Source organism: Cinclus cinclus, chromosome 20 (assembly GCF_963662255.1).
Source record: "Cinclus cinclus chromosome 20, bCinCin1.1, whole genome shotgun sequence".
Lineage (NCBI taxonomy): Eukaryota > Metazoa > Chordata > Aves > Passeriformes > Cinclidae > Cinclus > Cinclus cinclus.
In genome coordinates this window covers 5,575,063-5,642,209 of record NC_085065.1, presented here as the reverse complement: position 1 = coordinate 5,642,209, position 67,147 = coordinate 5,575,063, and the positions used below count along the sequence as shown (strand labels likewise).

The 67,147-nt window shown below is 49.3% G+C and overlaps 7 protein-coding genes across 14 annotated transcripts in view; 2 read left to right on the top strand and 5 right to left on the bottom strand.

The window, feature by feature from the left end:
• Positions 1-4,661, bottom strand: part of WBP2 (WW domain binding protein 2) — a 7,678-nt gene extending 3,017 nt beyond the window's left edge. For 2 of the 7 annotated variants that reach the window (XR_009933841.1, XM_062506182.1), the window contains exons 1-6: positions 4,597-4,661; positions 2,892-3,000; positions 2,235-2,370; positions 576-668; positions 242-358; positions 1-29 (exon numbers count right to left, since the gene is read on the bottom strand). The exon at positions 1-29 is cut by the window's left edge and continues 94 nt beyond it. Coding sequence is in view for 6 of the 7 variants with exons in the window: in XM_062506182.1 (XP_062362166.1) it covers positions 1-29; positions 242-358; positions 576-668; positions 2,235-2,370; positions 2,892-3,000; positions 4,597-4,655 (543 nt within the window). In the remaining variant the exon portion in view is untranslated. The other 5 variants (XM_062506185.1, XM_062506186.1, XM_062506184.1 and 2 more) reach the window with 5 other exon arrangements.
• A 4,685-nt stretch (positions 4,662-9,346) lies between these two features.
• Positions 9,347-15,771, bottom strand: TRIM47 (tripartite motif containing 47). Its single transcript, XM_062506401.1, has 6 exons — positions 15,064-15,771; positions 13,278-13,373; positions 12,503-12,733; positions 11,749-11,944; positions 10,994-11,068; positions 9,347-9,972 (listed from the first exon to the last, which is right to left on the bottom strand). Exons 1-6 carry the CDS (start codon positions 15,769-15,771, stop codon positions 9,347-9,349), a joined length of 1,932 nt encoding a protein of 643 aa, XP_062362385.1.
• Positions 15,772-17,180: 1,409 nt separating this feature from the next.
• TRIM65 (tripartite motif containing 65) lies at positions 17,181-21,702 on the bottom strand. The gene is made up of 6 exons (XM_062506188.1): positions 21,226-21,702; positions 20,547-20,642; positions 20,245-20,475; positions 19,819-19,990; positions 19,383-19,463; positions 17,181-18,268 (listed from the first exon to the last, which is right to left on the bottom strand). Exons 1-6 carry the CDS (start codon positions 21,670-21,672, stop codon positions 17,739-17,741), a joined length of 1,557 nt encoding a protein of 518 aa, XP_062362172.1. The 5' UTR covers positions 21,673-21,702; the 3' UTR covers positions 17,181-17,738.
• A 1,759-nt stretch (positions 21,703-23,461) lies between these two features.
• On the bottom strand, positions 23,462-28,598 carry MRPL38 (mitochondrial ribosomal protein L38). The gene is made up of 9 exons (XM_062506217.1): positions 28,532-28,598; positions 27,242-27,421; positions 26,721-26,849; positions 26,428-26,636; positions 26,028-26,100; positions 25,291-25,336; positions 24,806-24,964; positions 24,327-24,463; positions 23,462-24,042 (listed from the first exon to the last, which is right to left on the bottom strand). Exons 1-9 carry the CDS (start codon positions 28,596-28,598, stop codon positions 23,906-23,908), a joined length of 1,137 nt encoding a protein of 378 aa, XP_062362201.1. The 3' UTR covers positions 23,462-23,905.
• Positions 28,599-29,664: 1,066 nt separating this feature from the next.
• Positions 29,665-50,278, bottom strand: ACOX1 (acyl-CoA oxidase 1). 2 transcript variants are annotated; one of them, XM_062505996.1, is made up of 14 exons: positions 50,164-50,278; positions 48,997-49,156; positions 40,410-40,570; positions 38,576-38,683; positions 37,959-38,078; positions 36,687-36,802; positions 36,333-36,502; positions 35,868-36,030; positions 34,999-35,189; positions 34,243-34,422; positions 33,439-33,544; positions 33,210-33,353; positions 32,204-32,410; positions 29,665-31,249 (listed from the first exon to the last, which is right to left on the bottom strand). In XM_062505996.1, the coding sequence occupies exons 1-14, from the start codon at positions 50,276-50,278 to the stop codon at positions 31,199-31,201; spliced, it is 1,992 nt and encodes a 663-aa protein (XP_062361980.1). In that variant the 3' UTR covers positions 29,665-31,198. The 2 variants fall into 2 exon arrangements, 1 of the variants encoding a protein (XP_062361980.1); XR_009933826.1 differs by lacking the exons at positions 48,997-49,156; positions 50,164-50,278 and having other exon boundaries at positions 33,224-33,353; positions 40,410-40,866.
• A 1,901-nt stretch (positions 50,279-52,179) lies between these two features.
• TEN1 (TEN1 subunit of CST complex) lies at positions 52,180-54,433 on the top strand. The gene is made up of 3 exons (XM_062505998.1): positions 52,180-52,273; positions 52,395-52,556; positions 53,812-54,433. Exons 1-3 carry the CDS (start codon positions 52,188-52,190, stop codon positions 53,939-53,941), a joined length of 378 nt encoding a protein of 125 aa, XP_062361982.1. The 5' UTR covers positions 52,180-52,187; the 3' UTR covers positions 53,942-54,433.
• A 1,406-nt stretch (positions 54,434-55,839) lies between these two features.
• On the top strand, positions 55,840-59,949 carry CDK3 (cyclin dependent kinase 3). Its single transcript, XM_062505997.1, has 7 exons — positions 55,840-55,967; positions 56,871-56,948; positions 57,281-57,401; positions 57,894-58,064; positions 58,492-58,593; positions 59,229-59,432; positions 59,824-59,949. The coding sequence occupies exons 1-7, from the start codon at positions 55,840-55,842 to the stop codon at positions 59,947-59,949; spliced, it is 930 nt and encodes a 309-aa protein (XP_062361981.1).
• The last annotated feature ends 7,198 nt before the right edge of the window (positions 59,950-67,147 follow it).

Sequence of the window (67,147 nt, the reverse complement as noted above, 5' to 3'; positions counted from 1 at the left end):
ATCTGCTGCAGGAGGACCAGGATAAAAGTCTGTCAGGAAAGAACATCACACAGCAAGAGATTTAAGTCCTCTGGGTGGAGTTAGCAATCAAAAGAAGCCAAAGCAAACATAACTGAACCCAGGAACAAAAGCTACACAAGTCATTACTAAAACACTGTATAAAATCTGTGTTTCTTGCCCTTTTTACCTATTTTAACTCTTACTCACTGGAATAATCCCTAGCCTCACTTCCCAGGCTTACCTGGTGGAGGAGGTGGGTATGGATAGCCCCCGTTAGCTGCAGGTGGTGCAAAAGCATAGGATCCATTTGGCATGTAGGAATAGCCATAAGCTCCACTGGGTATTTCACCTCTGGAAACTGGAAAAGCAAAGACAAGACCTCATCAGAACATCAAGCCTGCCTCAAATGCAGGTCAAGGACTCCAACAAACTTAGAGAGTTCCTTAGCAGAAAAACAAGTGTCATCCCAATAATCTGCTGCTTGTTGGATGTGAAAAAAGTACTTTTTAAAGCAAGCTTCAGGCAAGGACTCCTGAAACCACAGAACACTGGCAGACACCCCCAGACTTCCATACCTTGTGATGCCACCTGCAGCATCCGCTGCCCAAATTCAATTGCACCCCCAGCTGAAAAGGTCATCTTGAATGTGGCAGATCCTTCCCAGCCACCTGAGGGAGGAAAAGACAGCACTAAGGAGCAAGGAGAAGCCATTTCCATGCTATTTAGGTTACATGCTGCATCTACAGATGCTCTGTATATAATTCTTTAAAGAGCTTATCCCTAAAATCCAAAATAAAAATAAAAAAAGCAGAGGAAGTGGCAGAATTATGGTTATCATCAGAAAAATTCACACTGGGGTATTGTCAGGTCAAGAGACACCTGAAGCAGAAACAGCCATGAGGGAGAGCTTCAAAAGCTTTCTGGAGTTGTGGCTGTTGCCACAGTAGCTGTCACAGGCCAAGCTATCAGGAGTGCTGGATTTACTCTTGCTTTGGGTAAGATTAGTGCAGAAGACAGGGATTTTGTTAATTCCATTTGCTAAAAAGCCTTCGCAATTACACCTAACTGTCAGCTCCAAATTAGTTTGGGAGTCTGAGTGCCCGACAAAGCAAAGAGCTTAATGAAAAACATGGTGCACATAAATTGATTAGAGCCCATGGAAAATATTTCAAGTCAGGATAAAAATAATTAAAAAACAAATAAATTAGTGACATCTCACATTACAGTATAAAAAAGAAAAACATGCACAGTCCAGAGTCCCAAGAAAACATCAAAGCAGAAGCTGTGCTGAAGCAGAAACAAGTAGATTAAAGAATCTTTTAAGCTAAACCAGAGTCTCATGGCTGTTAAGACAACAACATCATTAAAAGAGATGGTCTCTGGGGGAAATTCACAAAGATTTAACTAAGGCCTTTTGCCTTTCACACAGTTTAGTCTGTTGTTAATGGTCAGGCTCCCTCTCATGCTGGATAGTCCCACTCAGCTCCCATGAAGAAGCTACAATGCTGATTTCAGAATCCAGTTGAAGGCTCTTACACCCTGTGCTGTGATTTCTGCGTCATAACTACTAGACTGAATCAAGCTGAGGATGAAAGTTTGCTGAACTCTGTGCCTTTGGTAAAAAAAAAAAACAAACAAAACAATCAAAACCAAAATTATTCTTGAAAATGTCTGCCACAGCCTTCTCATTGAGTCTAATGTGAAACAGCTCCTTAGATTTCCTCTCAAGACAGTCCATTCCCTTCCAAGTGCCATTTTCACTGCCAGGATCCACTGCAGCAATAGCACACCTGTCCTTGAACTGCACAAGAAACACAGTGGAGAAAGTGCTCTGGGGATCTGCACCTGAACCCAAACAGAGCCAAAAAAGATCTGAGTTTTTGGCACAGGAGAACCTGGATGCAGGTGGGATAGGTGATCCCGAGTGTCCAAAGCAAAATTACATCCTCATTCTTGTTGACTCTACTCTGATGTTTCTATTTGCTGAGATCATTTGTTTGATTGAACTTCATATTTTGCAGAGGGCAGGAATGAGATGGGCTGCAGAACACATCTGCTCATTGTAACTAAACAGGGAGCAGGTAAGGGGGATGGTTTTAGCTGCCAATGAAAGCAAACGTTTTCACACTCCTGTGAAAACCCATTTGGACAGTGTCAAGGTTTGGTTAGCCAGGATTTTGCTATGAATTGAGCAGCTGAACTGAGACACAGAACACCCACTATGCGATACCTACCTCCTGCCTCTGCTTTCACTGTGCCCTTGATGTAATTTGCTCCAAACACTGGCTGCTTAATCTCACAATCCTTCAACAAGTAAAAGGGCATCACAAATGACTGCATAGCATCCTTCCCCTTTGACACAAAGATAACCTGAAAATAACATAACAAGAGCTATTCAAAACAACCAGGAAATGCAGCCCTGATTTATTATATGAACAGACTTCTACATGGACTGAAACTCCCTCCCACATCACCAGTTCTGCAAGCCAAAGGCTACACACAACAGCCACAGAGGTAAACAAAATCCTCAAGGTACTAAAGCCTTCCAGGAAGTCTCTTGCTCAGATAATGCTCCACCCAGCTTTCAGAGAATCTGTTGCTCACACAGCTATGATTTAGTAGCTGTGCTGTTGCATTCAGCATTTCCAGACCACTGCCAATTTCCAGTCTGATGGACCAAACAGCTGCCTGTACAAGAACTAATCAGATTTATTAACTATTGACAAACAGATGGGATATGCCATGAATTCATAATGCTTCCCCCAAAGGGAGAGGATGAGCCACACTTCAAGCAGGAGTAGATTATCCTGACTTTCATGCATTGAGGACATTTAAATACAGACTCCAGGGCTGTTATCTCCTTAGACAAGATAAAGAATTTCACCACTTACCCGGTAGGGAGTCAGGAAAACACTCCCTTTCTTGGTCCCCTTGAAGGCCTCTGGCATTGGCTCCAGATCACTGAAGGTAATTTCTATGTGGTCATAGGTCATCAAAACACTGCAAACAGTGACAGAAGAGACATGAGTTACAGCTCCAGGTAGAAGTGCAGCAGGCACAGAAGTTTACTGACCTACCAAAACCACCTGTAACCTCAGAATTGATGGAGATGCTGACCAGATAAAATCAGTTCTGGTTTGCCTATTTTGTTGCTGCTGTTGGCAGCAGCAACTGAAGTGGCACTGGCTGCTGGTTCCCCTCCCAGAGTGCTGACACAGCTGCTGCTGCTGCTGTCTGCACAACCAGGCAGCAAACCTGGTCACTGATCGAAATCTCAAGACTTTTTTGTTTGTTTGTTTTTAATTGCTTTGCATTTTTGCTGGATCAGTTCCCTAATTCAGTTGTCCCCAAGTAACATGACACAGGAGGGACTGCAGGAGAAGAAACTGCTCAGGCTGGCTTATGCAACACGGCTGTTGAAGGTCTCACCACAGCTCAAGCACCTCTCACACAAAAATGTGATGCAGAGCAACTCCTGTTCATTGCCACAAGACTTCATTAACTCCTGTTGCCAGCACTGATTCCTTAATTCTCAATTACAAACTGACCTGATTAAAACCTTTGCATGGGCACAACAGGAAACTTGTATTGACATTACAGCACCCACATTAGGGACCTTAATCCCTAAAGCTGCAGAAATCTCCACCGTCTCTATCTTTGGCAGCTGACGCGTTTCCATCCTCAGTCATTTGCCAGTAAATACCTGTCCCTCCAGGAACAGCTCTGTTCAGGCTGCAGCATTTCAGCTGGATCACCCCAGGGACAGGCAGGCTGACAGCTGGGAACAGCAACACCTTCAGCTGCTGCAGTTCTCTCAGGGAATGCAAATGTAAGTACCCGAGTTATTGTTACTAAAGCCTGCTAAGAAAGGCTACATCCCAAGTGAAGTCAGGTGCAGAATTTCTACACCAATGTTTAAGTGCCCTGTGGAAAGAAGCGCTGGAGGATGAAGCACTTTTTGTCCCCGAAGCAGATGACTGCCACGTCAGAACCACGCTGGCAGACGGCGGGTGCGGACAGCAAAGGGCAGCAGACAGAGGCGGCTCTGTGCAGGCTTGCCGTTTCCATGGTTATATCCCAGCACCTTTTTCCAACACTTCTGATCCCTCCCGCACACACAGAAAGGGGGCTGTATTCCAGGAACCCGGAAAACCACAGTGGGCAGCCTTTGAGCTGAGGCACCATGAAGGTGCAGTATCCCCGAGGGGAGAGGCCTGGGTACAGGTGGTATCACCTGGGCGAGAACTGAGCTCTACCAGCCCTTCCTGAGCCCGCGGGGGACAGGCAGGGGACAGGCTGGATGCTGAGGGAACAGTGCAGGGGGGGTGCAAGGCCCGCGGCTGAAGCCCAGCAGACTTACCCCGGCACAGACCCTGGGACAGGGAGATACGAACAGGCCCTAAAGCCCTAGGGAAATGAGGGGAGAACGAGCAACCGAGAGGGTTAAACCACCCCCTTTACCCGCCGCGCCCCCCATGGCCCACACAACCGCTCCCCCTGAGGGGGAAGGCAGGAGGAGGGCGGGAGGAGAAGGCAACTCGCCACTATCCCCCGGCTCCCGAGGCCGGAGGAGGGGAGAAGGGGATAGCACCTCACTTCTCGCTGTTGTTAACGATGACGCCGCCGCCCTCCGAGTGGTTCTTGTTAAGCGCCATCGCCGCCGCCTCCGCCTCACAGCATCGAGCCCTCTCTGCGCCTGCGCGGGAAAAGGCTGTTACCGTCAATGGGACCGAGGGGCATGCTGGGAGTTGTAGTCATCTCAATGGAGCGGGTCACCTCTGTTTCTCCGCGCGGTGCATGCTGGGAGGTGTAGTTCACGTCATCCCACGTTAGCACCGTGCCATTTGCCCCGCGGTGTTTTCCGGGAGCTGTAGTCCGTCCATGCATGGGTATTAATGCCCTTCGAGTCGCCCACGCGGTGCATGCTGGGAGTTGTAGGCCGGCCGCCATGATAGCCCCCTTCTCCGCCTCAGGGCCTGGCACCATGTCTCTCTATAATTTTGCTGTTCGGTGGAGTAAAATAAAAATAGTCTCGGATATCTGGCGGTTCTGTACACGAAATGAGGTTTAGCCTCTTAAACAGCGAAGATGCTTCATTTCCAACGATTTTTTAAATTCCCACTTGATGCCCGTTTTCTGTCTCGCACACTTGCAAGGAGATTTTTGATCCTGTTATTAGCTGCTTTCAGCGATGGAGTCAAGCACATCTGAAAAATTACCCCTTTATATTGAAGTGTGTTAAACTAGAAGGACTAATCGGTTGCCCTGTAAAAAAGCCAGGACCTTGTCTGTGTGTCTCTCTGTCAGGAGTCTGGGAGTGAGAAAATAGCAGTGGCATCCTGTGGATCTGCAGGAAGGGTTTAAACTCTTGCCTCCAGGTGTGAAAGTAGGAGGAATTAAAAAAAAAATTAATGATTGCATAACTTCATTAAAAATAGGAGCCCTGCAAAACTAATCGCTGTTTGAAGGGCTCCTTCAGATCATTACAGCTGTATATCAATAATATACAAATAAGAGCATGTATTACCCTCTATTATATCTTTTTAGATGGATCTGAGCTACTGCTTGGATTTGCAGCCCAGTCCTGTCCGGGAGCCTGAGAACCAGATGTGGGTAGGCATGGAAAGCAGAAAAACATAATGGAAACCAGATTTAAATAAACACAGTGATGTAATCTGTATGGTTTCTTGGCAGGAAAAGAACAAGTTTGTGCTTTTCATATCCGCTTTTTCAATAAGCAGTAAGTTTCCCATTTAAGAAACAGCCATAACAAACAGTTCTGATTCCTCTCCTATTAAAGTCAGAAGCAGAATCCCCTTGGCTTCCACCAGAACGCCCAGATGGAGCATTGGCACCTTGCATGAACTAAGGCTCACCAAATAACATTTTTATCCTAACTCCAGCTGACATTTGGGATTAAGAAAAGGAACATTCACTTTAAAAAGATGCTGCTGTAATTGCCAGTGTGTGTGTGTGAAGCTCTAGACCACCTCATCACACAGAAAACCTTGGAAATCTATTCTCTGAAACTTGAAAACGCTAAGGAAAAAATACCTAATCTGATAATCTTTTCTTATTTGTAGGATGAGGACAGACATAGAAGAGAGAACTGAGACAATTCATTGTTTTGAATTGCCCAGGGCTGACAATTGTTATTGGATTTTAAGGTTCTTCCGCTTATTTTGCAATAAAAATGTGTATGTGGCAGAATTCCCTTGGACACACTTGGAAAATAAAATCTGTGTTATTTTATGACAGATGTACAGGACACAGAAAAGTAAACATGAGATAATGGCACAACTCAAATGGTTTGGTATTTAAAGGAAAAACAACCCAGGGCAATGACTGTATCATATTTAATGGACAAATCATAGTCTCTAACACCATTATATTATTCTGTTACAGTTTTTTCACACACTGTAAAATACCCTACAGTTTCCGTATTTAAAAAATCCTAATTAAAAAGAGAAACACTCTGTGACAGCAGAAATAACCCAAGGGAACAAGGAAAGGCTGTTTAAATTGCCAAGTGCTATCTCAACTCATCTCACCCTGCATTTAACCCTTTGTTTGCAGCAAAATCAGGGATCCAGAGCTGGCACAGTGCACATTCCCTGATCACTCCAGTTTACAGCCCAAATTACTGGCAGCACAGAGCAAACTCTGACCCAGCTCCTGAGGGGACTGCTCCTATCGTAAATCGTCCCTAAACCAGGATGATTTTAGCATTCCCAACCAGGATAAAAGCAAGCAGTAGGAAAGAGAAGGTTGGGCAGCACTTCCCAACTGCGGCATCCACAGGAACCCCCCCCAGATGCTCCTCGTGGAGCTGCGTCCATGAATCCACCCAAAGCAGCAGCACAACCACGCACCATGCCCAGACACCCCAGCGGCCTCTTGAGCTGTTCCCACGTGGTGACAGGATGGAAAGAGAGGATCTCTGAGCCTCCCGAGCCCTGAAGGAGGTCAGAGGTTTGTGTCTGTGCATTGGGAAATTGGAGAAGGGTGGGATGCATGGCTCCAGCGTGGGTTTCCCCTTGGAGCAATCAATCCGCCTACGGTGAAACGAAACAGGGCAAAGACCCAGATCTGCTGTGTTTACTCTGGCAAAACTCCTCGCTGCAGACTGTGGGAGCTTAGCCTGAATAAAGGACATTTAGGGTGCCAATGTGGGCCCACACGGGAGATCTCTTCCCTCAGAGATGAAGGTTCTTTCCCTTCCTCATCCTCCCACGCACGGGCTGTGGCACAGCTCCACCTTTCACACCCCACCAGGAACTCGTGGCACCCCGTTCTCTGTGTGCACAGGGCAGCAGTGGCTCCTGCTCTGTGTCACCGCTGACATCTCGTGCAAGGGCCGAGCTCTGCAGGGGCTGCTGGCGCCGGCCAAACAAAGAGGTTTTGGAGCTCAGGATGCAGGGAATGAATTCCCATCCGGACAGAAGTCTGGGCAGCATTCCCACCAGCCAGGAAAGGCCAAGATTTCAGCCGAAGATTTCACTCTGCAAGCCTTACTGTTCCTTTTCCCACTGCTTGCAGCAGTTTAGGAGTCACCTCATGCAGGGGAGGAGGAGGAGAAGGAATTTGCAGACAGATCCCAGCAAGCCCCTTCCCAAACTGACTCACCAGCCTTGCCCCGGGGAAGGGTGGCTGCATTCAGACCCTTCATCCACTCAAATATCCTAATTTTCAGGGCACTGTCAGCTCTTTCTGCACCAGCAGAAATTGGCAGCGCTGGTGAAGGAGTGACAGTAAAGGAGCTCTTTGAGCCTCAGCATGTAAACGTGGCTTTAACTTCAAACCTCCCAGCTTTGTGCCTGCCTTTTATTCACATTCACATATTCCCCTTTGTTTCACTTGAATATAGCACTATGATTTCCACTATGATTTTCTTGGGAAAAAAAAAAATATATATATATATTTAGCTAAATGGGCTGTTTATTATCCCTGCTGATGGTTGTTGCATCATCCCTGACTCACTCATGCCAGTGAAGAACCCGACCCTCTGTATTTTTTCTCCAGGCGTACATTACATAGCACCATGGTTTGGTAAAGAAATCTTGGGAGGTAGGTAGCAAAATAACCCCAGAAAAAATAAACTCGTGGAAAGGTATGCTGTGCTGGGACAGGGGCTGCTCTGTGCTGCCCTCACAGGCAGTAGTTCTGTGTTTTCCTACTGAAAAAGCTCCCTTAGGACGTGTGAACTGGCAGTTTTGTCTCTCAGCCTAGAGTTTCCACCTTTCCTGAAGGGAACAGTGTTCCCTCTCGGTTTGAGAGCATGTTTGTCAATTGTTACTTATTCCCAGAATCTAAAGGGTCATTTAGTAGCCTGACTGATGCTGCACCATTATGGAGGCACTCACAGCTGTCCCTAGAAGACTAAACCAGACCATTTATCTCTGGGACATATTCACAGCACCTCTCTCACTTAAAAATCTCTAAGATAAAGGGCAGATTTTCAGCTCAAGTGTGCCCAGGGTTTTTGAAGACTTGGTGGTTTAACAGTACTAAAATCCCCCAGAACAGCAGTGTCATCAAAAACATGGGGGGAAATTTGGCGTAAAGCTTTGCTAAGAGATACCAAAGAAAGTGTTTACTTAAAGCACATCCCCAAAACTTGGTTTGTGCTGTTCCCTTCTCCATCTCCGGGTGGGAACAGAGGTGCTGCAGGAAGTTTCTCCCTTTCCCAGCTGGACAGAGATCCTTGTTGTACATTTGCAGCACTAATGGGTGGGCAGCCCTGCAAGGAGAGGTGCTGCATCACCCCAGCACCCAGCCAGGCTCCTCCACATCCCCCTCCCTGGAGCACCATCTCTCCCGTGCCAGGGCACAGCATCAAAGTCACATTGACACATCTCATCAAAGCCACATTGTGAGGAGCATGGAGAAGGTGTCGATGAGGCAGCACTTAAAAAAGCATCAGCAACAGAGCCTGAGATAAGGCACAAAGCATATGCACAAGTTGCTGGGGCAGAGCGAGCAGAGGTGAAGGAGAGGGACTGGGCAGGTGGCCAAGACACAGCTCCAAATCCATGTGGCACTTCCGAGCAGCACACTTTACCAAGAAAGGTTGTCGCAGTCCCTGATGTCCAGAAAGGGAAGCCAAGGGGCAGGGAGCAGCACAGGGACTCACCCAAGCTCCCTCAGTGGCAGAGCTGGCACTCAGATCCAGCCCCATCCTGGCCCCCAGTCCTGCCCAACAGGAGGCTTCATCCAGCCCTGGGTCCCCAACAGTGCAGAGAGAAGGGAGGGCTGCCACAGAGACAGACAGGGCTACAAAAGAGGAGTGGCAATAATCTCCAGGAGAGACTTTTTTGGGTCTGTCCATGCCCGTCTCCCTGGGCAGTCACCGGCGCTTCAGCACCGACACACAATCCTTCTTCAGCGGCCCGATCTGCAGGTGGGCATCCACACTCTCGAGGAAAAAGGCTGGCTTCAGCTTGCACGAGAAAAGAGACGCAAACTGGCGGTTGATCTTGCTCTGGAACGGGTCAAGCTTCCCCTTGGCAGAACGGGAGACCTTGAGCTGCTGCAGGCAGGTCATTTTGGAGTCCTTGACTCCGTAGAAGGTTAAAGCCTTTTCTGAATACTCCAGGAAGACGCCGATCGTGTGGAAGAAGGGCTGCTGGATGGTGCACTCGAAGCCACCAAACCAGGCCACGTAGTTCTGGCCATTCCACTGCAGGCAGCAGGACCTGTCGTTCCTGCCCAGGCGCCCATGGTTGTAGGCCTCCTGTGGGTCGAAGTCCTCGGCGATGACGCCGATGCTGACCCAGCCGTCGATCAGCTCCACCTCCCAGTAGTAGTTGCCCCTGTTCATGAGGTTCAAACCCAACACCTGCTCGCAGTTGATGAAGCGGGTGGGGCTCTCCGGGTAGGGGATGGGGCACAGCACCCGTTTGGCTCCCTTGGTGCCGAACAGCTGGATGAACTTGTCAGCTGTGTCACTGTCCAGGTCGATGATGAAGGCAACTGTGTGGGGCAAGAGGGAGAAGTGAGCCTGCAGAGGGATATGTGAGGAAATCCTCCCTGTCCCAGCCTCTGATGATGAACCTGATCCTTTCTGACCTTTCCCATCACTCCGTCCCCTTGCTTTTTAATCCCATGGCAAATTTCAGTCAATGAGGATGAAAGGCTGAAAGAGGTGACACTCCCATAAACAGGATGAATACAGGGAACTGTGCAGAGGAGAGAGCAGAGGGACTGCTTGATGAACTCGACCATGATAGCAGACATTGGAGAATCCACCTGACATATTGGTGGTAAGAAAATCTCACATAAAAGGGTATTTCAGTTAACCACAGATAAATGCAATTGAGAGACCCCAAGAAGAGAGAACAGCCATGTATGCCACAGCTGCAAACAGGCAGCCCCCAGCAAGTGGGGCCATGTGAGAACCACTGATGGATCCCAAACAGAGGGGATGCCCAAGGGAATAACCCTGGACATGGATCACTATCAACTGCACTGCATTCTGAACATGTCCCAGCCTGATCCCATATCGATACCCTGTAAGGCTGGGGACACACAGGTGGGGTGTGGGAGCTCCAGCCCAGCCCTGGGCCCTCCAGCCTCAGCCTCTCCTGCCTCATTCTGCTCCACCATTCTGCGGTCATTCTGCTGCTGCAGACAGCTCTCACCAGACCAAAATCCTGCAGCAAAAAAAGGCAGATGCACAAACTCTGATCTAATTTAAAGAAGATCCAATTTGCCAAGGGCTGGAAGGCAGCAGGAATTACACAGGATGTCTACAGCCCCCCTGGGGCAGCTGGGTCAGCAGAACCACAGACGAAGGAAAAAACCCATCACCTAACCAGGCTATGACTGTTGTCAGGAAAGCCAGGAGGCTTCCCTGTCAGCCAAGCAATATTTCCTCAGTTGGTGGCAGCACTCCCACAGCCGCTGGATCAGCGCTGCCGGGCGGGCGGGAAGGAGAGAGGAAAGGGAAGATGGGCCTTAGCAACAACCACCACAGCAAAAGTCCCCCACTTACATTTCAGGAAATAGTCACGGCTCTCCAGGCAGGCTGGATTGTTTGACTTGTCTGGAAATTGGGATTCAGCCAATGCTGCAGAGACAGGGACAGAAGGGTTTGCATCAGCAGAGAAACCAAACACCAACAAGGGGAGTACCTGAGCACCATCCCCTGCTCCTGATGGCAGCTGTCACAGCCCCAGCCAGCATCCCTACTCCCCCTGCACATCCCCAGTGGCTCCCACACAGGGAAGGACAGACACCACTTTTGTCACCCCAGGGAGGTGGGCAGTGGGGCAAGGAACTGGCTGCAATTCCCATGAGCATCCAAGAAAATGAGAAAGGAGAGAGCTCAGGTTAAATGAGACAGCATGGGAGGGAGCTGCCACATCAGCTCTCTAACCCTGGCATGCTTGGGAGCCCATAGCCTGCCCTGTGAGGAGGACTGTCTGTCCTGGGAAGAAGAGTCCCCTTTCACAGGAGGCCACTTTGGCCACTTGCCCCCTCCCACAGGGCCCTGCCTAACTCCCAGGCTGTTTGTTGCCTCTCCAGTCTCCGGTCTCCGTGGAAAATTTCACAAAACCTCAAAGAGGCGTAAGCCCAGACAAGAATTGTGCAACATGCAGGGAACCCGTGCTGAGCAGCTTCCAGGGCTGGAAGGACAGGGGCGAGCGCTCACAGGGGCCATGGAGCCTGCAGCCACCTTCCACCCAGGCAGGGAAGAGGGAAAGGGACAGGGAACCATTCAGGCAGAGCAGACAGGTGAACACATACCTTCCTCCATCTCCTGGCAATTGAATCCATCAATTCCTTTCCCCTGCAAGTGGTTCCACTGGTTTTTGCAGGCAGTGGACAGTACATCCTTCATGGCACCCACAGCTTGGGTACACTTGGTGAAGTTCAGCTCTTTCTGGAAGCTCAGAGGTGGAGAGAGGTTTTCTTCCATGGCTACTTTCAAGGCCTGAAATTCCTGAGCCAAAGAAGACAGAGTTTCAGGAGGTTTCAAACAAGCCAAAGTTGTCTCTTGTTCCACAACCCCACCCGGCCCTGGAGGATTTGGGATCTGGCAGCTCTCAGGACTTGGCCCAAGGACAATATAAGGGAGGAGAGCACTTTCCTGGCCACGTGTTCCTGGCACCTTCTCTTCACTCCCTTTCAAACCCAGACTCAGACCATGCCCACCTCTCATGGAGCAGCATCTCCTCCCTAAAAGGTCTCCTCTCACTGGGCTGTCAGGAAGGGGGGGTATGCTGGAGGAGGCAGTGGGGCACCCCAAACTCTCGCTCTCCCCCACACCCAGGTACCCACTTGGGCAGCACATCAGCCTCTCCTAAGTCACAGACAGGACAGAGGTGGGGGCCATGGAGGGGAAAATCTTGGCTGCCTGGGAGAGGGGAGGGGAAAGGACTGTGCCAACAGAAGTGAGCCTGCAGCCTGCACATCCCAGAGTTCCTGGCCCCCAGCTCCATGGGAAATGGGACAAAACCCCAAAATACAACACTGTCAGCTCCTTCTTGCCCCATCCCACCTGGAGGAAGTAGATGGTGTCAGTGCTGGGGACGTTCTCCAGGTTTTGCTTGCACTGTGCCAGCTTGGCTCGTCTCTCCTCCTTCCAGCGGAGATCAGCCTCAGCCTCCCCCAGCATGGAGCGCTCCCCATCCTCGATGAATCCCATCACCTCCTTCTGGAAGGTCACCAGCACCTCAGAGGCCTCTGCAAAGAGCTTCTCGACCCTTTCCCTCTCCTTGGTGGCAGCACCCTGTCAGGAAGGAGAGAGGGGTCAGGTCCCACAGGCGAGGGTGCAGGAGGGTCACCCTTGTGCCCTGCCCAGCACCCAGTTCTCAGCTCTGTGGAATCCCCCTGACATCACCCCGTTCACCCAAGAACTCAGATCACTTCACAGCACAGCTGTCAAGGGACATGGCTGCACACTGACACTTACTGCTGCACCACATTTGGTGTCCCCAAGCAGGAAAGTGACATGTTTGCACAAGGGCCAAAGGGAACAACACCCCCCCATGAACCTGAGGAGAGAAGGTGCAAGAGCCAGAGGATGTTCTGGCATGGCCCTTGCCCTGTTCCTTCTTCCATGTTAAAAACTAAAGCAACCAGAGATGCCATGAGTGTTAGCAGAGATGAGGAGAAAGAATCCTCAGGGATCTCTGCCAGGATCACCATCGCTTCATGGTGCTCCTGTGAGCACCACCTCTATACCCCATGCACCCCGAAATCTCACATCCCCTTCTCCTCCACCCCCAGCCCTGCAGAGCTGCACTAACAGAGCAAAGCCATTGCAGAGTCACCTTAATGAGCTCCACCATCTTCTTGGCCTGGGTGATGGTGACTGCCAGCTCCTCCAGCTCATTCTCCACATCGCTGAAGAATTTGGCTTGTTGGGCCTGCAGACACGAAGGACAAACACTGAGCTTTACCCCCAGTCCCACTGGGGCCACAGGGCATTCAGCCTCTCCCTAAGCTCAACCCACAGACCCTCTCTGACCATGACCTCGCTACCAGGCTTCAGGTGAAGGACACAAGGGGAACCATGAGTTGTTTTCCTGTTTTCCTTCCCTGCAATATCCAACCTGCAAACATCCCTTCTCACTCAGCTGGAAAACGAAAGGTCATGTTCAGTTCCATGTTCCCCACCCTGGTCCCAGCAGAAACCAAGCAAAACAGGAATTTGAAAGCAAAACCATCAGACAGTGATTACAGCTAAGGGAGTGCTCTTAGCGAGTATCCAGGGCTGAGAAAAATCCACCTGGGTTTGGTGCAGAAGCTGAAAGGCAGGCCTGGAGCACTCAGAAACTCAGCACAGAGTCCCCTGGAGGTTTCTGTTTAGGAGCAAAGGAAAGCAGCCCCGGAGCACGGGCTGCAAAGGAAGCACCTTCCGAACACGGCGTTTCCTGAGATGCTATTGTTGGCTCAGCCATTGCCCATCACGAGGACAGGTCCCTCGGGAGCCAGGAGGGCACTCCCGAGCCACAACAGCTCCCTGCTGATGCTCAGCCCCCTGGCCCTGCTCCCTGCAGTGCTTGTGCCCGGGAGCAGGTACAGGCGCTTTCCCCGTGCACCCATCCATCCCAGCCCGCAGAGCGAGGGCGGTGGCCGAGAGCAGTCACAGAGACCGTGCAGGCGACATTAAGCAACGCCTGCCGAGGTCTGACAGCTCCTCGGGGCTGCGATTACACCACTTTCTATTTTAAGGCACCCCATGACTAATAATGCCGATAAAAGGGTTTTCCTGCAAGCCTAGCAGCCCATCAGGAGTGGGAGCTGGCTTAGGGCAGGGCTCCTCCTTGGAAAAGGCAAACTTTCCCAAGGTCTCCAAATGCCTCATGGCCATGCGAGATGCCACCACACAGAGAGAGCCTCGCAGGTTCCCCTCTGCCTGCAGCCCCACAGAGGCCCCACACTTTCAAAGCAGCAGTGCCCAAAAAGGCAGCACCACATTGGGACTGGAGCCCCGGCTCCTGGGAAGGCTCGAGGGTGTGAGTTTAGGAGGTGACTCAGTCACATCTGGGAATGGGAGTGATGGAAAAACCCCCGCTGCCAAAACGGCAGGGTACAAAGGGCTGGGGGAGCGGGAGCGGCGGCCGGGCCGGCTGCCAGCGCGGCCAGAAAAACCTCTTTGACGGAGCTGTGGGAACGAGACGGAGCCGCCGGGTGCCCCAGGACCGAGGGGGTGGCCGCTGTGGGGTGTCCCGGGCAGCCTCGCCCCAGCCCTACACCCACGGGATTGCTAGTTCGGCTCCGCAGCGGGAAGACGCCCCACGGGATGCCTTGGCAGAGGCTCTGCCTCGATACCCGTCCCCGTTTGCCTATCCTGTCCCAATCCCGGGGGTTCCCTGATGGCGCAGCACCCCGTCCATATGTTGGGATGGAATCCCCCGAGGGGATGAGAGTACAACACCCCCTCTCCCCACATGGCATCCCACCAGTGCTGCACCTGCACACACCCCACGTGGGGATCGGGCTCCCCGCGGGGACGCGGGTGCACGATGAACCCCTCCGAGGGATGCCGCACCTCATACTACCCACGACATCCCCACGCCAGGCTCCCGCCGCGCCCCTCCCCACCCCACACACCTGCTTGTGCTCTCGCTCCTGCTCCAGGGGCACCACATCGTGGGCGCGATGCTCGTGGGCGCGGCAGCGGGCGCAGACACAGCTCTGCTCCGTGCGGCAGAAGCCGTCGAGGGGCTGCAGGTGGCGGGCACACAGCCCCTCCTCCAGCCGGCGCAGCGGGGCCACCAGCCGGTGTGCGCGGAAAGCCGGGGCGCGCCGGTGCGGCTCCAGGTGCGCCCCGCAGAAGGACGCCAGGCACACCAGGCACGACCGCTCCGCCGCCAGGCGGGACCCCGGCGGGCACACGTCGCACAGCACCACCGCTCCTTCCTCCCCCGCAGCATCCTCCTCCTCGGCTCCCGGGGCCATCGGGGACGCGGCGGCCGGGGACGACGGGGACGAGCCGCCGGTGGCGGCCGCCAGCAGCGGCAGGAGCTCGCACAGGGCGCGGTTCTTGCAGAGCCGCAGGGCCGCGGGGACGGGCTCCTGGCACAGCGGGCAGCGGGCGGCCCCGCCCGCCCCGCCGCCGTCGGGGGGGCCTGGCCGCTGGCGGAGCGCCTGTAAGCAGCCCTGGCAGAAGTTGTGTCCGCACGGCACCGTCACCGGGTCCCGCAGCACGTCCAGGCAGATGGGGCAACCGAGGGGACCCTCGGACAGCCCCGGAGCCGCCAGCGCCAGCCGCAACGCCGCGGCGGAGGACGGCGGGGCGCTCCCGGGCGCAGCATCCATCCCTGAACGCCCCGACCGGCCCCGGGCTCGGTCCCTGCCCCGGCGGAGGCGGGCGGCAGCCGCGCCCCGCCCGCCCGCTCCGCCTCCCCGCGACCGCAGCCGGGGCTCCGCTCCCCGCCGTGCCCGGGGCGGCTGCTGCGACCTCGGGGAACTGACCCACAGCATCAACGCCGGCGCACGCGTCCTCCTGGGAGGGGTCTCACCCCAAATGGGATCTGCTCCCATCTGGTCCCTCTCCCCGGCATCTGCTGCTTTCGGGGAGATCAGCCCCGGGGGATGGCAACCTGCTGATGATGTGCTGCCCCCCCACCCAGGGTGTGCCACCTCCTAAAGGATCTGCCCCACTGGGATCTGGACTCTCCCCGGCGTTCTACTACTCCCAAGGGAAGCTGTCGACCTTCCTCAAATCTCCCATCTGGGGAAACTGTTGCCAGCCCGTTCCAATCCCCCCGCCAAGGATTTGCTACTTCCCTTGAGCGTTCCTTCCGCCTTTAGGACCTGCTGCTACTCCACTGCTCCCCAGGTGCTCCCCAGGAGCTGGGGCTACATGGAAGGTCGTGACGCCCCCAGTGCCTAGGGGCAGTGCTTTCCTGCCAGCCCTCGTGTCCATGGACCTACATCAGCCCTCCCCATGGCCAAAAAGGGCTGCAGTGCCCATGTCCTGGTTCAGCCACTGTCCCCTTTTCCTCAGGGGTCTGGCAGGAGCTGGCAGGCACCAACGAGGGATGGGAAACCCTGACATGTTTTTAGAGTGAAGATCTGCCTCATGAGATCTCTGGACTCCTTCTCTGCAGGAAACACAGACAATTTTTTGACTTGGATAAGTTCCCAGGTGCATGTTGACCCAAGGCCTCACCCAAGGACAGGGCTGGGAGGAGCAGGGAGGTGTTGAGAGAAGCAGGAAGCACATGAAAAGTAACATCTGTTCGAAGAAGAGGGGGATTGATCCTTTTAAGATTTTTGTCCCCAAAGGAAAAAAGATGTGATTCATTCCCCAGGCAATCACATCCCCAGCACCTTTGAACCCAGTGCCCAGTTTCACCCCGTTAATCCTCACCAGCACTCCCAGAGGAGACGTCTGACCTGCAGCCTCACTCTTGGAAAAACATCAATGAAAACTTTAGATTTTCTTCTGTGACAAATCAACCTTGGAGCAGAGCAGTAGGAAACCAGGTTTCCTTATCACAGTGCTACAGTAAATAAAGCACCTTCTGGCTCTGCTGCCATCTGGTCACTCCAAGGGTTGGACATAGGCCCCATGGGGACATGGAGGGACAGGATGGAGCCCTGCAGGGATGGCTGTGAGAGCAGGGGTACCCAGCTCCCCCCCACCCCCAGTGCTGCTGGGTCCCATATTCCCCAACAGCAGCAAGGTCAAAGCAGCAAGAAAATAGAGCTTTATTGGGAAAACCAACATTGTACAAAGAACTGCAGTGTAGAACCCTGAGAAGTTGCTCTGCCAGGCCTGAGAATGGCAAGAGGAAACCAAGAAGGGGCTGGGGGGGGGGGGGAGGGGCAGGGCAGGACCTGCCTGCATGTGAGACTGTGTGAGCACAGAGGTCCCTCCGAATTGTTTCAGAGCACCCTGTGGCAGCAGCACCTCCTTCTGGGGTCCCCCTCATCGCAAACCTTCCCAAAGTTTGGGAAGTTTGGCAGGGATAGAAGAAAGAAAAAAATGTCATTTTTTTTCACTCTCCTTATTCCCCCTTCCCTTGTTCTGTCTGCAGGGACAGGGGGAACCCACGGTGAGCTCCAGCCCTGCCATGAGTCACTAGCGATATTTGCATATGCAAATCAAACATGTTAATTTACATGTCTGTCCCCATCAGCTCTTGTTAAAACACTGCACTCCACACCTGCCTCAGCACTGAGCTCCCACTGTACCATGGCAGCCTTAGCTGCAGCTCCACTATGGCACCAGCCTGGGACTTGCCAGCCTGGCTATGGCTCAGTGTGGTGGCTCTGCCTCAGTCCCTCTGGCACAGTGTCACCACTCTCCCCTCACACAGCCAAAACACAGGGTACAGGGGCTCAGTGAAGACACTGTGGAAGGAGTGGATGAACTCCATCTTCTCCCCAAGGCCGTAGAAGGAGAGGAGCCCCTTGTCATAATCCAGGCTGACCCCCAGGTTCTTATAGAGCTGCTCCTGGATTTTCTCAGCCTGGCCTTTGTGCCAGGCCAGGTAACAATCCTCCCGCACCTGCAGCCCCCACGAGCCCCCATCCAGCCCGATGTTGAACCTGTGGCCCTGCTGCTGCTCCCAGGGGAGCCCCTGGTAGGTGACTCCCAGGATGACAGAGTGGCTGGAGATCTTCACCTCCCAGTAGTGGTGGCCAGGGCCATAGCTCTGTGTGCACAGCACCTGCCAGGGCTGGAAGCGGGGGCCCTGCTCCTGCCCATGGACGGCACCGTGACCGTGCTTGGCTTTCCGGGCACCTTTCGACAGCTCCAGGTACTTGTTGGCTGTCTTGGGATCGAAGGTCAGGTTGCGGTGGTCTGGGGAGAACAAGGGCATGGATGGGGCTGAAAAGCTTTATCAGGCCTTTATGCCCTACAAGCAGTGATGGGGTTTAAATTCTGTAGGGCTGGCTTCCAAAATGGAAGGGAACAGGTTGTTTGGAGAGGAATAGGAGTGGGGAGGATGCAATATCTGCCCTAGAGGGAATGGAAAAGCCCAGAAATAGCTGCTGAAGCACTGAGACATGATGCTTTGCACACTCCTTGCACAACCCAGCTCACAACCAACAAATGGCCATTGTGACCACAGTGGCTCTGTGGCCATTTTGGCAGGGATATGCTTGATTTAAAGAGCAAAAACATACCACCGTGGGTTGGGACAATTGGGAGAAAGCCAGGTGTTAAATGAGCAAATATGGTATTGCAGGGAGTTACTCTCCTCTGCATAGGCTGATAGCTCCTGCCATGGGCATTCACTGGCCACCAGCACCCCACTTTCCTCCCCCAACACCTGGGCCTGGCAGCTGGCTGGGCTCCTTCCTGCTGCCCATAAATAACAGGGAGTTCCTATTAATAACCCTAAGAATGTTCTGTAGGGCCTGATGGTGGGAATACCTACAGGTCCCATAGGCAGCAATTGGCTCCTTGGCAAGAGTGACAACCAACATGGTCGGAACATTAATTACCCAACCCTCTTCCCAACAGGGAGGAGATGGGAAGAGGAGCACAGAGGAATTTTCTAAAAGGAGAGGGATGGACCTGGGGAGGAAAAGGGACATGGAGTACTGCAGCTAGGAATGCTCAGGCCATATCCCTGGGTAGAGAGCAATGACTGCAGGCAGGGCTCTGGACTGGGGCTATGCCATGCAGGGCAGTGACTGATCCAGTATCAGACAGCCTCAGTTCCATGGCAAAGCAATTCCTGGTGCTGCTAATCCCCCTAATGAGTCCTTTGCCATCCCAGTCCATCCATCCTCTCCCTATACCACACTTCTCTGCATTTAGGGAGACATATTGGAGGAACCAGGGAAGGAGCCCCTGTCTCTGCAGCCACAACCACTCTCCTTCTGAGAAGGAGCCTGGCTTGGTGACATCTCTTCCTGCTGGGGAACCCAGTGGGGCACTGTCCCTCCAGGGCCCCTGTGCTCCTTACCCTTCAGAAGCTCAGATCGGAGCTGGCACCTGGGGAGAGGGGCCACAGCCTTCACTGCCAGCTCCTGGGGATGCACTGGGCCTGTGGAGGATGGGAACAGACATTTTGAGTAATGCCACCCAAAAATTTATTTCTTCCTGGTGTCATGGGAAGAAGAGGAGGAGGAGGAGGAAGAGGAGGAACTCCACTGTATCCAAACCTGGGAGCAGGCATGTGCCACCATGGTTCAGCATTCCCAGCAAGAAGGGGCCACATGGTTAGGGCCTAGCCCTATCCCAGCTCATCCCACTTCATCTGCTGAACAGTAAATGTGTGTCCCATCCCAAAACCGTGTGCCCAGCACCTGTGTCCCCAGCAGTGACACAGGCCAGGCTCATCTTCAGGATAACTCAGAGCCCTCCAAAGCCCTGAGAGCAGCAGTGAGCAGGAGGGTTACCTTGGCCAGTGGGCTCTGGGGCTTTGGGGGCCACAGAGCCAGGCAGGTCCCCTAGCAGGAGCCTGGAGATGCTGGTGAGGATCTCTGAGATGGGCTTGATCACAGCAGTCACATCAAACTCCACAGGCACCAGCGCCTCTGGGCTCTCCAGAGGTGGGAGCATGGGCAACTCCTGCAGACAGACACACAGACCAGTCTGGGAGGACTGCAAACCCATTTGTACTCACCATGTCTCCTCAGTGGGCAACAGGGACATCCCAGCATTGCCCACACAACTTTACAGGGACCCCCAAAAAGAGCTCTTCCCCATAGCCCCATCGCATCCCTAAGCCAAACTGAGGATGCATTCCCAGTGGGAATGGGTTGAACACGATTCTGCTGTCATCAAAAGGGTGCAAGTGGAAGGATATAGTGCCAGAGTGGTACCTGGAAGAAGGTCCTGTGGTCAGGGCAGGCCAGCAGGCTCTGAACCTTCTCCCTGTGCTTGCCAAGGACATCCAGGCGGTCCTTACACAGGTTCCAGTTCTTGTCCACACGCTCCAGTGCTGCCCCCTGCTCTTGCTCAATCCTGGCCACTGTCTGACATTGGAAATCCTCCAGAGCTGTTCTCAGGTGGGTGAATTTGCTTTGAATCCCAGCTTTGAGCTCAGAGCAGTCCTGGGCAGGAAGAGCCATGAGAACCAGCATGCTTCCACCCACAGGCCAGCACAGGGAGGCTGTAGTGTTACCTTGATGCTCAATGTTTGCAACTCCATTTCCTTCATCGCCAGCTCAATCCTCTCCGATTCCTCCTGGGCTTTTTCCAGGGATTTTTTCAAAAAGGTCTGTGAAGGGATGCACCAACATAGAGTCATTATAGTTGGAAAAGACCTCCAAGATCATCGAGTTCAACCTATAACTGAACACCTTCAACTAGCCCAGAGCACTGAGTTTCATATCCAGTCATTTCTCCCAGTTGCATCCAGGTCCTGTGGAACAGCCCAATGCTGCCCACCCAGAGTCCAGGACCCTCTCAGTGCTGTAAGACAAGGCTAACAGGGAATGAGGCAGCTTGGGAAGGGGACTCCATGTCAGGATCACAAAAAAGTGATTTCTTGTGCTGCTTTTCACCCCCTTTTTTAGCCGTTTCCTCTAGATCAGAGTGATACACACGTGGTACCGTTCATCTCGTGCTGCTGGATTTCCCCAGCTCGCTGCTGCTCCTGACACCTGGTTTCTCAGGGAGCAGCTGGGCACTGGTGGCATCTCCCTGGCCAGCCCCATATCCAGCTGAGGCTGGGCAGCCTGACACACAGAGGGATATCAAATCCCTGCAGCAGGACACGGGGCAGTGGAGGTGGATGTCGTGCGTGCCTGAGCTGTCACAACACCCCCCTGTTCTCCCATCGCCACAGCCCTGTCACCCACCTGCTTTTTGGCTCGTTCTTCCTCGAAGAGCACCAGCCGGTGCCGCTGGCAGTCCCGGACGGTGCAGACACAGCAGATGCAGCGCCGCTCGTCCTCGCAGTACAGCTCCAGCGGGCGCCCGTGCTGCCGGCACAGCTCGGCGGAGGCCACCTCGCACCGGTCCGTGGCCGAGCCCCGAGCGTCACTGTCCCGTGCCAGCTCCACCACGCTGTCCAGGATGACATTCTTCTCCAGCTCCGGGCACCGCTCGAAGTCCCTGCGGCACTCGGGGCAGGTGTAGCTCGCATCGGTCCCGACGGGCGCCTGCTTTTGTTTGTTCCAGTGGTCGCTGATGCAGCGCTTGCAGAAGTTGTGGCCGCAGGGCAAGGTCGCGGGCACCCGGAACAGCTCCAGGCAGATGGAGCACACCAGCTTCTCCTCCAGCTTCTGCGAGATGGGGGATGCCATCCCGTCTGTGCCGGAGATCGGGGAAATAGAAACGGGAGCGCAGAGGAAGAAGAGGCGGTGACGCTGTGCCCAGAGGCGGGGCAGGGCTCCCGGCCAGACGCTCTCCTAAAGTGACACCATGGCTCCCCACTCGTCACACCGGCTGTGCCGCAGGCTGCGGAGTCCGGACGACAAGGGAGGGCCGGAGCTGTTCCCCCGGGGAGAGGGAGGGCTGTGAGGCACAGTGGGGCACTCCGGAGCGGATGGAAGGCTGCAGTGACAGCACGGGGAGACACGCAGGAGGCGGACAGGGATCAGAGCAGTGTTTACTTCCATGAACGTTTGCCGGGCACGCATCGATGTGAAATTGGATTTTCACTCCTTTATTGGAGGAGGGGACTTCCAGGCATCCTCAGCTCTGCCAGGGCGGGATCCCTGAGCTGAGCACGGCAGTCCCCCCAGGCACAGAGACCTCCGTACAGAGCTCCTGCCTGCGAACCAGCAGAGAGAGGCACCCGCTGCTGCAGCCACGTCACCTCCCTGTGCAAGGTTGTGACACACGTCAGCACCACGTTCTTCCCTTGCATCTTTTAAACCACAGCTCCTGCTGTCTGCCATGTCCTCATGCACACCCACCACACCTTTTCCTGCAAACTTCCTTGCAACACCTGTGCACATCAGCACCCTGAAATGCAATAAAAACGGCACCTGGGCCGGTCTCCTGCCTGGAGGCCAGTGCCTGTGCACTGCAAACCTTCACCTTGTTGTCACACAGTTCAGTTTCAATTTTCCCAGCCCAAGCCTTATCTCCCTACCAGGCCCACGTGCTATCTTGCACACGTTCCCAGGCTGCTGATGCTGCTGGGACAGCCTTGTTTTTCAGTAGCTCTGCAGCTTTCCTTCATGAGCAACTTCCCTTTCACCTGCACAGTGAAGGCAAGCAGGGAGGTTTCTGGTGGATCATCCAGACCAACTTCCATACCACAGGCAGGCTCAGAGCCAATCCCCCTGACCACCAGAGAGGACTTGGGATATGTCACAACTCCCTGCATGTCCCAGCAAGCTCCAGCTCCAAAACATTCCTTTAGGTTGCATCTGTCAATTTTTACCAAATATTTAAAGCCCAGATAGGCATAGCACGACCTGTGTGTCTGCCTGGAACCTGTGTCCCCACTGTGGGCACCTCCCCAGTGCACTCACCCCAACTTAAACCAGACTCCAGAACCCTTCAGGGTGGGAGGGGAATTCAGGAAACTCTGAGGAAACTGGTAACAGCCTTGAGCACAGGCAGCAGGGGCACAATTCAGTCCAGTCTCAGCTATTTGCTGAAGGCTCCAATTTCCTGGTAGAAGGAACCTCAGAAAAAGCCACTGGGAACCAGAGCTGGGAATAAGCAGCTGTGCCAGCAGGAACTTGTTGGTATTTGGGAGTCCATGTGAACAGGAGATTCACAGTGGAGTACAGCAGAAAGCAGAGGCTCTCCAAGGCTTGGGAACAGAACCAGCAGCAGCAGCTCTGCTTCTGCTCCACTTGCCCATGTCAGGTATGTCCTGTCCAGCAAGTGAGGGGAAGGAGACTGAGCTTCAGTCTCAGTTACATGCTTGGGTAGCTGAAGCCACCTCCACAAATACCAACCTAGTGCAGGTTTACCACCTGTGTAGCCACACTCTTCCCAAACTACAACATCCAAGAGAAGAGACTCTGGCCAGCAGAAGGGCTGCCCATCTCCCCTGTACTCTGCTGAGCTCCCCAGCTCTGTGCCAACTGGCCAGGGTAACAGGCTCTTCCCAATAAAGACAGCTTTGCCAGCACTGCTCAGAGAGTGTTTAATCAAACTCATCTCTCCAGGAGGACTGCACAAATAAAATCTGACACAGTCCTGAACTGCAGCACTGTGAGAGGAGGAAATCCAGGCTGGTCCGGCTCCGTTTGCTCCATAAACAGGCAAAAGGAGATCTGTGATCCTTGCAGGGAAGCAAGGCAGAGCATCTCTGGGGAGATGCAACCTGCCAGCCACTGCTCAGCTCTGCTGCAGAATCAGGAGCAAGGTTTCACCCTGGCCATGGATTAATTTTGAATGTTCTTGTTAAGCAGCCTCTTGACCACGCAGCTGCCAGCCCTGTGAGCACCCAATGCCAGCTCCCAGCACAAGCGAACTGGGAGCTGAGGGGCTGAGACTGTCATTTCTCTCCTGAGGCACTGAGCACAGGAAATCCAGGAGCCAGCATCCCACAGAAACAGAGGGCAACAGCTCCTAGTAAATGCCATAGGTGGGCTCCTCCGTGTCTCGGTACCTGTCCAGGTACCTCAGGGGCTGGTGGCGAGGGAACTTCACCTGGGGAGGGTGGTAGGTGGGCGGCCGCACAAACTCGAACACGGGCTCCCTCATGTCTGCAAAGGGGTGACAGGGTCAGCAGGAGAGCTCACATCTGAACCCCACACCCTCCTTCACCCACACAGGACCAGGGCTGCTCAAATACGCCCTTGGAGTTATTTTAAAATCCTCATCCAAGGATTAGGGGTTGTTCCTTCAGGCTGCTGTTAGTTTGGAGGAGGATGGCTCTGGAAGGACTTAGTCTGTGCTGATCCTGGACAAGTGCCAGGATCAAGTGAGAGCCTGCAGCCACAGGGCCATGTCCCACCCACAGACCCCCACCAACATCCCCATTCCTTACTGAGTAGCTGATGGAAGGTGGAAGTGACAGAGCTGTCCCACTGACACTGGAAAAATGCCAGCCCTGCTGGGGTCATGGCATCCTTATGCTTTCTGTAGAAGTCAAATGTGCTAAAGGTTCTCATCTTCAGGCTGTAGCTGGAAAGAAGAGAGAAGCACCAGGTGAACCTCTCCTTGAAGCAGTACCCTGCTCCACATCACCCCAGGGTATATGCAAGAAGTGGAAAAGGAAGCCACTAAAAGGAAATCTCCCATTGTCTCCAGCTCTGTGCACATTTCTGGGCAGGACAAACCACTCTCTAACAGCCTGCTCTGTAACAACAGGACTCTGCAGTGCTGGGATTGTGGCCGCAGAGGACACACAAAACAAAAGCAGCCCTGGAGAACTCTGCAGAGTGACAGGAGCTGCTCCTCTACTGACAGGTACACGAACCCCACAAGCAGCAGCAGCCAAGCCCAGCACATGAGCAGAGGAATTACCACGGTGTCGGCCGAGCATCCTGGCTGAAGTCAATGGGGCCGTGTTGCTTGAAGAGCAGGAAGATGAAGCGGTGGTAGCCTGTCCCCACGGCAGGGAAGGGGGGCAAGTAATGGCACATCTCCTTACCAGCCTTGATGTCACTGCCTGGGATGTTGGTCCTGAACACAAACACAGTTACACTCATTTCCCTCCAAAAGATTTATCCAGGGCTGCAAATCACTCTGCCAGGCTGTGGTGGAATTTCTGCCCCATTTGATAAGGGAACAGATAGTAGAGATTGCTTTCACCACAGGAAAAATCCCACCCAGTGATTGGAGTGCTGAACAGCAGCAACATCTGGAACTCCTGCATCCTTAGCATGATCCAGAACACAGGGCTAAAGGAGCTAATGGGAGGAGCACCAGGAAAAGCCATGGATTCTGAGCTGTTGGAGGAGTTTCTGCCAAGTCCACAAGCACAGAGCACATGGCTCTGATGTACTCACACCAGCCAGTGGAGGTACTCAGAGTCTGCATCCCTCAAATGTCCATCTGCCAACACACAACAGAGAAAAGTGACTTAGGGACACCCTGGTGTCAGCATCATCCCCAAAGTGAGAATGCCCTGACCTGCTTTGACCAGAGGGAGCAGCTCAAGACCTCCCAGCATTCCTTCCCTAGCAGAAAAGGAACTCATTCCTATAGGACTGAATTTAAAATGAGGAGCAAAGAACTCTGAAGATCTAATTCCAAGATTCTTGAAATCTTGGGCAGCTGCATCCCTTCACTGTGCCAGGGTAAAGAGTGTCAGGAAAGGTGCCTTCCAGGGAGACTGCCAAGGGGGAGGAGTTTGGAGGCAAACAAAGATGGGAGTCAGGGAATTGTTTCCTCTATAGTGCAACACAGGTCACTGTCCCTTCTCTCAGCTGCTACAGATTTGGGGAGGCTACAATCTTTCCTCCATATGTAATATGTCCCAATCTAACAGATACAGCATCACAGAATCACAGAACAGTTTGGGCTGGAAGGGACCTTAAAGCTTATCTCATCCCACCTCCTGCCATAGGCAGGGACACCTTCCACTAGACCAGGTTGCTCCAACCTGGCCTTGAACCCTTGAACCTTGCAGTGTTCATCATCTCTGTTTAGCCACAAGAATCAGGAGTTAACCTACAGCTGCGTGAAACAACCCAGTTTTAAACTGGGTTTTAAACTTTCTTCTTTTGAAGAACTTGCTGCTCACCTGGATTTGTGAGTAACAAGGTCCAGAGGGAGCCTTTGTCTGCCTCGTATGACACTGCAGGGGGATTGGAAGCCTAAAAGAGCAACATAAAGCGAATGTAAATCACTCACACAACAGCTTCCATGAACTGTGTCTGGGCAAGGCTTGGATACAACACAGACTGGGCACTGCCAGGCCACTGAAGAATCTACCTGAAGAGCCCCAGGGCATAAATAACCATCAGCTTCCTGACAGACAACCTACCATCTCTGTCCCCATCCCATCCATAAAATGTTTCCTTCAGCACAGAGGAAACACCCTTGTGAAAGGCATCCCATTGAATGAACCATGCTGGTTGGAAGCACCTGGCAGAAAGAGGCTTTCCAGGGGCTCCAGGTTGTTCCCAGTTCCCCTCACACACCTCTGATGGAGTCACCATGTTCCCATAGTAGACTGGCACGAGGTGCTCATCCTCCTGGCTGTACTGCACCCTCAGGGCGACCCAGGGGGTGAAGGTGGCCCCCTTGAACAGGTCCCGGAACACTCCGCAGTGCTTGGCCACACGCTGCTTGTGGAACGGGCCACTGGTCCTCTCCCACTCAGCCCTGACATCCTCGAGGGGAATGAGCACTGCAAGGAGAGAGGGAGGATGCAGAGGCAGCAGCTGGACACCCAGAGCAGCTGCAGCAGGAAGGGAGGTGCTGGGGCACTGACCAGTCCGGAGCCGCGCCGCTCGTTCCATCTCAGCGTTCTGGCGGTTCTCCCTCAGGATCTTCTTTCTTTCCTTGAGCTCCTTTGCCCGTGACAGCCTTTCACGTGGCAGACCAATGTCTGTCTGGGGCTCTTCAGGGAGGGGTGAAAAGAGAGGAGGTGAAATGTGAGTACCCAAACCACCTAAACACAAACCTCTGTGAAACATCTGAGAGCGTGACACAGAGACTTCCAGAGATCAAGATCACAGAAGGGTTTGGGTTGGGGGAGGGTGTTGAAGACCATCCACTTCCAACCCCTGCCATGGACAAGGACACCTTGTCTGCTCTCTGTGGCACCATTGGGGCTCCAAGAAATTACTTCTTTGCTCCTTGTCTCTTGGCAGGTCCTGGCCAGCTTCCCTCCCTCTGGAAAACTGCCACCCCTTTTCCCTGGAGATATTTGCACTCTGCAGACTTATACACAGGAAAGGGCTGGTGTGGGGACAAACCTGTACTGCCCAGAGCCACTGCCCACAGGGGTACCTGCAGGGGGGTTGGTGTGTTTGTGGTAGGTGTTCCACCATTTCGGTTTCCGGCTCTCCCGCTCCGCCTGCCGGAAGTACCGTGTGAAGCTGCGGTACCTCTCCAGCGCCTCCAGGTTCCCGATGTCCAAATCCTCGTTGGGCATCGGCCCCAGTGGGGCTGCCCTCTTCCAGAGCACAGCTGGAGGGGAACACAGATCCCAGGGGGTTCAGAGGAAGAGAAAGCAGCCTGGGATGGGCAAAGCATGGACAGGGCCAGAGCCATCCCCACCTCCCACAGCCACGTTCATGGAGTCACAGGCTGGGTGAGGCTGAAAGCGACCAGAATCACCTGATCCCACCTCCCTGCTCCAGCAGCGTCATCCCATGGCACAGGATTGTTTCCAGATGGCTCTGGAATATCTCCAGCGAGAGAAACTCCACACTCTCCCTGGACAATCTGTTCAGGTGGAATTTCCTGGGCATCACTTTGTGTCCCTGGCCTCTGGTGCCATTGCTGGGCCCCCTGGAGCAGAGCCTGGGCCTTGCTCTGCCCCTCCCTGCAGACAGGGACAGACAGGGATGAGGGCCCCTCTCAGCCCCAGCACCCTCAGCCTTTCCCAGGACAGAGATGCTCCAGTCCCCAGATCATCTCTGTGGCCCTCCACAGGACCCCTCCAGGAGCTCCGTGTCTCTCTCGACCCGAGCAGCCCAGAACTGGACGCTGCTCCAGGGGAGGCCTCGCCAGGGCTGAGCAGAGGGACGGCATCACTCCCCGACCTGCTGGAAATGCTCTTCCTAACGCTCCTCGGGACACCAGTGCCCTCCTCATCCCCTCGGGCACAGTGCTGGGCATGGACAGCTCATTGTCCACCAGGACCCCCAGCTCCTTCCCCACAGAGCTGCTTTTCCAGCCGGTCAGTCCCGGCCTGTGCTGGTGCTGGGGTTGTTCCTCCGCAGATGAAGGACCCCGCACTTGCCTCTTGAACTTCAAAAATGAAGTTGAACTTCAAAATGTTCTCTGCTCTTCTCCCCGGCCTGTCCAGATCCCTCTGAAGGGCTCACAGCACTCTGGGCTATCGGCCACCCCTCCCAGCTTTGTGCCATCAGTGAACTTGCTGAGGAGGCAACGACCCCTCATCCAAATCATTGAGGAACAAATTAAACAATCCTGGGCTCAATAGTGAACCCTGGGGGACACCACCAGGGATAAGGCTTGGCGTTCTGGACACAGCCGTCCGAGAGCACCCTCCCTTTCGCCCCCCCATTCCCCGGCAGACTTCGGGGCTCCCCTGATTCTTCCGTCTCTCACCGGCCGTGCCAAAGCTCCGCCCGCCGCGAGCCCCGCGAAGCGCCGCGCTCAGCAGGGGCGCCGCCATGTTGTGCGCCGCGCTCAGGAAAGGACCCGTTGCCATCGTGACCGGCGCTGCGCCGTGCAGGTTTGGAAGGCCCCGCCCGCTACAGGGCTGCCCCTCGCTTCGCCTGACTCGGGCGGCCCCCGCAGTGGGGCTGCCCCTGCTAGAGCCTGATTAGAAACGTCCCTACAGCCGCAGCTGTATCCTCGCCCCGAGCTCCCCATCCCCGCCCTTGCCCCACCGAAGGAAGTGTCCCAGCCCCTCTGGGAACACAGGCTCCTTATGAAACCGTCCCCAAAAGGTGGCATTCTTAAGAATCCATCGCTCCCGACAGGTGAACCCACAGCCACGGACACCTCGTGTCAGGACTCTGCAGGAGCAGTCACGTACAGGCATCATTGCTCGACAGTGAAATTACTCCACACCAAAAGAGGCTCAGCACTTTTGGAAATGGTGTTGCCCGAGGATGGAGGAGGCTGCAGGCACTGTTTGCTGACCCTGAGGCACAGCGAATCCCGAAGTGCACAGTATCCCCACCAAGAGCAAAGAAAGGAAAATGTTTCCCAATACATTAACTCCAACTTCTGCCCAGCACCACGGTCAGACCCTTGCTGCGGGCACTGATCATCTTTTGCTGATGCTGAGCTGCAGTGACACCGAGCAAATGCCAGCTGTGCCCTGTGCCAGCTGTGCTTCCCTGTGGGTGGGAGGCTGGGAGCAGCAGGAAAGGCTGGATGGCTGTGGGATGGGACAGGGATCCCCATGGGATGGGGCTGGCTGCCCTACAATGCTGCAGAGCAAAGCCCGGGAGGTTACAATATATGAAACACCAAAATCCAACTATTTTGAGGTCTTCTGAATACTTCGTTCTACTTGCCCCATTACTTTACATGAGATCCACTGAAGGCAGTGTGTGAAAAGAAAGACATTTTATCTGAAAACACATTTTTGTAATTTATTAGTTCTGTACACAGCTAGTGCTGTTCTCATTAGCGTATTTTTAACTTGCTCCTCCATCCCCCCCCCACCCCAGGCCAGCAACCTGTTCCCCTGCACACAGGGAAGACAGAGCACTCAGCCTCCTCTGGCATCCTGAACTTTCATGGGACCTGAAACACTGAGGAGCCACAAGGCAAGTTTCATTAGTTTATTTAAAATTAAACATTTCTTTCTGTTCAGCTACTGCACGTGGAGCCAAACCTTGTGTCTGATCATTGTTAGTGCCAGAAAACTGATTCAAAATTACAAACTAACAGACACCAAAGCTGCAGAGAAGCAGCTTCTCAGGTGCTGCCTCAGAAGTGCAGGATTTGGGTTTATGCTGAAGCCTTTTATCACTTTAAGCTCAAGAGCTGCCCTTCTCTAGTGTGAAGAGTTTTGATGGTTCCTGGACAGAGTTATTGGTGTGGAAAAGCAGCAATGATTTTACTTGGTTGTAGCTGTTGCACCGATTTCCCTGGGCAGCAGGCCGTTCTCTTCCAAGCTAAATTCTTCCTGTTCAATCACACAGCACTGTGCAAGGTCCAAGTCGTTATTGAGACAAAGTTAAGAAAATCAGAGAAAGCTCCTTGGAAATGCATGGGTAGGGGAAAAAAAAAAAAGTCTGGACACTTCACTTGGGATTGTCGTTTTCTTGACAATTGCCTTGAAAAAAACAGGATAACATCCCAGAAAAATCAGAAGACCCAAGGAAGTTGGTCAACTGATTTCTGCCCTCCAATACTGGCTTCATCATTCCAGGTCAAATTTCCAGTTTTTACCAGTACATGTGTTTTTTTTTCCCACCAAATCAAATAGAAACATTTGTAAAGTGCTTTGAGATAGTGCTAGAAAATGCTAAGAGTGAAAACAGGGGCAGAACATTTGTCATCAGCACCCAGCTTATGAGTTGTTTTTTATCCTCAGAGCAGCATCACTGTGTTCTCCTTTGACCTCCTATTAACCAAGAGCTGGTACAAAAGGAAAAGGAGTTTGTGCGGGGCAGTGGAAAGAAGGAAACCAAAGGAAACACGAGGATTTATTCTGGAAGGATGCCTGAAGCAGAGCTTCAGAGAAGGAGGAGTATTTACTTCAAGATCCATCAGGAAAACAGTGCCACACACAGACTCACATGCACGGAGCTCTGCAGGTCACTTCACACAGCACAAACATTTGCCAAAGGAGGAAAGAGGTGGGGCTAATCTTTAAAAAAAAATTATATATATATCAATATATATCAAGACACTGATGCTTTTTTTGAGGCGAGGACATAACTGCTCACCAGAAGCTACTGCCTGAGGGCTGTCAGCTACTTTGTAGAAAAGTTCTGCCACCTTTTCCAGTTGATAGGAACTCCTCTCTAGTTAGCAGCTTCACAAAAGCAATCCTTGTGTACATCCATAAAGCTTTCCCAGATTTTTAGAAGGTTAATTTTACCATTATAATTGCACTTTAAAAACAGCCATCAATCCCTACACACTCTCCCCAAACACCTCCTCCATTTATAAAAGAGGAAAAAAAGGCTACAATTATTCACTGTCCTACAGCTACAGGATTCAAATGTTTGATTTAGGTGCCTGAAGGAAGGATGCTAACACCCAATTTTCAGGGTAGGGCAAGAGTGCATTTAAAAAAACCTGCAGGCTTCACAGCTTGGCTTGCATTGGCTTCAGATGTTTGTGGAAAGATTCATGAACCTGCAAGACAGCAAGACAGTGGTTACAAAGTCAGCTTTGATCTTTGAAACACTTTTACCTCCTCACATCTTGCAGTATGTTTGTTTACTAAGAAAATTTGAATCAAGAGGCACTTTGGAGATTTAAGAACAGACAGATAACTTCTGTATTTCAGGGTCTACATGATACAAAGCATGAGGATATAAAAAACAGCCTGCCCACTACCTCTTTTTTTAATAAAGAAGTGTAAGATTTATATCCATACAATTGTTTGGCATTTTAATTACAAGAAAACTGGTACAGGCTTCCTAAGAGGCTGCAATGAAGCTCCTAAGCCCCACTGACTTCAGCAGTACAGAACACTGAGCAAGTTGTGGTGGGATTTAACTCCAGGTGCAGTCTCTGGCAGCCCATTGTAGCAGATACAGTCTGCCCTCCTCAAATAAAAGCACCAGGAGACAGGATTTACCATTCTGCCTAATGGAGCAAGGACACTTCAGTTTATTTTAGCTCAGCTGCAGCTCCAATCCTAGGCTAGATATACAACATCTAACATCTAAGTACTACAGGGGAGCAACTTACTTTCTCCTCCCTCACTGCTACTGTTTGAAGACTGGAAGATTTGCCAGAAAATGAGCAAGGCTTCCACAGATACTGTCACTAAACAGAATCAACAGCAAGTGATAATTGATTTTTAATTTGCTGAGATAATTCAGTTGTTTCTCTGTGGAGTGCACCATTTCCTCCCTCAACTGAGAACCCAAGAGATGCCACAGGGATGACTGCAAGGTACACGTGGGAGAGAAACTACAGGGAGAAAACTGAAAAGTAGGTTGTTAGTTTTGGTCCATTAGTACTTGTGAGTTTTCTCCCCACTTTCCTCAATTACCTGCTGAGATCACTAGAACATAATTAATAACCCTAAATTGAGTTATTTCTCTGGGCTTATGAGAAAAAGAAAAGAGGTTTCTTTACCTGTGTTTTGTTCAGTGGGGATTTCTTTGCCCACTCAAACATGTTCTCGTAGACGTTGCCATCGTAGCGGCCAAGCACAGACCCCAGATGGACATCATGGAAGTCAAAGGAGTCCACCAGTGCCACTGCATTGGGACGAATGACAGCCAGGAGCTCCTTCACATGTTGGTTCACTTGGCTTATTTGGGCACTGGTCAAGATACCAGCCTTGAGAGGGAAAAAACAGGATTACACAAGTCACAAATCCTTCCCTTCCCCAAGGTCTCACACTAGTCAACTTCCCCCCACATAAAAATGCAGCAGTTCATGAAACACCAATGATTTTTTTTTTCTTCACTAAATGATTAAATTGGCAATTTGTCACAGTGCACAAGCAGAAGGAGATGCCCTCCATACTGCCCAGCTATTAATCCTGGGTGGGAGACTCACTCTGTGAGTATTTGTAAGTTAACCGAAGCACCAAGTTTTCTTGGAGAATATGCATATAAGGATATTAAATTGTGCCTGGCTTCAGGGAAATTTTTAGTAAGCAACAAAAAGGAAAATGGAAGACAAAACATACCATGTCTGCTTGAAAAGCAAACAAAACACTGCTGCACAATGCATTCTCAAAGTGACAGAATGAAGAGAAGAAAAGCAACGCCTGACAATGTAAATCCATTCATTGAAGGATGGGTTAGAATTTGGAGCACAAGATCCCCTTTGAGGGATATTAGTTGTGGAGCACACCTAACTGTAGCTCCTTTATTAATTCCTTGTTTTTTAACACACAGAAGCTGGTCACCAACTGGAAACCATTTCAGCTAAACCTTGGCACATGCCTGGTTTCCATTTATGACAAGGGAAACCCAACAAGAGTCTTCTAGACCTGCACTGCTAATGACCTTCTGGCAGCCACCAGACAAGAACTTACACCTACAACATCCATACAGCTTGGCATTTAAAGCACGTTTGCAAGCAGTGAACATGGCTAGAGAGATGTGGAGTGCTGGAGGAAGACACTAACCTGCAGGAAATCACCTGAGTTCCTGCTGATGCCGAACAGGGCGTACAGGAGGCACAGGTCGGTCAGGACCGCGCGCACGGCGGCGTCACCGACCTCGGCCAGCTTGGCTGTGAACAGCTTCACTACCACATAGTGACAGTGGGCCTGCAGAAACCAAACAGGGTCAGTCAGGGGCACAGAAAGATGAGGAGCTCTCACAGCACATTTCTTCAGCAGGCACATCACTGACCTCTGATGCCCGCACAAGATCAACAGAAGTCCTGTTCCAGGCATCCTCCTTGCTCCTTCTGTGGCTCAGCTCAGCTTGCAGATTCTTTGCTGCAGATTCTACAAGCCTGGTTCACATGAAGAAAAAAAACGAGTTTACATAAGAACACCACATTAACAGTATGACATGCACTGAATTCATCCATGTCAGTCATGGCACATGAGCTCAGAATTCTTCTCATGTGCCGTGAGTGAAGACAGTGACTGGAGTGGTAAGTTATGCCTCTAAAACACCACTAATCACTGCTGCAGCTACAAAACAGCTATAGAGGGGAAAGAGGACTTCTGACACCCATGTGGTGCCTCCATACCTACTCACAAGTAGGTGTCTGTTCTTCTCTCCCTCTCCCTCTCCCTCTCCCTCTCCCTCTCCCTCTCCCTCTCCCTCTCCCTCTCCCTCTCCCTCTCCCTCTCCCTCTCCCTCTCCCTCTCCCTCTTCCCTCACAATGAATTTTAATATCAGGATTGTTTCTCTCCAGAGAGATCTCTGAGTAGTTTGGTATTTGTAAGTTTGAATATACTTTACACATAAATAAGATACATCCCAAAGGAATGGGAAGCAGAATAACCAGGCTATGAGAAGCCTCCTACAGCCTCAAAACACTTAACCCTGGCCCCAACCCAGTAAAGTGTGTCACTTCCTGAAAGCAACATGCGGATCAAAGCTTTGCCAGCCATGCCTCGAGAATCCAGCACAAACAGGGCAGTAGTGCATCACCACCTCACCCAGTTTTTTTTTGGCTCAGCCCAGTCAGTGTGAGCTCACCGGGCAGCACGTGACTTGTAAGCCTCCACCAGGCTGGTGGGGTCGTTGATCCTCACAGTGACAGTCCTGGCAGCCACGTGCTGGGGCTGGATGCGCTGCCTGGAGAGGTCATTCAGGTAGGACACCATGCCAGTGACCTGCTGTCCAGAAGTCACCTGGGTGTAGCTTTTCATAAGGAACCTGAAAACAAGAGACAGTAGATGGCAGCTCTTACTCATGAGTTGTTTGAATGGACAGAAAGGACAGTTGTAGGCACACAATTATCTGTCAAAAATGGGGCAGGGGACAGAAACATGACACAAGTTTTGTGGAAATACAGACAGTGCTTCTCATCACTTAGTCACTGCAAATCTGTCAAATAAAAGACTCCTTAACACCAATTTAGTGTTAAGAGGGCATCATTTATTACAGGTGCCTAGTTGCGTGGGGCTAACTCCTTCCTGTGTACATGTGACTTTTTACAAGTGTGCTGCTTACATACAGTCACTACATGCATATTATAATTAACTCATTATCATTAAACCCTTCTCAAGTTCCCAGATCCAGTCCTTGTTTTGGCTATAGCTGCATTCCTAAGCCAGATGTCTCCCCCTTATCTTCCAACTGTCCTTGCTGGCATAGCAGATTCTGCCTGCCTTGTTTCTCTGCTCAAAATTACAGAGATACAGCTGAAATTGAATTAACCCTTTGAGTACCAACTTTAGCCACAAGGACCACGAAGAGAGGCTGGAACATCCCCGTGAGGAGCTCCCATACCTGGCTGTCTGCAGCATCATGACAGTGTTCTCTCCCTCATAGGTGCAAGATGGGGTGAAGGTGACATAGATGTCAGGAATGCCACTGCAGCGGGAGTAGCCATGCCCACCACAGGCCATCCGACATTCCTCAATGCCAGAATTGGCAGTCCATGAGGTGAACGCCTTCAGCCCCGCTGTCAGGGCGTGCAGCTGAGGGGCAACAGCAAAGCCTGGTTTATTTTCAAGTCTTAGCTTGCACACATACATGTTAAGGACTGCAACTCCCAGAAAAGAAAAAAGTAGAGTCAACACCATTCTCGCGCTGTTCTACGCAGTCTTGCTTTTCTTGAAGGAACTCTTTCCTGAGCCAAGTATTTATATGAAAACCCTTTTACATGCTAAGACTTCTTTGAAGTGCACCACTCCTTCTGCCCCTACACATTTTATGTACAAGACTCATTGTCACAAACCCTAACAGAAAATTAGTATTTTACAACTCTAACCCCTCAGTATAGTACTGATACTTTGATCCACACACCTACTCTACCCCAGGCACCTGGAAGAACATTTAAGAAGTTACAGCACAAGCACAAGACCAATCTTTACTCCCAAACAGTACTCCATCATTCCTGGAAATGCATCTTTTGAATAAAAATATATTCCCAGTAGCTTTCTCACTGTGCATGACTCCATGTTTTTTATAGAGTGCTAAATGAATAGAGCAAATAAATGTCACCAGCACACATTAGACTTGAGGGCTTCTGAAACTACAGAAGTAGAAGACATCTCACAAGTGAAAGCCAAAAAGGCTCAATGCTTCTTTTCCCATGCTGTAAAGAAACCTCACACAAATCCAACCAACACTCTGGTTTCCAGAGGACACAGTACCTCTGGCAGCTCACTGAGGTCCCCCTTGCTGATGTCCTCATTGATACGATGGTAGGTGTGCTTTATGTAGGCTCCCACAAAATGGAAGGCATATGCTGTTGCCAGGAGAGGAAAGAGTTTGTATTGCTGGGTTTGATAATCCAGGATCTGGGGTTCTGGTTCCCTAGAGCAAAACACAGATGAGTTAGCATGTCAGCAATAGCAAACTGCTGCAGAAATCCCATTTATCCCTACTCTAAGTATGTTCACCATCCATATCAAGCCAGATTCTCTAAGACCATCCAGCAAAAGCCTCTGGCAGGGGAGGACATTCCAAGAATGAAAGATTATGCACTCCCCAGGACAAAAAGTGTTTTGAAACCATACCGAGTGCCGAAGCAAGTATCAGCCACAGCCCCCATTCCTCTCAGTACTTCAGAATTTTCCCCCAGCAGCTTAGGCTGCTCTGGGTCTCCCTTCACTCACCCTGGCTTCAGCTCAGACTGGTGTCTGACGGCGCTGTAGCGAATGGCGATGGTGCAGGCCCGGGACAGCGAGCGAGCAGAGTCACCCACGATGAGGGAACGGATGAACACCATGGTCCCATAGGTCAGCTTGTCACTGACTGGTTTCACATAGGTGCCATCTGGTTCAACCTGCCAAAAAATGAAAGATTAAAAAAATATACAGCCTGTTGATTAATGAAGTTTCCTCCCTTTTACATGCTCACACTCGAAATTCATCAAGCAGCATTTACAAGCCACCCACTCTGCACTCAACCTCACAGGAGCACTCAGCTCGCCCATTTCTAACAGCAGATGCTGACACTCACTGCTTTACCTGGGCATATTTCATCAGCATGTTTTCCCGAGGAATTCGGAAGTTGTCCATTTTCAGGTAGCCATTATCCATTTCATCATAGCCAAATTTGGGGCCAATGTCACCCACTGTAATACCTGCCACAGACAAAGTCACTTGAATTAAGAAACAGGAACTAAACACCACACAAGACATTCAAGCCTTCTCCAATAAGGAGACTGTTTAGTTGTCGAGCAAGTCCTGGCAATGTTATATGAGTAAGAGTTAACAGGAACCTTAATCTGTTTTATGGAAAAGTGGTGTCCTGGTTTTGTCTGGGATAAGAGCGAAATTATCTTCCCAGTGGCTGGTACAGTACTGTATTCTGGATTTAGCACAAGAACAATGTCGATAACACACTGATGGTTCAGTTGTTGCTGAGCAGCACTTGTATCAGGTCAAGGACTTTTCAGTTTCCACACTGCCCCAACAGTGAGGAGGCTGGGGGGACACAGGAAGCTGGCAGGAGACAGAGCCAGGACAGCTGATCCCAGCTGGATAAAGGGATATTCCCCACCATGTGGCATCATGCTGAACAATAAAACTGGGTGAAGCCAGCTGGGGGGGATGACAGCCTCCTGCTCAGGGACTGCTGGGCACCAGTCAGCCGGTGCTGAACAATCACATAGTGATCACTTGCTCTGCATATTCTGTTATTGTTCTGCATATGCTGTTATTGTTGCTATCATTATTAATTTCCCTTCCTTTTCTATCCTATTAGATTGTCTTTATCTCAGCCTACAAGTTTTACCTTTTGCATATATCTTTCCCATCCCTCTGTATGGAGGGAATGGCTGTGTGTGTTTAGCTGCCTGGTGAGTTAAACCACAACTGGACATCAAAACATGGGAATCTCCATCATTTCCATGCAGCCCTACTATCCACTCACTGCAGGAGCTGTCTCTAAAGTTCATCCAGCTCTCTTCCAGCTAAAGAGTGATGAAAGCTCTTCTTCCTCTTTCAGAAAGCAAGATGTGCTGCTCATGGAATGCACAGCTAGGAGACACTGGGGCAGAACCAAATCCCAAACTAAACTTCACAGGGGCAGAATCAAATCCCAAACCAAATTTCACACAGAAGGCCCAGTAGGAAAAATGATTTAGTAGTTCGGTCATAAGAAAGACTCATTTAAGCCCTGTGATCTACCAGCTGAATTCAGCTAATGAAATAAGCCATGGATTTTAACAAGACACAGCAGCTGTATAGAGTCAGAGAGAAACAAACTGAAGCTACTCCCCGAGTTTGAATTTGTACCTGGCAGAGGTTCATGTGTGCCCAGCTGCCGGATGGGGACAATGAAGGCGTGCAGGCCTTTGCACTGGCCCTGGGTGTAGAGCTGAGCCAGAACAATGGCGTGGTTCGACGTCTTCCCAACTGCAACAGGAGTGAGAGTGAGCACAGAAACACAGTCAGACACACTCGGCCACACAGAGTCTTTCTTCTGAGATAACCTCATCACATCATGCACTAGAAAACCAGACTGACCCCACTGGATGTCACCCCAATCATACAGCTCCGTGACAAAGTGTTGCTCAAGTCAATGGAAGTTGCACAACACAATTTCCTTGACTATAAACCTCCAAGTCCTTGGCACACCTGCCAGTGAAGCTGAAGGAACTATAAATAATTTGATACAAGCAATCAAAAATTACACCAATTCCACGGTCTGAAAGGTTCTGAGCAACAGTCCAAAGCACACAGACACTGTTTAGCAGTCTCTGATAAGTCTACCTGTTTATGCAAGAGTGACTGGCTTTCAGCCAACTCTTTGGATAAAATTTCAGTCATCACTCTGTGTGATGGAGATATAACACACATGACATCACCTCCCTGAGTTTCTCCATACAACTTCCAGATTTAGACACACTTACGTCCACCTGGCCACCACTTAATGGAGGTAACAGTGGGGCTGTTGAGGATGAACTCCTGTGTAGAGGGGTCATAAGTGGCTGTAGTTTCCAGGCCCCGAAGATGAGTCCCTGGAAACAAGCAAACACATTGTTTTGACAGGAAGTCAGTCATAAAACAGAGACAAGGACAGAACTGGGCAATGGAAAGTGGAACTCCAGTAGTAATGCTTAAATTTTAACTTTGCTTTTAGCCTATATATACAGAAAGCTACGTATCAACAAATTAAGAAAGAACAAGTGAGAGCCAGACTACATTCTGGGACCGGGAGCCAATTCTCAGAAAACACTGATTTTTTTCTCCAGTGGTCTAAGACTAGTTTTCCAAGCACCTCCAATCTGACACCTTTTTGCTATCACACACCAGAAGCCCTTTCTCAGTTGAAATGTTCCACAGGAATACACTCACCTGAATTTCACTAAAATGCAATCTGATAAAATTGTAAAATAAAGCCATCCAGTTCTCAGCCACAAGAGGAAATAAACAGTGCCCATCACCTTCATTCCCTCATCAAGCCTACATTCTCCTCAGTTGAAGAAGATGATCTCCCAGAAGAGATCATCCATAGCTCTAAGACAGCTCTAAGACCTGGTGTATGTATGCCAGGTCTGATGCAGGTAGATGAAGAGACTGCAAAAAGACCAAGGTAATTCCAGGAACACTCGTTGTCTTTTGCCCTCAATGCTTCACTTCCCACACACCTGTCTCAGAGCAGTGACACTGCCCCTGAATGCCTTAAAAACTCCCAAAATCACCAGGCCTACTTGCTTAAACTAGACAATCTGTGAACACTCCTGAGAGTCTGGACTGACAGGGCAGGACAAGAGCTCCAACAGGAAAAAGGAGATCACCTTGCAGCAACCACGTTCCCAAAGCATGGAGGTAATGGCAGAGTTCCACAGGCAGCTCAACAGACTTACTCTGCTGGCAAAGGATCTTCAAACCTTGCTAGTTCCAAGAGATTCTCCTCAGACTTGCAGTTACTTTATGCTTCATTATGTCTACATTTCCCTTCAACATAAAGGTGAATCCTGCTCATTTTTAGGAAATAATTCTCATCTGCAACTCTGAGATGACCAAAATTAAAGTCTCCCAAGGCAGAACATCCTCCCTTTGAAACCTGAATTAGAAGTGTTGCAATCACAATACTGCTGGAGTTATCAAAATCCATTTCAAAGCTTGAAATCAAAGGAAAAGCAACAAAAAACAAAGTCAGCTTGAGACAGAGAACTCAAAAAACCCAAATAATTTCATGGTCAGTTAAAAAGAACACATGGGAGTGAACTAAGGGGAAAAAGCTCCCCAGAGAACATGAGCATTGGAATCAAGTTAATCCTGACCCATCTGATCCAAGATTAATCCTGAGGTGAACAAGCAACTTTTAATTTTTGGCATCTCTTTCACCACCTCAAAGCTCTGTCCTTCTGTCTTTACAGTGAACATTAATTAGAGCAAAGCAGAGCTCAAACTGGAAAGAACAGCAAGTGTAAAATGAACAGATGCCACCAAACTGACAGCACCAGTGATGGGCAGTAATGGTAGTGGTCTGAATGCACAAGGAGCAGCCAGGTGCTCATTTATAGAGCTACATACATCAAACCCTCCCTTCAGAGGAAGAGAGGGAAGCAGCACATGGCATAATGCTCTACTAACCCTTCTAGAGGCTGTCCACTTTTCCCTACAACCACAGCTGTATGTGTAAAACTGTGGGATACACACAGAGCGTTCTTCCCAGGCACAGGAATCCTCTGTACACAAAGCCATTCTTTAAAAGAGCATTTACTGAATGTACTGTACCATGGCCCATTTCAGTCTGGGCATAAGTGCCAATGATCTCCAGGTTCCAGGCAGGCATGAAGAAGCGATCCTGCTGCTCTGGGGTGGCCTGGGTGAGAAGAGTGGGGAGGAACATGCCCAGGTGAAGGTCCAGAGGTTCAGGCCGTCCACGGTGAACAAAGCTGTGAAGAATTGTCATGGGATGGGAGCGTGAAGGGAATGTTACGGGAGGGAAGCAAGCATGAGGATTCATGGTGGAGATTCAGGAAGAGACAAAAAGAAAAAAAAAAGTGATTCATGTGTCAATCAGAATTCAGTGTGTATTTTAGAAAGCCAGAGCACTGTCCTTTTCTCAGGCCCGAGTAACAAATTGCACTCACTTTGAAATAAACATGCTGCAACGCATTTCTTTGTAATTATGCAGAAAGTGCATCTCTGACATTCCCCTATTTTTGATGCACTATGATTGACTACAGATTAATCCAAACCAAAAGATGGACCAGGCCTTCTGGTTTGAACATCAGAGCATCTCTAAGTTCAATGGGCTGAGGCAGCCAGCTGAGAATGTCAGTTTGTTGGAAATGTGATGTGTGCTTCAACCAAATATAGGAAGTCCATACATACATATATATATATATATATATATATATATATATATATATATATATATAATTTTTGGCCATGTTTTAAAGGAAGAACCTGGTGGAAATCCCAGGTTTTTTCAGCTGAACAAGTTATGTTTTCAAGGAACTTATTTTTTTTTTTTAAAAAAGGTAAATCCTAACTGGCTGCACTATTTACTCTATTTTTTTTTAAAATTAAATCTCAGACATAATTAGTGTACGTGGCATTTCAAATCAATTCCCTTCAACTTGTGCTATTTTAAAAAACTTTCTTAAAAGGACAGTGCTCTGTATGTGTAAGTCAAAGCAGTGAACATGAACAACTTGGGAAGAAAGCCAACATTTTTCAATCCACAAATCACCAGCACAAATTATCTCCAATTAAACATATTTCATTAGAATTACTTTTTTTCCACGCTCTGTCAAACATCACTGTGAGGTAATTAAGTGGTCCATTAAGTTTTTCAATAAAAAGAATTAATTCACCATTAAATCTTAAAATATTGACACCTTTGAGTATTAAAATAGTGGAGACAGATTGAGGACCAGTACCTCCATCTGGCTCATTTATGTATGAAATAAATTTAATTGGACTTTAACAGGAATATATATATATATATACACATATTTAAATTATATATATTACAGAAAGAGAATTGGTCTGAGCTTGGCTCAAACTCATCTGACATTCTTAGCAAAGTGGGAATAATGCATCCTTGTGTTCTCTAAATACATATTAATATGAACTAGTTCTGTCCCTAGGGATTCCCAAGAACTGTTTTTTGATATTCTCAGACTTCTACAACCAGGAATACCAGATTTTAACTGAGTTCAGTACTGGTGAGAAGTACACATCTGACAGCCAAAGAGTGAAAAAAAAACCAAACCAAACCAAACAAAAACCAACAACCTTATTTACCAGCAGTAGTTATAAACCAGATAAAGACAGCACATTATTTTCACTTTTTCACTGCTCCTTCTTGTTCAATTTTCAGCCCTGTGCTATTTGTGTTTTTTGTCTCTCTTTTTGTTTTGTTTTTTTTTGGGGGGGGGGAGAGAGACTTCTTTACTATGAAACAGGTTAAAATCAACACAGACTATCACACACATAGTCACCAAGATAAAACTAAGTAACTACCCATCCAGGACAGAGTTCAATTCGATAATCCAGAGGTCTGTTACCCCATCACCAGATTTTAAACATCAGGATTAAATTAAGCAAAATCAGTAACAATTACTGCAGCAGCTTCACTGATGAAATATCAGATACTCAACATTCACAGCAGGAATGCCAAATGTTTGCATTTTAATTATTCAGCATAGAAAGTATATCTACTTCACTCTATTAGCTCCATTTAGTGTCAAAGTGCCAATTTAACCATGAAGCAACATGAGAACTGTAAGGAAATCAACCGTCACCAGGCAAGAAAGTGCAATGATCTAATGTGAAATCAGAAGTAAAACCAATCACTGCAGTGTGGATGTGACTGATTTCAAGCAGCTGGTGTGAGAAAGCAAATAAGGCCAGCAGGCACTGATTGTTGCCATCCAGTTATCTCTCAGCTTCTGGTGTTGAGCTGGGTTTGTTGAGCAGGACAGAGGACAGGATTTCTTCCACTGAGTCTTCTACAAATATTTCAGCAGCTGTAACTGAACAACCAGGTAGCTGGCATTGCCATCCAGCAGTGTCCAGACTTGACACCTCAGGCTTTCCCACTTCAGATGCCAGCACAAGCACTGGAGTCCTTGCTTGTAAACTATTCTTGCTGGTATTTAACAGTGGTTTTTTTGATTCGTTAAATGTTTTTCCATTTGAAGTAGTGAAAGTTGCTTTCAACAACAGCAGGAATAAGATGGTTTTTTCTCTTTGTAAACAAGACCTTTCCAGGAAGCTGTTTCAGCTGCAGTGGAGCAGCATCTGGAAGAAAGTGCCTGGGGCAAAGCATACCTGACTTTCAACCCAAAACTCACAATCTCCAAGTGCTCCACTGCTCCTATAGGAATGCTCCTGACTTGTTTCTGCAGGCCAGCAATGCACTGAGGGCTCTGGCATACATGTCCCAAAATCAGGGAAAAGTAAAAACCACAGTACTGTTCACTGACACGTTCCAACTGGTTCAAGTGAAACTCAGACTCTCAGGGCTTAGAACAACCTCCTCATTTCAAACCAAAGGTAACAACTACCAATGCAGAGATCAGCTAAGAGGTGCATTCTGGAAAAGACCAAAAGGAATCCTGGGATTGTCAGGATGTGAAATGAGGCAGCTGTCTGGCTAGAGACATCAACCATTAACTGAGGAATTTTACCTTTCCCCCTTTAGACTGACCCAGGGAACATTAACAATTTACACACTGGAGTTAGAAAAAGAGGTTACCCATTGATCCCTGCAGGGAACTAACCATGTCCCATTTCGGTTTGGGCGTAGGTGCCAATTATCTTGACTCCACGGACCAGGGGCAGCCACTTCTCCTTCTGAGCAGCAGTCGTTTGGGTCTCTATGGTTTTGTGAAACATGCTGAAGTGGAGACCCAAAGGTTCAGGATAATTGCCCAAGCATATTCTACAGGAGAGAAATAGAGGGATCTGAATCTCAGTCTTACTGTTACCATGAACCTGAAAGGCTTTTCTCCAACTGGAGCATAAAATAAATAATCTCTTTGCCTCATTCAACCTTTTTTTTTTGGTCCCACAAGCAAGCTCCAAATGTGGAGACATCAGAAGCAATGCTAGTGGGGAAACAGATGTTTCTTCCAGGCATCTTCTTCACCCCATGAATCCTGCTGTTGCTATGTAACTGGAAAAAATATTACTCTACAAAGGTTCATTAGGAACTTGAAGCTAAAAAAGAAATGAAAACCAAATTATTTTCTCCCCCATCTCTCAGGCTTTGTGGGAATAAATCCCAGTGCTGCTGGTAGCCTACATCGAGGCCATTATTAGTTAGGAGAAATATGCATTAAAAATGAAAATGTTTCTTTGGTGAGTGAGTTCTTTTTGGAACAGCTCTTCTATCAGTTGTGAGATCTGGAACTCACCTTCAATTAAAATTACCATTACAGTCCAGCGCTGAAGGGAATGGAAAGAAAAAACAGACATTTTAGGTGTGCTTCATCAAAGCAGAAGTTACTTCATGAAAGAAAATTCTAATAATCTAGTAGCCACAATCGCAGGCAAAGTATATTCTCAATTAAAACACCTTCCCTTCTGCAGCTTGAACAGTTTCTTCATCTTCAATCTACTGTACACAAATGTTTATTCCATCTAAACTCTAAGAAAGAGAAGGAAAAAATGAGCCCTCTGTGTAAATACCATAGGGAATGTCCTGCACATAACTTGTCAATTATAGCAGCATTCGTGACTGGCATTTTGCACCATGCATAGTGTAAATAACTGATAATTTAACAGCAGGTCCTGTAGAAGATGTGAAAACCAGCCTTAGAGTGAGAGAAAAAAGCACCACTGAACTGCACACTGCCTGCTATAAATGAACAAGACTAAATGAGCCATGGATTTTTCCAGGACCAAAACTACTGTAATCAAGCAATCTAATGCTGGTGATTAATGTATTAACTGTGCTTTAAGCTGATGTGGGTGCAGGTACAGTGTCTGAAGTCCCTGCAATTGAGGCACACAGTTCTTTCACCAAAACATACTCTCTTGACTACAGCAGCACGTTACCAAAGCTGATGCTTTGAGAGTGACCAAGGGCTAAAAAAATGCTGCAAGGACAGCAAGAGAGAACTTTCCAACACTCTTGTGGTTTCCTAAGTGGGTCATTCTTTTAGTCCAGGACCTATAGACAACAGCAACACCCTTTTCTTCCTCACTGCCTACAGCACAATTATTCAATTATTGTGCACCTACTCCCTGGGCCCAAAAAGGACAAATCTACAGAGAGAAAATGAGTGCTGACTTCGGAACATAAAGCTTCAGGATAGCTTGGGGAGAGCTTGAATAGGTTGTTGCTTATTTTCAGCAGTCATTGAAAGAACTTGAGAAAAATGTGCAGCCCACACTTTGCTGTCCAAAAAATCAAGTCAGCCACTGCTTCTTTGAAGGTAATGCTCCAGGAAAAAAAAAATCCCAGAAATCTTCTGAAAGGTCACACCAACAACTTTCACTGCCTATGAGGAAGTTTAACCACAAGTGCCAGATATCTCATGTTTAACTATCAGCTTCTCTGACAGCAGGAAGACAACAGACATCTTGCAAGTGGATGCTTTAAAGCCCCTGTGTCAGAAAGTCATGATGTTTCAGCAGCCAATCGTGCAGCATTTTTACAGCTTCTTGCATTAACTAAGCTGAAAATCAAATTACAGCAGAAACTGCTCATTTCTGCATACTCCACACTGGAGATTTAGAATTTCCTTAATGTGCCTTTTAACAACTTGAATGACAATGAGAGAGAATCCTGCTCTCCTCAAGACACAGGGCAAACAGAAGAGGTACCAGCTGTGAATGGAGGAACAACAGGTTTTCCTCCCTTCTTTTTCTTTCTTTGGACTCTTACTGCTTCCCATCACAATTTCAACACTCCCAGCACCTGGACTGACTGTTCTCCAAAGGCTGCAGTGCGTAACTATTCAAATACTCTGCTCCATCAAGACTGATGGCAGCAGTGACCATCTGATCAATGACCAGCTGCTCTGAGGTCAGCCTTGCTACAATGGCCAGTGTCACAATGGGGCTGCAGCTCCAAATCCACTTCCAGGAGAAGGCTCTGCTGTAATATGTGCTTTGGCAATACAGATCTTCCCAGATTTCACAGCTACCAGTGCCACCCACACAGTAAAAGCCACTTATGTGACAGGCGTGTCACTGTCTCATAGTGCACAGAGGACAACAGAAGCAAAGTCTGTGTGTTCAGAGGCTCCAAAGCTACAGGAACAACTGCAAAGCCATTGTCAGGCTGCAGAAGTGGGTCACAGAACAGGGACATTTATTTTACATTAGTATGTGTGTAAACTTCTCTGTTTTGTGCAGTTCTTGAAGTAACTCAAGGACAAGCACAAAGGGTCACCCCAGTGGAGAAGGAGCAGCAGCTGTGTTTGAGCTGTGCTAAGTGGGCTTCAGAGCTAACAACTGCTATGGCAGTAAGCTCCTGTTCCAGCTGTATCAATGTAAAATCAAGCTAGACTCATCCACCCTGCGTTAATTTGGCAGTGGCAAGTAGGGTCCATAGCAGAGTTTTTCTACACTGATTTGCTCAAAGCTACTCTAGGTCCGAATTTAGAGATGTAAGAACAAATTCCAACAGAGAAAAGTGCACTCATGCAATGCTCATGAACACAGGAATCATCTGGTGACCAGCAGCTCTCAGATCTTCTCTTCTTCCATGACCCAGTTTGTCTCAATTGTTTTTCACTTCTTTGTTTAATCCCATTTTCCTCAATGAAGATTAATTAAAGTTGAAGGTGAATTAAAACTGAGCAGCTTGCTCTCTTCCAAGAGCACTGGAGCATTACACCAGAAACATTTCCCATTTTTCTGCTGACTTACATTTTAATGCAGTTAGACTTTAAAAGAAATCTGAAATACTGGCACTTTTAGGCTGATGGCCTTCAAAGCTGTAGTCACAACAGCTGCAACTGCAGTGTGGACATCGAAGAATTACTACATGAAAAGGAATTAAGTATATTTAATAGATCTTCATGATTTGGAGTCCAACAAAGCCCTTTGGAAACAGGAAGGAGAAGCATTCACTTGGACATGTCACAGCAGCAGCAGCAATTGTTTAAGTATATCTTCAGGGCAGTGAAGGAAGCAGCATTTCTCCTCACCTATTCATAAATCAAGCTATAAAGTTGGTGAGTCATGTGCAAAGCTACCTAGAGATGTTCTGGCACTTTAGGAAAGCTACAGGAAAAATGCTTCCAAATTGCATATGTAAATCTGTCCCTGCCTTTTGGGGATAACTGACAAAATTTCTTAAACTTCCCTAAGTAGAAATGTCAATCACAGTAACAGAAAATGAGGTCTGAATCAAAGGAGTCAGTCTATTTCATAAATTTCATTTGAGGCATGTTGCAACACTATATCCATTCAGTTTTCAGTTTGGAAAAATGAATAAGCCCAAACACACTTTCTCCAGGTCAGCTTTTACACTAATGAAGCCACTTCCAGTTAGCACCAATTAGCATGTTTGGATATGGGGCAGAAATAAACATAATTTTGTCAGTTGGGTGCAGTTCACCAAATTTAAAAAATATTTAACACAACAGATGGGAAAGTGGGGACAGATGTTAAAATGCAAATGAAATCAAAGGATGACAAAACAATCCTTTATTTCATCAATTTTTAGGCAGCAGCAAGCCCACATCCTCCCTTGCCAACACCACACATTGTAATAAAGAAGACATTTCAGAATATTAACAGTGTACAGTTCTCAGAGCAAACACACTTCACCTGCAGGCAATAAATTTATGCACTGCTCTTCATTCTGTTGCATGTTATTACAGACTAAATATGGTATATAAAATAAATAAAAAATGGCAAATACAGTCAGTCTACAGTAACTGAAATAATATTTTGAAATCCTGAATGGCTGCAATTAGATTTTACCTTGGAAAAAAGAAGCCTTTCAGTTGGTTTTGGACTTTGAATTCTGACTAGTCACACCTGACCATTCATGTCACGTTAGATATGGAGGTACTATTTGATATCTGTATGAAATGTTACACTTACATCCATTTAAGAATTGCTGACTCCAATGTAAGTTTATGGAAAGACAAAACTAGAATCTCTCACTTGACTACTTCAGAAAAGTTTGTTTTTATACAATATTGTCATTAATGCACAAAAAGACAGAAAATTTGTTGAAATTTTCCATCTGATAGATTGGATAGACTTTGCTGAATTTTCTCTACAGAAATAAACAACTGAAGAAACTTCCCTGTCACTTTCAATAAACCTTGTGCAGGGAAAAAAAAATAATGATTAACTTTGGCTGTGCAGCACCTGAATAATCCACTACTCTCACTGAACTTGTTCCCTGTTATCACTGTCCACCAATGATAATTTTCACATTATTTACTTTATTTCCACAAGAACTTTCATGACACAGGTCAGTGCAGACCAGTTTCTCTGAAAGTAAAACCACAGTGGACAAGATGATTTCAATTTCCTATTGCTAATGGTGATGCCCTGGGGCCCATGACAACTTTTCTACAAAACCAATCAGAAGGGGCTTGTGGTTCATTATTTAATGTGCCAGAAGATATATCCATGGGATTACAACAGATTTCTAGGTCTGTAACCTCTCTGTTACCAGCTTTGTTTGCTTAAATCAGAAAGAGTTTAACAGAATTAGGGGAAGAAATGCATCAAAATCAGGAACTGAGCTCTAATTCCTTCTGGAAGGAATGAAAACTCAGATGTAAAGATAGTCTTATTTTCATTAACTTGATCCAAAGGTGGTACTATCAGAGAAACCAAAGGTCAGATAGAACAAAAAGCCACTGGGTCAAAGAGAACTTCTGTAGCACCAGGAGCTTAGAGGAGGGACACAGAACAGACAATGACAAACAAGAACTTATAAGCCATGTTGGAACATTTTCAAGTATCCCTGCAATGTGACTTTATTGGGTCTAAGTGCAAAGTGAAGTAATCAGCTTTTAGAGATTTCATTAGAAGCTTAGAAGTCCCAAACTGATCAGATCTATTCAGATTCAAAGTAATTCAGCATAAATTTTATTCATTTTGGGGAAAAAAAAAGTCTGACTTCAAGTTCTGCTTTTCAGTTTCTGCACCACACATAGAGAACAGGATATAATTGTGAATGTTGCATTTGTGCTTAAAAAAAATAAGAAAATACAACATTCAGGAATTCAGGGCTTCATGTGACATTCACTGAAGTCAGACTTGAGTGGGCTTTTATACAGGTCTTGAGCTTCCTTTAGACAACAAACATAGAAAAAAAGCACAACCCTAGCACCCTTGGTGATGACTGAAGTACAAGAAGCAAATTCTGGATCTTTTTAGGTACCTTTTAAACCAGTAGATCTCCTCAGGATCTGCAATTCCATATTCCCTTAGCTTCAACACCATCAAGGAACTCTTCCTGATGGCTTGTTCATAGCGCTGGCTACGGGACAGGAAGTTCAAATCCTCATGCTGGAAGTCAGGGTCATTAAGAACTAAGGCCTCTGGGGACAGAACAGAAGAGGAAAACAAGCTCAGTTTCCACAAACCTCAGCAGGGGGTGAGCAACGACCCACCATTTTACCTGTTCTACCTCAAGACAGAGGTATCAGAAAATTGAAAATAAAATTAGAAGTTAATAAAATAAGAAATCAAAGCTCTTTGCGAGCTCAACTGCTGGCACTCTTATTCCACATATAAACCTCATTTACAGTTTAAAGCACTCTGGACTTGGCAGGAGGGCAATTCACTGATGTAAGACCTGCAGGCCCCTCAGGCAGCCTGGTGAACTCTGATCCCCACGCAAATCCAGCAGGACACAGTTATTATTCCCACTGTGCCAGATGGAAAACAAGGTGCCCAGAGACCACAGGCTTTGTGTGTCCCCCACTTTGGCACAGAAGTTTCACAACACCAGCCTCTGTCAGTCCCAGCCCAGGGAACAGACTGGAAGTAGCTCATTAATCTCTCATAACCACGTCGTGCCAGGTGACAAACAGATGACATTAGTACTGTTGGGCAAGAGCATACTAGGAAGGAAAAAGGAGGGGACGGAGCCCATGAGAAATGCCCATGGAAAGCTGCCTCTGACCCTTTGGAGGAAGGAGAAACAAAAAAGTAAAAGGACACTGCTGTATCAGGGCCACCCTAAATCCTTTCTGGGGAAAAGTGGGGGACCAGGGACGCAAGGCAGCTCCAGTTCCTCTCTAACTGCCTTTACGCTGACCCCCCACCCGCAAACTCTCTCCTCACAGCTTTCTCCTCTCTTTGGGGTCTTCTCGCTCCACAAAAGCTCCTCCACACCCTCTCCCGCCCCACGACCGCCTCACAACTTCGTCATCCCTCACCTCCCCGAGGCTCCTCACCCCGCTACCCCCGCGCTGTGCCCCGCTCTCCCTCACCCCGCAGGTACCCCCTGGGTCTCCAGCACCACGCAGCTCCTCCCTTCCCACCCTCCGAGCCCTGACCGGGGCTGTCTCTCCCCGTCCCCACGGCCCGGGCCCTCCCTCACCGATCTCCTTGCGGCGGCGAGTGCGCTCAGGGCCGCCGTCCAGGATGTGGGTGAGCAGCTCCGGCTGGAAGGTGGCGGCGGCGCGCTCCCTCCGCAGGTCCGCGTTCACCGACATCGCGGCAGCGGCCCTACCTGATCTTAATCCTAATCCTAATCCTGATCCCGATCCTGATCCCGATCCCGACCCCCCGCGCCGGCACCACCCCCGTGACGTCACTCCCGCGACGCCACGTGGTTCCTGACCACGTGGGCTCCTCCCCCGTGCTCGCCTTTCCCGCGGGACGCGATGGCGGAACGGTGAGCGCCCCTTCAATCGTGCTGGGAGCGGTGTTTTGAATCGCGCTGTGATGTGCACAGAGCAGCGCCGGGAGAGGGCTCGGCACGTGGGGCATCGGCATGGAGTAGTTAGTTATATAAACAGCTTAAATGCTGTTGGATAGGCGTTAAATACGTGTTGGATAGTGCTCTGGATCTGCGTGTAAAGGGCTGTGCTTGGGGCTCGGTCTGCTATAAATCTCCCTGCAAGGTCCTGCAGTGGAGGTTGCTCATGCATTAGGTAGCACATTGGGTGGGCACAGGGTATGTGGCGATTGGTGTATAGCTTTTGCAACCTAAATGACTCTGTACATTAAAAAGTGCATTAAATGCACAGTGAGCGTCTTGCATCCCTGGCTGATCTACCTTGCTGCACAGTGCGATTCAGGAGCAAAACCCGAACAGTACAGGACAGGCTTTGCCCTTCTGGAGGTGCAGAATTGACCCTGCTTATTAAATGTTAGGTACGGCGTGGAAGCACGGAGCTGCAAGGGAGGGGATGCGGATTTTCACCTCTGGGGCCCACGTTGGGACCCTGCCAGAGGGGTTTTTCAGCACGCTCTGGGTGTCCACAGCCTGGCACGGGGCTGTGGTGCAGCAGAAAGAGAGAGAGGCATGTGCAGGGACGGGGTAAGCCAGGATCGCCCTGGTTTCGGCAGCCTCCCACGGAGTCCTCCATGGGGCATTTTGCAAGGTTGCAACCCCGTGCGCAATGCATGGGCTGGGCAAGGGACACCAAGCATTAAAGGCACAGCGTGTGTGTCAGCTCAGTGTTCCTTCTGCTGAGTAATCAGTATCGGGGGTCCTGAACACCCAGCAATTGACCCACTAGTCAGTGGCAGGAGTCCCTGCCTGGGCTGTTGTGCAGCTCTTAAGTTCCCTCCCAGAGAGATAAAAGAAAGAAGAGAAAAGCTGTAAATGAAGCATGGAAATACTCCAAAGGCAGACTGCAAGGGAGATCAGAGGGAAGATTATGCAGAAAAAATCCCCTTCAGGGCACAGCCAGGAGCCTGGCTATGACATTGACTGGGCAGGATCAGAACTTCGCTGAAGCTGCTTTGCATTCCTGATTTTCTCTGTGCTGTGGCTGACTTGCCTGTGCCAGCCCTGCTCTACCTCAGGAGCTCCCAGAAAGTCCCACCTGAGCCTTGTCTTGGAATTAATCCTTCTCACTCATGGCTGTCTGCTAAACCCCACTAGACTTCTGAAAAAAAAAAAAACAGGTTGGCTTGGATCCAATTTGTTGTTCCCCAACTGCAGGATCTGACACTGCCGGAAGTTTTTATGCTGCAGTAAGAGAACAGGCTCGGGATCATTCCTTAAATCTTGCTGCTAGTACTCTGTCAACCCCAGCAGCTGAGGCTATTCCTGCATCTCAGTCCCTCAAATTCTCTGAACTGCTCAGTCACTGTTATCCCCATGTTCTCAACTCATCTATAACCTGGGGGAGACCCAGAGGACCTGGTGGGCTGCCTGGGTTGTGGGGGACTAGGCAGCTCCTCTTTGTGCCAGAATGCCCTGGGCTTGGCATGTGCACTCAGCTGCAAACAGGACTCAGCAGGGAAGCTGTGAAGCTCTTGCAGCCCCCGAGATAGTGGAACTTGGGCAAGGAAGGGATTGAAGAGCAATGTCACTTACAATTTGGATCAGGTACTGGAGAAGCATGGAGTCAGACCTTTTGCTTTACTGCAGGTCAGCCGTTGTATGAGATGCTGCCAAGTGCTGGTGTCTATTACTTCCCGTGGGAGATAGACAGCTCAGTCCCTGAGGGGAAGGCACTGAGGACATTTGGCAGGTGAGAAGGGTGCCCTGGTCTCCTTGCAGGCCAGGCCTTTCCCTCACTGGCTGAGCACTCCTCCCTTTATTTTGTGATTGAATTTCTGTACAGCTGAGCTCCCCAAATTGATCGTTCCCAGGTTATGCTGCTATGACCTGGCCCGATCTGAAGCCATTCTTAGCACACAGCACAACTTGGCTCAGTACCAAGTCTGTGTTGACACCAAGTTTGTTGAGCCATTCCAAGCCCAAGTGGGATCTTTCTACATGGTCCTGGGAGAGGCTGAACACAGGGAAGGTAAGTGCTGCAGGAACTGGTACCTTTTGCTGCTCTTCATGGTACATCAGTTCTTTCGGGGCTCCCTGAGTCACTGAGGGCTGTCTGGGTCAGGGCTCCACTTGTGCAGCTCCTCCAATCACATGAGCATGTGATTCAAAGTAAGAGCAGCCTGTCTGTCCCTGCTGACCATGAGAACAGACACCCTTATGTTGGTGAAAATCTGGTCCTCTGGCACAGATTTTTTAGAAACAAGAAGCATTTCAGCAGCATCACTGGGCTTGTGAAACCTGAAGGCTAAAAAGCCTTCTGGCATCACTGCCAGCCACCACACCAACCATCTTCACCCCAAACGTGGCAGATTGCAGCAATACATCATTGCAAGTGGCTGGGTTGGTCTTTGCCATCCTTGAAAGGCTCTAATTATTGTCCCTGCCCTCAGACATGTGAGGAATGCAGGCAGGCTCTGTCATGCAGGGCACCCTGTTGTCCTTTCCTGGGGTGCCCTATGTTCTGGCTGCTTGGTGCTTTGCGTGGGGATTTGATCTGAGCTGGGCCATGGGATGGTGAAGCAAATTCTTTGTTATCTTGGCCACACCTGATAAAAAGCATTCACATTCATGCCATAGAAGTCTTTAGTGGCACATGGAAAGCCATGCCGCACATGGTCTCTAGGGAGTGACCTGCTAAGCCACTGCTACAAAATTTCTGTAGAATATTGTTATTTTGGAAATCTCAGCCTAGGAGGGAGTTGGCCTCATTTTGCAGTGGTGAAAGGGGAGCAGACTGAGATGGTGGCTGTGTCACCAGGGTTATGTCACCAAGGTTTGGCCCCCTCTGTGCAGCTCCATGTTGCCATTTGAATGCCACCAATGAACTGCTGGTTGTAGCCAGCTTTGAACCTCTTCTAAGCCCTCTTGTCTGCACAGGGGCATTCAGAAATGAGCTCAGATCCATCACTGCTTCTTTTCAGACAGGGAAAACCATAGTGCATCCAGCCACAAAGTAGACAGATGCTGCATGGCAGGTACTGGCACTGTTCCCCAGTGCAAGGGGAGTGAGTGTCAGTCACCAGCATTTTGTAGCCATAAGGGTAGAGGGAAAGCACGTCACTGAATTAACCTGCTCCTGCTGCTCACATCAGTGGCAGCATGCAGCCAGTCTGTTCTCCTGAAGTTCTCAGGCTATGGTTATTTGCCCAGCTCAAGTCATATGTTGCCTGAGGGAACTCTCTGTTTCCAAGCTGCTCTGTCTGTTTTTCTTTCTGCAGAAACTTCCAGTCCTGTGGTAAAAGCACGAATATTGACCTGTGTGGAAGGGATTAACCTGCCTCTGCTGGAACAAGCCATACAGGAGCAGAGGAAATACTTCAATGAGAGGCAGGAGCAGAGGGAAAACAGCACACCCTGACAGCAGCTCTGAGACCAGCCACATGCTGATCCTTGCACTACCATTGGCAACAAATATGTTTAAAGTAAATAAGGAGGTGTGTTTGCTGTGGCAAAAGGCAAAGTCACTGAGCAGGGAAACACTTGAAGACTCTGAGTCAATGTGTGTGACTGTGGGCTGTCCAGTCCTGCCCTAGGTATCATGACTGAAAATAGCTCCAGGAAGCAGGTTTGTTGTTTGCTTGAAAGGGTAGTTAAGGAAAGGGAACACTTGGATTATGCTGGTTCTTTTGTAATGCACGACATGAAGAAGTCAGAAGTCTCTGAATCTGGAGTTAGGCATCTCACGTTTGGCAGATGGGGGGCAGAGGGCATTAGCACAAAGTTCATTAGCTCTGCCTGGCTGCAGGGCCCATGAGTGCCTGTGTTGGAGTACCCTGACTCAGCTGCCACACAGGAACATTCCTGGCAAAACACTCATGTATCTGGACTGACCAAAGAAACAAGAAGAGCAGAGTCCCTATTTTCAGTAGCACCTGTTTCCTCGGGTGGGAAGAACTGGTATCTAAGGGGAGGATTAATTCGAACTCTAAAATAAATATTTGCAGTACTCTGAGTATTTGACTTTCTTCCTTGACACAACTAAGTTTAAGAGACCTTAAATCACTATTTTTGAAGTATCTAAGGATTTTGACTGAAATTTTCCTAAATAAAGATGAAAAAAGAAGGCAGTCTGTCTTTTACTGATTAAACCCCTCTTTCTTGCCAAGTCAAATGTGTTAGGCCCTGTACAAACCCTGTAGATGATATAAGAAAATTCAGTTTTTCTCCTCCTATGTACTGGGTGTGTATGGAAGTAGCTGGCTTGAGAAAAGGAAATGAAGTTACATCAGAGCTGGTCTGGTTGAAGAACACGGTGCCAGGCCCACACAGCTGTATTAAAGCATTGACAAAAGGACAGAACATTGCTAATCTCAGATAAGAATCAAATCTTTGTGCAAGGGAGAGAAGATTCTCCTGTGCTGTAGAAATTCCCAAATCTGGAGTGAGCTGTACCTGTAGTTTGCAGAGGAATGCAGCTATCTCCAGCCTTTTCTGCTTGTACTCAAAGATTGTGAGCTGCTGGCTCAGCAGTGGGTTAAATCAGCCCCTTTTTACGTCACTTAAAAGTTGGGGTCTTCCCTGTGCACCCTCACAGCTGCAATCTCCATGCCCACCCAGAGATATGAAGCCCCCAAGTCCTCCAGATAAAATTGCCTTTGCCTCTGCCTTTCCTGGTGCCAAAATACGTAAGATTATTTTAATCTTGTCTTCTGTCAGCTATCAAGTCAATGATTAATTCCCCCTCAAGGACATCTCCCAAAAGGCTGACTGAACAGCCCATGTTGGGGAGATTCAAGGGACAATTGTGCAAGACAAAATAAAAGGGTGAAAAAAAAATTCAGTGGGATCCCCTCAGCGTATCCCAGGGAGCCATAATTATGACCCAAATTACTCCACCAATGCCCAGCATTGTGCAGATGGAGCAGGAGAGCTTCCCCTGGCCCTGTGAAGTTCATACTGCTCTTCCCTAGGCCCCAAAGTGCCTCTTTACATCAATTCCCCTCAATTTTTGGCTGTAGCCAGCACACTGCACAACCTGGGCAACAGAACAACCAACCCTGGGTGGCTCCTGTGTGGCTCTGAAGCTCCCTGGCCACCCCAGAGCCCACCAGGCCGCCCTGTCTGCTCACAGCCGCCCCAGGCAGATCCCTGAGGGCTCCCTCAAGGCCGAGGGAGCAGCAAGGTGGGACCCAGACCCCGGCAACCCCTCAGGGAACACCCGAGGGGCTCCAACATTTTCCTCCCTTTCACCTTTTCGTTTCCCGCCTTTTTTGCTCCCCTCAGAGCGTGGTGCCGTCACCAGGCTGAGGCAGCCCCATGGAGGCCGTCCAGGCGTCGTTCCAGAAGGTGGAGAAGATTGGGGAAGGCACCTATGGCGTGGTGTACAAGGCTCGCAATAAGCGCACGGGGCAGCTGGTGGCCCTCAAGAAGATCCGCCTGGACGCGTGAGTGGGGCAAAGCCCTGGACCTGCCATGGCACTGGGACTGTGCCCAATATGGTGCGAGGCACAAAACGGCCTGACGTGAGGGGGGGAAAAATGTGTCTCTAGGATTAAAATAATCTTATGTACTGTGGCACCAGGAAAGGCAGAGCCAAAGGGAGTGTTGTCTGGAGGGCTTGGGGGCTCCACATCTCGTGGACATGGTAGCTGCGTGGGTGCACAGGGAAGACCCCAGGTCACCTAAAAAAGGGCTGATTTAACCCACTTGAGCCAGCAGCTCAAAATCTTTGAGTGCAAGTGTTGAGGGCCTGACCTGTCACAACTTGGCCCTGGGTCCATGGCACAGGGCAGGGGGAAGCAGCTGCCATGTTGTGAGGTAGTGTCTCCCTCACAGTTGTGCTGTGGGGGTCGGGCAGGGTCAGCCTCGGCCCTCCAGGGTAGGACTGAGCAGGTAAAATCTTACTGCTGATCCCCTGGGTCAGTCCTGAGCTGTGTGCACAGTGAGGGGTATCTGCATGGCCTGGGAGCCAATATGCTGTGACTGGTGGCCCATGGTGGCCCCTCAGAGTGGGGAGGTGGCTGGGTGAGGGGCAAAGAGCTTTCATTTTCCCCCACCTCCAAAAAGAAAGACCTAGGTATTTAATACATTATTGCTTCTCTAAATGCACCCTTAGGTACTTCCAAACAAGCTCTGCCCCACAGCTTGCATGTCTAGGTCACCCCCTCCCTCTCCCTGCCCACAACTCCATTTCCCCCTGCCTCACCCCAGCCCACCCCAGCCACTGCTCCACCCCAAACTCAAATGCACCCTTGGGGTACAGTGCAAGAAGGAAGGGACACAGAGACCCATTGGGCTGTGGGATCCCCCTGGATTATGGGGTGCAGTACAGCCTGTCTCTGCCACAGGGAGTCAGAGGGTGTCCCCAGCACTGCGATCCGAGAAATCTCACTGCTGAAGGAGCTGAAGCACCCTAACATAGTCAGGTAAGGCCTGGATGCACCCTCCCCACCAGCTCATCCATAAGCTCCTGCTCCAGCAGCAGAGAGCGAGGGGGTTTTTCTGTCTGTCCCCAACTGCATAGGCAGGGCCAAAATACACAGGAAAATGCAGGATTCCCTTGCACTTCAGCAATACCTCATGGGTCTGCTATTTCAGCGGCACGCTGCTGCTGCCCCATACTAGATTCTGCCCTTGAACTGCCTTTCTCTTCTCCAAAGGACCAACAGAGCAGAGGCATGTGTGGGAGGAGGGATGTTTGGGTATTTGCAGAGGTCTGGAGCAGACAGTGAAGGGAGAGCCTGTACTTCCTTTACAGGCTCCTGGATGTCATACACAGCCAGAAGAAGCTCTATATGGTGTTTGAGTATTTGAATCAGGACCTGAAGAAGTACATGGACTCATGCCAAGCTGGAGAGCTTCCTTTAAGCTTGGTCAAGGTACAGTGTGGAAGGAATGCCAACAGGCAGGGCAGGCAGCGTGTCCCTGCTGCCTTCTGCTGGGAAGAGCCATCTCAGAGCTACTCAGACTGGGCCTGGAAATGATTCCTCAGTCTCCCAGATCTCAAACATTTTCCCTGGGAAACCCCCATGGCACTATTCCTCAGAAATGTTAATTTCCCAGCTCTTTCCAGGCTCTCTAGCCAATCTCTCTGCAGAACAAAGGAGGGATCCATTGCTAATTGCTTTTGTAGACAGTAATGGGTAGGTGGAAGGGACTGACAGTGCCTGGATTAGAGTGTCTCTGTCCCCACGTGGTGTTGCAGCAGTTGGTGTGTATCTCTAAATAGTGGCCCATAAGCCTGATGTTGCACTGTAACAAGGGCTTTCTTCCCATTCAGATCTATAAATGATCCAAAGCGTGTTGGTTCACACAATCCAGAGTTCCAAGCGTTTTCATCGTGGCCTTATCTGAAATATTTCTCTCCTCAGAACTACCTGTTCCAGCTGCTGCAGGGTGTGAGCTTCTGCCACTCTCACAGAGTCATCCACAGGGACTTGAAGCCGCAGAACTTGCTCATTAACGAAGCAGGAGCAATCAAGCTGGCTGATTTTGGACTGGCAAGAGCTTTTGGGGTCCCCCTACGCACATACACTCATGAGGTAGTGTTGAGGCTCCCTGAGAGGGGTGCACAATCCAGAGTGGGTCAACAGCAACAGCAGTAGCAGCACAAATTGCTCATCCATAACAGAGGCACAGCCAGGCCAGGAATGTGCTCTTAACCTCACCTGCACCTAAGGGACCTCCACATCCCCCCAAGGTGTGCTGACTGTCTCTACTGGAGCCTGGCTGCCAGCTGGACTCCCACCTTCTCTCTCCACAGGGTACATTTAATTGTTCCAGAGAGTGTTGTTGAAGACTGTTCTGTTAATCCCAACCTTGCAGGCACTAAAGTGTCTGTAAATTCAGCAAGGCCTTAGCATGCTCTGATTTGTACAGTCACTGCATTACAATTGAGAAGGGAGGGTCCCATGCCTCTGGTTTCATCCAGGGAAACCAGACACAGCCTGTTCATTGGTTCCTTTCCAGGTGGTGACTCTGTGGTACCGAGCCCCTGAGATACTGCTGGGATGCAGATACTACTCGACCCCTGTGGATATCTGGAGCATCGGCTGCATCTTTGCAGAAATGGTAGGATGGGTTTAAAAAACCTCTTTCATGAGCCAGAGGAGGCAGCTGCAGTGGGAACATCTAGGATATTGTGTTTCCACACTGTCCTGGGGTGTGCTTTATGGAAAGTCCACCTAAGGGTTAGCAGGTCCTTATCTCAGAAGGAAATCTACCACCCTGGGGGCCTGGCAGAAGGCTACAGTTCCAAGTACATTGGAACAGGATGCCTCTCTTTGCAAAAGGGGTAACTTCAGCCTTATTGCTGCAGCATTTTGAACCTGGGAGGAGATAACTCTCTTCCAGATGTCCCCATGGTGGGCTACAGAGAACAAGCACTCTCATGGCATGGCAGAATGGATCTCCTAGGGCTCCATACTCCCCTTGGAAGAGCTCTAGTTAGCCCTGCAATATAGTATCACTTTTCCTCTTTCCCAAAGTCTCTGAGCTGCAGAGCAGGCAGGAGGGAGCTAGCCGAGAGTGGGAACGGCCAGACACCTGTGATCTTCCCAGCCACTGCCTAGCAAAAACACTGCATTGTAACTGCCCTGGTCTGTGCAGTTGTTTGCACCTGCTGGGACAGAGGATTGCTTGCAGCAGGAAATAGGGTACACAACTGATGGAAAGGTGGGAACTGGCTTTTTCTTTTCTTCCTCCAGATGACCAGGAAGGCCCTGTTTCCAGGGGACTCTGAGATCGATCAGCTCTTCCAGATCTTCCGCACCCTAGGCACTCCCACCGAGGTGACCTGGCCTGGTGTGACCCAGCTCCCTGACTACAAGAGCAGCTTTCCCCGGTGGCCAAGGAAGGAGATGAAGGACATTGTTCCAAACTTAGATCGGGATGGGAGAGACTTACTGACAGTGAGTGAGAGCTCAGAACAGGGCCTGGGGATAGACAGCATGTTTTCAAACTGGGCAAGGAATATGGATATTTGAGATTTAATTACTTGGAAGTGTGTTAGCTGATCTGGGTTGAATGCTCACCTCTGACATTGCAGAAGCACCAAACAATGGAATAGGGCTCAGTCCTACTCTGAAGTAGGACTGTCATTTCAGGTTCCTCTAGGAACCACTGTGTTGGGAGTCGAGGAGCTCTTCTAACATAATCCCCAGAGTAACTTCAGGTGTGAGTAACTCCTAAAGCCCAGAGAAGGAAAAAGGCAGGACCAACATCTGCAACTGGGACCACCTGTGTGCAGGTGCAATCATCCACTTTCTAAAATCCAAAATGTTCTGGGTTTTCTCTTGACAGCAATTGCTCCTGTATGATCCCAGCAAGCGCATCTCAGCCAAAGCTGCCCTCAACCACCAGTACTTCCTCTGCAGAAACTCTGGGAGCCCTGAGCAGCGACCTGTGCTGAGGAGAGACTGCAGATGAGAGGGCACGGCTCTCCCCAAGCACTTGCATCCCCAGGTAGCACTGGAGATATGGTCTGGGGTGCTTAGCAGGGGCCTGGCTGGAACCCAGGGTCTTGCTTCTCCTGAGGAGCCTGGAAGGGGACATTGTTGGCATTTAGAGACTTTCAGTCTGCAGCTGGGGGGCAGTTTGGGTTACAGCCAGGAGAGCTGTTTTGAAGAGGCCATGTGCAAAAGGTCATTTATCAGCATAAACCACTGAAATGTAGAGAAGAGAGCATCTCTCCAAGGTTTGTCTTTCCACTAGTGATCTAAGGTGACACACTTTGATTTCTGTCTCCAGTTGGTGGCAGTTGCTGGCACCTGGGAAGGGGGGCATTCCTCTGCTCAGCCCTTTGCTGCTGTTATCAGCCAGGCTTCTCAGCACTAGACAAGCTGTTTAGTCTGGGCTGTTTAACAGAGCTGACATCCTGCCCTTTCACAAGCTGAAAAGCACTACCAGGTGTCTTAGTTTGTGCCTTAGCTGGGACCAAGAGGCCAAAAGATCCAGTTAGTATAAAACAGATCCAGTTAGGATAAAGCACTTGCTGCATATGACTGGAAACAGGGAGCAGCTAAACCACTGGCTTTCCAGCATCATTCCAGATGTAATGCTGTTCCCTTTGCTTTATTGTCTTGGAAATGTTTTTGCTGTTCTAATGTTTGGGGGATTGTCTCTGATTCTTGGTATGGTGTTGACATCTTAATTTCTTTTTCTTCAGTATAAAATAAATGCTTGTCATTTGTTCAAAAACCTTGGTGTTCATTGTTTGGCAAAGCCCATCAAGCTGGTAATGCAGAACAGCTTGGCTGGTCCTTCTTTCCACAGAGCTTTTCTCCCTTCCTCACCTCCTGCAGTCTTTCTTTTATCCTTTCCAGCCCAAATCCTTGGCAGGTGCAGAGATGTACTCTCAGTCCTGTTGTGGAACTGGTACCAAAAGTGTTAATCCAATTTCTGCTGTGTCTGTGTACTTTTAGCAAAGAAACAGGGTATGCAGGAGCTGCTTTCTCATCAAGGACAGAAGGAAGATAAGGGGAAGACATCTGCCTTAGGAATGCAGCTATAGCCAAAACAAGATTATAGAAAAAACTGAACCTGGGAACATGGGGAAGGTTTCATGGTAATGAACAATTATAATACACACCCTGTGACTGTATATAAGCAACTCACTTGTAGTGAATCGTGTGCACGTCAGGTGGAGCTTGTTCCCTGTGATAACTTCTTAATGTTACATTGGTGTTAGGGGTTTTATTTTACCTGCTTTTCAGTGAATTTTGGTGACAATTATTGGCCACCCAGATGGGAGCTCACCTCTGAGCCTTGTCGGGTCTGCAGTCAACAGATCTCCAGCTGGCACCGAGGGGTTCTCAGGGAGAACCTTGGCCTCAGACCCTCAGGGGCTCAAGGCAAGATCCCTGGGGTGAGTAAAGGCATCATTTAAATTGTTAATCTTGGGGTTATTGACAAGGGCTACGAATGCCCTCACAGAGCTACTAGTGAGGGGTTTGAGTCACCCAACAGGGCTCAAATCCCTGGGAAAGCTCACTGCCAGGGCTTTGAGTCCCCCAGGACTACTGGGGGTTCCAGTCCCTCAAGACTAGGGGGTTCGAGTTCCCTCTGAGGGGCTCCCCTGGAGCAGGAAACTTAAAGCAGTGTTGTAGTTGGCCAAGGAGGAAAAAAACAGGCTCATAACACCGGGGCCAAAATATTGCTGTACCTGCTTTTGTGGTGGAGTTTGCTTAGATACTCTGAATTCTTTTTGGTCTCTAGCAGGGTGCGTGTGAGAGGGTTGTGTGTTGATTTCAGCTTGCCGGCCTGTAAAATCAACACTGGGACGCCTGTTTGCTGGAAGAGTGTTGAAACTGAACTGGCTGCTGGGGCTTCGAAGCAGTCGGGGATGTCTGGTATCGACTGTTGATTTGTTCGGTGTGCGCGGCTGAAATCGCATTTTCGGACGCGAAGCGCCCTCTCGTGCCAGTGCGCTCCGGATTCCCGGCGCGAGTGGGAGCGGGCTGGCAGGGGAGCCCCCAGTTGCAGCTCAGCCGTTCGTCCGGGGAGGAGGAGAAGAGAAGAAACCCAGCGGACTCGCAGCACAGCAGCCCGGCCCCGGCCCGGCGGGTTCTCGCCTGCTCCAGTGCCAGCCAGCGTCACCTGCCCGCTGCAGCCCAGGAACAGCCGCGGGGACTCCCCGCGCTCAGGTAATCGTTGTATTCACTTTCCAGCCGTTGTTATATACTTGTATTATTGAGTATGGGGATGGTCTGTTCTAAAACTAGAGTGGGAAACGATATCCCGAATTCTCCGTTGAAATGTGTATTGAACCGCTGGGAAAAGATAGGGGGAGACACATTACTTAAATCCAGACTAATCCAGTATTGTAACCACTGCTGGCCTCTGTATAAACTGGATAATCAGGCGAAGTGGCCGGAGAACGGCACCTTAGATTATAACATAATATTACAGCTGAGGATGTTTTGTAGAAGAGAGGAAAAGTGGAGTGAGATGCCTTATGTAGATCTGTTCTTTACTTTAAGAGACCATCTGGAATTGCAAAATGGTTGCCTACCCAGCCTGTCAAATCCTCTCATGTTAGCTTTTGGAAAGGAAGGGGAAAAGGATAGGAAAACAAAGCAATGTTGTTCCTCTTGTAGTGTTGGGCACCACTGTTTGAAATGCCACAGCCAATGGGGGGAGGATGATATAGAAATGATAGAGGCACCAGATGCAGGAGACAGAGGGATAGAGAACTGGGGTGTGCCTTATGAGGGGGAAGCACAAGGAGGGGATGAGCAGTCAGGGGGGAGGCAAGAGTTAATTTCAAGTTCAGTGGTGGGGAGAGCCCAGGGTGAGCAGGAGGTGAGAACACAAGAGGTAGGGGAGCAGGAGGTGAGCAAGCTGGAGTGGGATAAGCAGGAGGCTGTGGCTCAGCTCTGGGCAGGGCTGGGATCTCACAGCATGATAATGGTGAAGGTTCCTTTCTCCCCAGTCGACCTCGAGGCATGGAAGAGACTGGCAGGGCCCTACAGAGAAGATCCAGAGAAAGTATCTAGAGTATTTGAAACCATTCTCAAGAGCCATAACCCGGACTGGGGGGTTATACAAGTTCTATTAGATACACTATTAGACTCCACAGAAAGAGAGGCAGTACTCAGGACTGCTAGGAAAGAGGTGGACAGGATAGGTACAGCAGGTGCATTACCAGGAACTGTGGAAGAGCATTTTCCCTCCCAGGACCCCCACTGGGACCCTAAGACAAAGGACGGGAGGGATTTTCTGGGACAATATCAACAATGGATATTATTTGGCTTTAGACATGCAATGCCAAAGGCAATCAACTGGTCTAAACTTTTTGAGGTGAAACAAGAACCAAATGAGACTCCAACTGCATTTATGGAACGCCTAAGGACAACTGCCAGGAGATACACTAATATTGATCCAGAAAAACCCGAGGAAGCTGTACAACTGGCTTCCATTTTCATAGAGAACTCAGCACCGGATATTAGAAAAAAGTTACAAAAGCTGGAGGGAGCGGAGTCTTGTGACCTAGGAGAAGTCCTACAAGCGGCCTGGATAGCTTTTAATAGTAGGGGAGAAGAGGAAGAAAACAAAATCCGAGAGAGAGAAAAGGGGAAGGAGCAGAAAGAAAAGAGACGGGAAATGGAATGGGAGGAGAGAAAAAAGAAATGGGAAATGGAAAAGGAGGAGAGAGAAAAGAAACGGGAGGTGGAAAGAAAGAGAAGAGAGAGATGTAGGGATGCAATGCTGAGTGCAGCCCTGCGGAGAGCGCTGTTTAACCGCAGGGCGGAGAGGCGCTCTGCCCATGGAGCGCTGCTGCCGAACCAGTGCGCGTACTGCAGAGGGCTCGGGCACTGGAAACGGGAATGCCCCAAGAACCTGAAAGGTAACCGAGAAAACCCTCCACCAGGAATGACGGGAACAGGGAGTGAAAACTCCAGCTAAAGCCCTGGTTACAGCAGAGCTGGGGGAACGAGAAAGTCGGCTTTTTAATAGACACTGAGGGCTACTTATTTGATATTAAATACAAATCTTGGGAAATTAAACCAAGAAACTGTAAATGTTGTTGGTGCAACAGGGAAAGAGGGAAAACATTCTTTAACCCCATTAGCTTTAAATTCAGCAAACGGTGGATAACACCAGTTTTTATAAATTCCTGAATGTTCAGTTCCTGAGCAGGAAGAGACCTGCTAAGTAAATTGGAGGCATGGATTTTAAGAATGGAGAATTGCAATTATTATTGGTACCTGATACTAAAGCCATGGAGGCAAGGACTTTTATGTTGCAGGGAACACTGGAACCAGACAATTCTGGAGGAATACCAGAAGCAACAGAAAATGCAGTAAAACACCCTTGATTTGGACCAGTGGAAGTCCAGGCCATTCCCAACAAGCTCAGCCTGTAAGCATTACCCTAAAACCTGGATCAAAACCAATAAAGCAAAAACAATATCCTTTAAAAATAGTAGCTAGGAGGGGAATCAAGATTCTAATTGAAAATTTCAGGGAATTTGGTTTATTGATAGAATGTAAGTCAGAACACTCCTATTTTGCCAGTTAAAAAGCCTGGGACAAATAAGTACAGTTTGGTACAGGACCTACAAGCAATCAGTCAAATATTTCAGGATATCCACTATGTTGTAGCCAATACCTTTATCCTGTTAACATCACTTACAGAATGTCACCAGTGGTTTACAGTGATAGGTTTGAAGGATGCCTTCTTTTACATACCTCTTGATAAGCAAAGCCAGGGCATTTTTGCCTTTGAATGAGAAAATCCTCAAACTGGTGGGAAGACTCAGCTTACCTGGACTGTCTTACCACAGGGATTTAAAAACAGTCAAACAATTTTTTTGTGAACCAACTGGCAAAAGAATTAGAGACCTGGAGAAAGGAGAACCCTGAAGGCTTGGTCCTGCAGTATGTTGATGGTATCTTACTAGCAACTGAAACTAATGAAAAGTGCATGGAATTGACTATCAGTCTTTTAAATTTCCTAGGCCAAGGAGGTTATGAAGTATTTTGGGAAAAAGCTCAAATCATGAGGCAGCAAGTTAGCTACCTAGGATTCAAAATAATACCAGGATAGTGGAAATTTGGAACGGACAGAGAAGAGGCATCTGCCAAGTACCCCAACTTGCAATTGCTTGAGATTTAACAGCATTCCTAGTTATGGCTGGATGGTGCAGATTGTGGGTTTAAAATTATGGTCTTTTGGTCAAATCATTGAGCTTTTAAAAGAGACCCCAGAAGGACCTTTGATTTGGACTCCTGAGAGTGAACATGCATTCTGTAACTTAAAGATGGCCAAGATGTCTGCACCCATGTAGGACTTCCAGACTAAACAAAGCCCTCTGAGCTTTTGGGGCAGGAATGCCAGCACGTCACCCTCAGAGTTCTGGCTGAGAAGGTGGGAGACTTCAGGAAGCCTGTGGGGTGCTTTTCAAAACAACTGGACAAGGTCAGCCAGGGATGACCCGGATGCCTGTGAGCTGTAGCAGTGACTCTTCTCCTCATCCAAGAGATCAGGAAATTGTCTTTGGGACAAAAGATAATAGTGTACATTCCACACACCGTAACCACTGTATTAGGCCAAGAAGGGGGCCTAACCCAGGATTTCCCCAAGCTCTATGCTGAAATATCAGACTGTTCTAGTGGAGCAAGATGTGGAGTTGAAAGTAAGCACAGTGGTAAATCCAGCCTGAGTCCTGAAGAGCAGCTGACCCTCAGTCACCTACACACAATTGAGCAAGTTTATGCCAGCTGACCAGACCTAAAAGATTCACTAACTGAAGATCCAGAGTTCTTTACAGAAGGAGGTGGTTTGGTGCAAGATGGAAAATAAAAAGCTGGCTATGCCATAGCAATGCCAGCCAATGTAACAGAAGCTGCACCACTGCCCATGGACACCTCAGCACAAAAGGCAGAGCTCACAGTGCTGTGAAGAGCCCTGGAATTGGCAGCAGGAAGAAGAGTAAACAAATGGACTGACTGGAAATATGCTTGTAGAGTTGTTCACCCCCATGGAACCATATGGAAGGAAAGAGGTCTATTAACAGCACAGGGATCTCTGATTAATATACACAAGAAATGTTGTCCTTCCTTGATGCCACCCAGCTGCCCAGAGAAGTGTCTGTACTACACTGCAGGGCATGCCAGCATGGGGATTCCCAAATTCTTGTAGGAAACAGACTTGCAGATAAATCTGCACAAGAGGTTGCACAACAAGGCATCCTGGCATTAATACCAAAGAAGGTATTTTATATATTTATATATCTATATATCTATATCTATATATCTATATATATCTTCCATAAGTTAGCTCTGGATATAGTCAGGCAGATTTAAAATTAGCTACTTATCTAATAGCCCAAAACAGAGAGGGTGGATGGCTGGTAACTTCCAACAACCAGATCATAGTCCCACCACTACGTGGGATGTGACATATGGGTAGTGATGTTGCAAATTACCAATGAGAAATACCAGTAAACTCACTGGGGAATCAGTGCTATGGTGACTGGTCCAAGGACTCAGATACCAGTGTTCCTGTGTCAAAAACGTGTCAAGTCTGTTACAGAAAAATGCCCAATATGTCTTAAAAATAATCCTTTGGATTCAAAACGACTGCCTCCATGGATCACTAAAAGAGAAAACACCCCCAGGGGTTACTGGCAATTTGTTTTTCCTGAGCTACCACACCAACAATGATACTGGTACCTCCTGGTATTATTTATTGGACACCTTTTCCAGGTGGCCAGAAGTTTTCCCCTGCTGCACCAAGAAGGCCAGGAAAGTCGCCAAGGTACTCCTCAAAGAGATCCTACCCTGGTTTAGAGTTCCTACTGGGATATCATCTGATTTTATATCTGAAGTGTTACGTTTTATATCTGAAGTGTTATAGCAACTAAGTAAGCAGTTTGGTATAAATTGGGATTTACATACTCCATGGAGACTGCAATCTAGTGGAAGGGTTGAGTGAATTAATCAAATTTTAAAGAGACAGATTAGCAAAATGTGTCAGGAAGCTTTTTTAAAAAGGCCACAGGTGTTACCACCAGGCTTGCTATGAGTTAGAGTACAGCCCCAACCTAATTTGAAGTGAGCTGTATGAGCTGATGTTTGGGAGGTCATATTCTGCTGCAACTTTCCCTGGATCTGAGAAACTA

Bases quoted from the DNA above. Each gene is read 5' to 3' on its own strand.
- TRIM47 (XM_062506401.1), bottom strand. From the start codon at position 15,771: ATGGATGCTGCGCCCGGGAGCGCCCCGCCGTCCTCCGCCGCGGCGTTG. The intron at 11,069-11,748 runs GTATGTGTTCAC...CTGTCTCTGCAG, and splicing joins TTGCCAGGAGATGGAGGAAG to CATTGGCTGAATCCCAATTT. The intron at 9,973-10,993 runs GTAAGTGGGGGA...TGCCCCACACAG, and splicing joins CCGTGACTATTTCCTGAAAT to TTGCCTTCATCATCGACCTG.
- TRIM65 (XM_062506188.1), bottom strand. From the start codon at position 21,672: ATGGCATCCCCCATCTCGCAGAAGCTGGAGGAGAAGCTGGTGTGCTCC. The intron at 20,643-21,225 runs GTGGGTGACAGG...ATCCCTTCACAG, and splicing joins AAGAACGAGCCAAAAAGCAG to ACCTTTTTGAAAAAATCCCT. The intron at 19,464-19,818 runs GTAACCCTCCTG...CATCCTCCACAG, and splicing joins CCCAGAGCCCACTGGCCAAG to GCCCAGTGCATCCCCAGGAG.
- MRPL38 (XM_062506217.1), bottom strand. From the start codon at position 28,598: ATGGCGGCGCCCCTGCTGAGCGCGGCGCTTCGCGGGGCTCGCGGCGGG. The intron at 27,422-28,531 runs GTGAGAGACGGA...GTTCCCCTCCAG, and splicing joins GCGGAGCTTTGGCACGGCCG to CTGTGCTCTGGAAGAGGGCA. The intron at 24,965-25,290 runs GTGAGTACATCA...GTTTGTGTTCAG, and splicing joins GAGTACCTCCACTGGCTGGT to GACCAACATCCCAGGCAGTG.
- ACOX1 (XM_062505996.1), bottom strand. From the start codon at position 50,278: ATGTCGGTGAACGCGGACCTGCGGAGGGAGCGCGCCGCCGCCACCTTC. The intron at 38,079-38,575 runs GTAAGTGTGTCT...CTCCTGTTGCAG, and splicing joins TAAGTGGTGGCCAGGTGGAC to TTGGGAAGACGTCGAACCAC. The intron at 33,354-33,438 runs GTCAGTGATGTG...TGGTTTCTGCAG, and splicing joins ATCTTGTGCGGGCATCAGAG to GCCCACTGTCACTATGTGGT.
- TEN1 (XM_062505998.1), top strand. From the start codon at position 52,188: ATGCTGCCAAGTGCTGGTGTCTATTACTTCCCGTGGGAGATAGACAGC. The intron at 52,274-52,394 runs GTGAGAAGGGTG...GATCGTTCCCAG, and splicing joins GCACTGAGGACATTTGGCAG to GTTATGCTGCTATGACCTGG. The intron at 52,557-53,811 runs GTGCTGCAGGAA...AGAAACTTCCAG, and splicing joins GCTGAACACAGGGAAGGTAA to TCCTGTGGTAAAAGCACGAA.
- CDK3 (XM_062505997.1), top strand. From the start codon at position 55,840: ATGGAGGCCGTCCAGGCGTCGTTCCAGAAGGTGGAGAAGATTGGGGAA. The intron at 55,968-56,870 runs GTGAGTGGGGCA...TCTCTGCCACAG, and splicing joins AAGAAGATCCGCCTGGACGC to GGAGTCAGAGGGTGTCCCCA. The intron at 58,065-58,491 runs GTAGTGTTGAGG...GTTCCTTTCCAG, and splicing joins TACGCACATACACTCATGAG to GTGGTGACTCTGTGGTACCG.